At 37.1% G+C, this 72,089-nt stretch overlaps 2 protein-coding genes across 11 annotated transcripts; one reads left to right on the plus strand and one right to left on the minus strand.

The window, feature by feature from the left end:
• The first annotated feature begins 20,324 nt into the window (after positions 1-20,324).
• LOC110619473 (pentatricopeptide repeat-containing protein At5g24830) lies at positions 20,325-25,617 on the plus strand. 10 transcript variants are annotated; one of them, XM_043958507.1, is made up of 9 exons: positions 20,326-20,573; positions 20,659-20,798; positions 20,980-21,171; positions 21,371-22,864; positions 23,628-23,980; positions 24,083-24,165; positions 24,331-24,481; positions 24,621-24,711; positions 25,279-25,617. In XM_043958507.1, the coding sequence occupies exons 1-4, from the start codon at positions 20,565-20,567 to the stop codon at positions 22,800-22,802; spliced, it is 1,773 nt and encodes a 590-aa protein (XP_043814442.1). In that variant the 5' UTR covers positions 20,326-20,564; the 3' UTR covers positions 22,803-22,864; positions 23,628-23,980; positions 24,083-24,165; positions 24,331-24,481; positions 24,621-24,711; positions 25,279-25,617. The 10 variants fall into 10 exon arrangements, with proteins under 10 accessions (XP_043814444.1, XP_043814442.1, XP_043814441.1 ...); XM_043958506.1 differs by having other exon boundaries at positions 24,367-24,481; positions 25,226-25,617; XM_021762946.2 differs by having other exon boundaries at positions 24,367-24,481.
• Positions 25,618-29,727: 4,110 nt separating this feature from the next.
• On the minus strand, positions 29,728-32,600 carry LOC110619697 (V-type proton ATPase subunit D). Its single transcript, XM_021763237.2, has 2 exons — positions 32,381-32,600; positions 29,728-30,782 (listed from the first exon to the last, which is right to left on the minus strand). The coding sequence occupies exon 2, from the start codon at positions 30,768-30,770 to the stop codon at positions 29,985-29,987; it is 786 nt and encodes a 261-aa protein (XP_021618929.1). The 5' UTR covers positions 30,771-30,782; positions 32,381-32,600; the 3' UTR covers positions 29,728-29,984.
• Between the last annotated feature and the right edge of the window lie 39,489 nt (positions 32,601-72,089).

The following is a 72,089-nucleotide window of genomic DNA, read 5'->3' on the forward strand; positions in this document are numbered from 1 at the left end:
TAAAAGCCCCTCAGATCGGAAATGGACGAGTTTTCTCCCCATTCTCGAGCTCAGGTGAGTTTAGGTCCTCCTTTGGTCGTTTTCATGTTTTTCTCTACCCACCCTTCCAGTTTTCATGAGATCTACCCTTGTTTTGAAGATTTGAAACCCAAATAGAAGTTTTGGAGCTTGAAGGCTTTTGGAGCTTGGATCCTCCACACCTCCGAGTTAGGGATCACACCACCCCTCGATCTTCAAGAGGTAAGTGTAGATCCTTGCTTCCCTACTATTTTTAACGAAGTTTTAGTAAGTTTTAATGATGTTTTGATGGTTGAGTATGGGTAGATATGCATGTAGGGTTTATGTGGGTTTTATGCCCAATGCATGTTTATGTGATGTTATGTTGAAAGTTTAAGTTAGTTTATACATGTGGGAGAGTGTATGCATGATTGGGAAAGAGCAAGTGAGATTATGGGGTGTTTTGATGAGTTTGGCCTATGTGGGTCATAAGCTATCTATGCATGCTTTGGATGTTGTTTTTAGAGTTTAATCTAGTTGTTAAGCTCCTTTATGCATGACTAAGGGTTTATGCATGGTTTTGAGAAGTTTATGCATGTTTTAAAAGGTTGGATGTTTGTTTTGGGGGTTTGGGAGGCTTGTATGCACAAGGGCTGAGTTCTGGAAGAACTCAGGTTCGGCCGCCGAAGGTGGTTTCGGCCGCCGAACATGCCTATGGATGCATGAATTGGCCGCCAAACCTTGCCCCCGAAAGTTGTGTTTCAGAGCTGAAGCAGACTTTCGGCCGCCGAAGGTGATGTTCGGCCGCCGAAAGTGCATGACTTTCGTCTCTGGAGAAAGGGTTCGGTCGCCGAAGGCGCCCCCGAACCTACATGACTTTCGTCTCTGGAAGGGACCTTCGGCCGCCGAAAGTGCCCTGTCCAGCCTTTCCAAGAGTGTTCTGTATGCATGTTTCTTTGATGCTTTAAGGGGTTTTTGGGGAGTTGTTTATGAGTTGTTTAGGGTGTGTTTGACACCTCACTAGAGTCCACCTGTGTAGGATCGGACCCGAGGAACCGAGGTATTTAGCAGTGTCAGCCGTTTCAGAGTCGGCCCAGAACTAGTCAGAGGTGAGTGGAACAAAACCTAATGCTTTAAATTAAGAAATTAAATGTTTTTAGAGCATGATCCATGCATCATGAAATGCCATGATATGTATTAGGTTGTTTTGCATTAGAATTCACGAATATGATGCATTGCATAATATGTTGTTGATGTGGATGGATATTGGATGATCCTTAGCCCTCAATATGAGATGAGATAATATGATATGAGATGACATGGTATGATATAGAAAGCCCAGATGTGGCCTAATCGCCCCTGGCATCATGTATGTGTAAGGAAAGACCAGGTGTGGCCTAATCGCCCCTGGCATAGTTGGACATGTTATGATATGAGCTAGTAAGGGAAGCCCAGGTGAGGCCTAACCGCCCCTGGCGTAGTCGGACATATTTGGATATGTAGAGGGCTAAAGGTGACAAATTCATCCTTGATGTGATATGTTTATGATGTGATGTATTCCATGATGGCATACTTGTAAATGAACTGTTCTATTAGTGTGGTTTCCGCTCACTGGGCTTTATAACTCACCCCTCTCCCCTAACCCCAGGTTTGCAGGGTCAGAGATAGTCAGAAGATCAGCAGGTTATGTCTATGGTCAGATTCATGTAATAGTTTAGTAGTGGACATGATGTAAGGTAAAGATGTGTAATGAAATGTAAAATGTTATGATGTAAATCAATGTAATGTAATAGATAGAGTTGTGCTTTGCCCTAGAAGTGTGGTTAATCCCTTGTATATGATCCTTATGTATGTCTTTAATGAGACAGGAAAACCAAGCTTATTTTATGTTGCCCCATTAGAGTTGTTGATGAGAACTCTAGTGTTGGGGTTTATGATTATGAGTTTGTGCATACACGGGTTAAGCTTGGTGTATGAAAGAAAGAAAAAGTTCACAAATTTTATGTTTTACAGCTTTTATGTTTATGTTTGATCATGTTGGGATTATACCAGATGTACAGGATGTATGTTAGGCTTGCTACGGGTCCCGGCGGCCTTAAGCCGATCTGGATCCTAGTGCCGGTAGCGGTCCGAATTTCCGGGTCGTTACATCATTCACCAGTAGGGTGTCATTGTCTTGAACCACCCTCAATGGAACAATGGGGACCGGAGCACAGATGGAACCACTAGAAGAAGAGTTGAAAGTAGAGCTACCACCGGGCGAAGAAGACGAAAAAGACCTATTAATTTCTAAAACAGGAAAGGTGATAGAAGGGGGTGTCACCTTTAGAAATGCATGAAAAAGAACACCGAGTGATTGAGTTTTTCAGAAAGGAGAAAGTGATTGAGAGCAAAAGTGGTAATAGTTGGAGAAGGGGTAATTATTTATTTAAAGGGTAAATTAAACTTTGGTCCTTGAGTTTTAACATAATTAATTGATCGATTTCTGTATTTTTTAAACTGAATACTAAAATCTCTCTATAATCAGTTTGTTCAAATGGGAGGTCCTTCTATCCATTTTGTCGTTAAAAATATGAAAATATCTTTGTTACCCTTTTTAAATGGATAAACTATACATTAGTCCTAGAGTTTTAATATAATTAACGGATTAGTCCCTATATTGTTAAAATCGAACACTCAAATCCCTCTATGATCAGTCTATTTTAGATTTTAATTTTTTCGTCCATTTCTTGCAATTAAAAGTATGAAAATATCTTTATTGTCCTCTTTTTAAATTAAAAATATTAAGAAGTTAAAGTTTCATCCGTTTTTTCTCATCTATTAAAATTTTTATATATATTTTGATCCTTTATTTTTCATTTACAAGAACACTTAAATCTCCATTAACTTTTATCCAAATTATCATATTCAACTAAGTTTTAACACTTTTTGTTTTTCAATTTTCATTCATTAAAATACTCCAGAACTTTCAAAAAATACTTATAACTTCAATAATTGTTAAGTAGCACCAAGTAAACTTTAAATAGGTTGTAAATTTTTACAAAAAGTATTTTAGGAAGCAAATTGTACTTTCAAAAGTTTGACTACTCACTAGTTTTAAACTAATGTCTATAATAGATAAAAGAAATGTAATTTTAGATAGACTGAATATAGAGGGATTTAAGGATTCAGTTTTAAAAATATAAGGACTAATATGTTAATTATGTCAAAACTCAGGGACTAAAGCGTAGTTTATGCAATATAAAATGTTTCACCCACATTGGTAAGGATTTAAGTGTTCATGAGAGTATTTTAGGTATTTAAAATATTTATTCTCTCTTTGACCTGTTGACTAACAGACTTCTCTTTTGGACGGACTTATTATAGAAGAATTTAAGTATTCAATTTTAAAAATACAAAGACCAATCCATTAATTATGCTAAAACTCATGAACTAAATTTTAAATTACCCTATATTAAATTTATCTTTTAAATTATTTAAAAAAAAACTCATTCTAATATATTGTATTAGATTTCCATTTATTATATCTCGTTCAGAGCTTTTATATTTTTTTTATAAGTAAAATTATTTTATTTTTATAAAGTTTTAATTATTAAATCTACAATTAAATTATATAAAAAAATATACTATTAAATTTTATTATTATCTATTAAATTATTAAATTTTTATTTATAAATTTATGAGATTATTTATAAATTTATGTTAAAAAGTCCAGTTTTTCATAATAAATTAATTAAAATTTAAAATTCTAATTAATATTGTAGATTTGAGATGTTGAATTTTGAATTGACTCATATGCTTCCCCACACTTTGTAGATAAATAGATGGAAATTTTACTACTTGTTGCACTTACTTTATCCATGGCAGTACCATCGAGGACACATTTCGCATCTACAGCATCAGATTCTACCATCTCAAGTACGTGCGCCTTTACTACAATCTTCACAGGTTTCTCCTGCACTTGGCACTGCATTCGCTGGCTACTTCTCCACCTAGCAATGCATTTACTCAATCATCTGATAATGCATTTTGTAATACCCGGCTAGACTCCGGTATCGGAATTCCTGCCGTCCGGTGGAACCTCGGATGTCGGAGACCTCTAGAAGGGTAGAATCATGTTTTATGAAATATTTTCATGTCTTTAATGGTTTTAAGTATGATATTGAATGAGTTTTTACAAGAAAAGTCTTTGGAGGAAAACCCAGGTTCGGCCGCCGAAAGTCAAGTTCGGCCGCCGAACATGCATGCGTTTTGGAGGCACGTTAGGCCCCCGAAAGCATGAGTGAGGGAAGTCAAGGTTCGGCCGCCGAACCTCATGTTCGGCCGCCGAACATTTGCATGGATGCGGAGGCACATTCGGCCCCCGAACGTGGTCTGGCCAGCCACTATAAAAGGGTCCCTTAGCCGAAAACGGGCGAGCTTTTTCCCCTATTTTCGGCCAAGGTGAGCTTTCCGCCGTCCCTCACCCATTTTCAATGTTCTTCCTCTAAATCTTTCAGTATTTTCACTTGTTTTCACTTGGTTTTGAAGATTTAAGCTTTTGAAACAAGTTTTGGAGCTTTGGGAACTCAGGAGCTCATTTTCGTGGATCTCCAAGTTTAGTTCGTCTCCCTCTCGATCTTCAAGAGGTAAGAGCCGATCTTAAGCTCCTTATGTGTTCTAAATAAGTTTTATGCAAGATCTATGGGTAGAAATGCATGTTAGGGCATATGTTGAGTTATGGATATATATTGATGTTTTGAGCAATGTGTGTTATTTGAGTATGTTTGAAGTGTTGTAGATGGGGTTTATGTATGTTTGAGGCCCCTAGGAACTTGTATGCATGATTTGGTTGGAGTATATGCTTGATTTGTGGTTTTGGGAGGCAGGAGGTTCAAGTGAACCAAGTTTCTGCCCGTTTGGCAGAAACCAGGTTCGGCAGCCGAAGGGAGTTTCGGCCGCCGAACCCCTCTTGTGGAGGCAGCTTTCGGCTGCCGAAGGTGCCCCCGAAAAGAGACTTTCGTCTCTGTCTGGGACTTTCGGCCGCCGAAGGTGCCGCCGAACCTGCCTGAGTTTCGTCTCTGTCCAGGACTTTCGGCCGCCGAAGGTGCCGCCGAAAGTGCCCTGTTCAGCCATTTCATGCATCTTTTCTGTGATAATTTCAGGATGTTTTAGGGGGTTTTTGGGGAGTAGTTTAGAGTTATGTTCTAGTATGTTTGGTCCCTCATTTGAGTCCACCTGTGTAGGTTCGGACCCGAGGAACCGAGGACCCCAGCAGTGAGTTCAGCTGCGGTATTGTCAGAGTCAGCCAGAGGTGAGTGGAACTAAACTAAATCTTTTAAATTAAATGTTTTATCATGTTTCATGCATCATGATTATGCAATAGGATGATTGCATTAGTTTTCACGAATATGCCGCATTGCATAAATCGTTGTTGATGTGGGTGAATGTTGGATGACCCAATTAGTCCAAGACAGGAAGACCAGGACCCCATGCTACGGCCTGGCACAGAGTAAGAAAGACCAGGCCCCAGTCTACAGGCCTGGCACAGAGTAAGGCACGGTTATGGGACTCGAAGACCAGGAGCCCAGAGGAGGCCCTGGAAAATGGTAAGTAATGTATGTTATGACAGGAAGACCAGGCCCCATTCTACAGGCCTGGCACAGAGTTAACTTGGACTATTTGGTGACAAGTTCACCCAACCCTTATGTGAATTGTCTGTGTTATGATGCATTCCATTTGAGCATAGTGTTAATGTGTTTTACTAGCTCTACTCACTGGGCTTTTAGCTCACCCCTCTCCCTTTACCCCCAGGCTTGCAGGTACAGTATAGTGCGGGAGTCCGGATAGAGTAAAGAAGTTATGCCTTTGTAATAGCTAGTAATGGACATGATCAAAATTGTAATGTAGAAGTACAGTATAGTTATGTAATGAGTTTTATGGATGTTAGTATGTGCTTGACCATAGATTGTTGTATCCCTTTTATACATGATCTTAGAGATTTTGATGATGTTTATGTAAATCAGCTCAACACAGGTTATGTTACCCCCTTGAGGGCACAGATGAGATCCCACAGAGGGATCAAAGTTATGTTCATATTTATACACAGGTTGAGTTTGGTTGATGAGTATGAAAAGAAAAGTTTTAATTTTTATGCATGTTATTGATCATGTATGGGATTTATACAGGTTCACAGGTTTTATGTCAGGCTTGCTACGGGTCCCGGCGGCCTTAAGTCGACCCGGATCCTAGCGCCGGTAGCGGTCCGATTTTCGGGTCGTTACAGAATGGTATCAGAGCCCTAGGTTCATATGGTCGGACCTAGAGTGTCGGGCTCATAGAGGTTATAGAAGGTCAAGCACAATAGGAAAAGATCATGTCCACTAGGATAGGATGTGGAGTCCTGTCTTGCATGATGATGTGAAATGCCATGACTTTATGCATGTGCATTAATGATATACTATGATATGTGATGTTTGTGATGCGGGTTCATGTGTGCCCACATGAACCATATGATGCTAATGCTTGCTTGATGTGTACTGTTTTTCAGAAAACAGGATGAGAGGAACTCGTCGATCAGCAAGATTGACTGGAGTACCACCTGAGGATGAGGGCATGAGCGCCCGTCCTCCAGCATTGCCTAGGGCAATGTCTAGCAGGTCCAACAGGGACAGAGTAGCAAGAGACCCTAGAAGGTCTTTGGATCTGGGTAGAAGCAGATCAGTAAGAGGAACAGTGCAGGGAGGAGCGTCTGAGGATATGGAAGTAGATCAGAGGAGGGATGGCAGTCTCGGTGTGAGCATGCTGGAAGAGGGCATGGGAGAATCAGAAGGAGGCGCTCAGGCCTCGAGTTATGTACAGCCACCTCACTACCCACCCTATTCACACCATCCAGGGTATTCGATGGGAGGTACATCGGATTACCCTAGTTTCACCCCTTATCCCACACAGATGCCATACCCACCATACTACCCTCCATACTCTCAGTACCCAATGTATCCACCTCCACCCTATTATCCAAATCCAGCAAACCCTACCTCAGAAAATGTTGCACCATCTCCACCACCTGCAGAACCAGCAGCCCCAGTTGTTCAGCCACCTAGACCTAGCTCAGCCAGTGGGAGCAAGGTTAAGATGACAGACTATATGAAGCTGGGTGCTCCCCAGTTTGAGACCGGTGATGATCCGTTCGTGTACTTGGAGCGGGTCAAGGCAATTACAGATGAGATAGGGGCGGATGACGGTAGAGCCATTCAGATGGCCGGGTTCACGCTTAAGTGCAAGAAGGCACGAGAGTGGTTCAAAACTTATGTGAACCCGAGAGTGGACAGCATGACTTGGGAAGAGTTTGCAAACGAGTTTGCAGGATGGGCTTTTCCTGATAGTTCAAGGGAATTGAAGATGATAGAATTCGAACAGTTGAGACAGAATGATGACATGAGTGTAGACGAATATACTGACAGGTTTATGGAGTTGCTGCCATTTGCAGGGCAAGACCTTAGCACAGACCAGAAGAAGTCGAGGAGGTATATCATGAAGCTCCATCCCAGGTATTCCTCCTTGGTACAGTCAGCAGATAGAGAGAGTTTTCACGCCATAGTAGACATGGCTAGGAGAATGGAGGCTAGTGCCATCGTACAGGGGACAGTTAAGCAGACAGTGGCACAAGCTTCTGGTTCTAAAACTCCGGGAGGGGGAAGGGTAGATCCCTCTACCTTGAGTGCAGCAGCTTCAGGCAGTAAGAGATGGGGTAAACCCAAGGGTAAAAAGAACAAGTTCTGGAACAAGGTCAAATCTAGTCTGGGATTTGGGAGTGGCTCAAGCTCTGGTGCGGATAATGCATTATGTGCGAGGTGTGGAAGGCCACACAGGGGAGTATGTCGGTTTGGGACAAACACTTGCTTCAGATGTGGTCAGGAGGGGCATATGGCTCGAGATTGTCCAAGAGCGGCCCCGATGGCTCAGTCCCAGCAGACAGCTTCAGGCAGTGTAGCACAGCCAGCAGCTCCAGCCATGACTCAGGCCAGTGGCAGAGGCAGAGGGAGAGGAGCAGCCTCTTCTTCAGCGGGTTTCAGAGGTGAAGGTCCGTCAGCCCCAGCACGGATCTTCACAATGACACAGCAGGAGGCAGACGCATCCAACACCGTGGTGGCAGGTAATCTCGTCATTGGATGTTCGGATGTATATACTTTGATGGACCCTGGTGCATCTCATTCTTTTATTGCTCCGAGGGCCGTAGCGAGGTTGGGATTGATGATCTCTGGGTTAGAGTGTCCTCTCTGGGTCAGCGGACCCAAGTGTGATCCATCAGTGGCAGAGTCAGTCTGTCAGTGTAGTCCAGTTTTTGTTGAGGGGAGATGCATGTCCGCCGACCTTGTGGTTCTAGATTTGACAGATTTTGACGTCATTCTAGGGATGGACTGGTTATCTACCCATGGTGCTACCTTGGACTGCAGGGACAAGGTAGTCAGGTTCAGAGGTCAGGATGGATCAGAGGTTGTCTTCAGAGGAGACAGGAGGGGTACACCTAGAGGTATGATCTCAGCTCTTCAGGCTCGTAGGTTGCTTAGGAAGGGATGTCAGGGGTATTTGGCTCATGTGAGAGAGCTAAATAGTCAGGTCAGAGAGCCCGCCTCGGTGCCAGTGGTTAGAGAGTTCTTAGATGTGTTCCCAGACGAGCTGCCAGGTTTACCACCTGCTAGGGAGATAGAGTTCGAGATAGAACTGATGCCTGGAACCCGACCGATCTCTATCCCTCCCTACAGGATGGCACCAGCAGAATTAAAAGAGTTGAAGGAGCAGTTGCAGGAGCTGGTAGACAAGGGCTTCATCCGACCGAGTGCCTCACCCTGGGGTGCTCCAGTTCTGTTTGTGAAAAAGAAGGATGGATCTCTTAGACTTTGTATCGACTACAGGCAGTTGAACAAAGTCACTACCAAGAATAAGTACCCATTGCCGAGGATCGACGATCTATTCGACCAGCTAGCAGGAGCGGGTTGTTTCTCCAAAATAGATCTGAGATCGGGGTACCATCAGTTGAGGATCAGGGAAGAGGATGTGCCAAAGACAGCTTTCAGGACCAGATATGGGCATTTTGAGTTCCTTGTGATGCCGTTCGGGTTAACTAACGCCCCTGCAGCATTCATGGACCTCATGAATAGAGTGTTTAGCCAGTACCTGGATCACTTTGTTATTGTCTTTATAGATGATATCTTAGTGTATTCCAGGAATGCAGAGGAGCATGCCCATCATCTGAGGTTGGTTCTACAGACCCTAAGGGAACATGGCTTGTATGCCAAGTTCTCTAAATGTGAGTTCTGGCTAAGGAGTATTTCATTCTTGGGGCATGTAGTGTCAGAGAATGGAATAGAGGTAGACCCCAAGAAGACAGAGACTGTGGCTAACTGGCCTAGACCCACTTCAGTGACAGAGATCAGGAGTTTCTTGGGTTTGGCAGGTTACTACAGGAGGTTCGTTCAGGACTTCTCAAAGATAGCAGCTCCTCTAACCAGACTAACCAGGAAGAATCAGAAATTTCTGTGGACCGACCAGTGCGAGGAGAGTTTTGAAGAGCTCAAGAAGAGATTGACTTCAGCACCAGTTTTAGCTCTGCCATCTAGTGGAGAGGACTTTACAGTCTTTTGTGATGCGTCCCGTGTGGGACTGGGTTGTGTGCTTATGCAGAACGATCGGGTGATTGCTTATGCTTCTAGGCAGCTAAAGAAGCATGAGGTGAATTACCCCACACATGACCTTGAGATGGCAGCAGTAATCTTTGCACTCAAGATGTGGAGGCACTACCTCTATGGGGTTAAATGTGAGATCTTTACAGATCATAAGAGCCTGCAATACATCCTGAGTCAAAGAGACTTAAATTTGAGACAGAGGAGATGGGTAGAGTTGCTGAGTGACTATGATTGCAAGATTCAGTATCATCCGGGTAAGGCGAATGTCGTGGCAGACGCCCTAAGCCGAAAGTCACTAGGCAGTCTATCCCATATCACGGCAGAAAGAAGACCGGTGGTGGAGGAGTTTTATAAGCTCATTGAGGAAGGTCTACAGATGGAGTTATCTGGTACAGGTGCCTTGGTCGCTCAGATGAAAGTGACACCCGTGTTTCTTGAGCAGGTGGCTCAGAAACAGCATGAGGACCCAGAGTTAGTGAAGATTGCCAGGACTGTTCAGTCAGGCAAGGACAGTGAGTTCAGATTTGACAATAAGGGGATCCTCCGCTACGGGAGTCGATTGTGTGTACCAGATGACATAGGGCTGAAAGGAGACATTATGAGAGAGGCTCATAATGCAAGATACAGCATTCACCCCGGAGCCACCAAGATGTATCAAGATCTGAAGAAAGTTTACTGGTGGCCAGCTATGAAGAAAGAAGTGGCACAGTTTGTGTCAGCCTGCGAAGTTTGTCAGAGGGTGAAGCTGGAACATCAGAAGCCGGCTGGGATGCTTAACCCGCTACCTATTCCAGAGTGGAAATGGGAGAATATAGCTATGGACTTCGTAGTGGGGTTACCGGCGACGTCCAACAGATTGGACTCCATATGGGTGATTGTGGACAGACTCACCAAATCTGCTCACTTCATCCCTGTCAGGAGTGGCTATTCTGTGGACAAGTTGGCGCAGGTGTACGTTGATGAGATAGTCAGACTGCATGGGGTTCCTGTTTCTATAGTGTCAGATAGAGGGCCCCAGTTCACCTCCAGGTTTTGGCGGAGTCTGCAGGATGCCATGGGTACTAGATTGGATTTCAGTACTGCCTTCCACCCCCAGACTGATGGACAGTCAGAAAGGACCATCCAAACCATAGAGGATATGCTCAGAATGTGTGTGCTGGACTTTGGCGGTTCTTGGAGGCAGCATCTACCTTTGGTGGAGTTTGCCTACAATAACAGTCATCATGCTAGCATCGGGATGGCTCCATATGAAGCTCTATATGGAAGGAAGTGCAGGTCACCTGTTTGCTGGGAGGAGGTAGGAGAGAGGTCCTTAGCAGGACCCGAGCTAGTAGAGATCACCAGCAGGGTGGTGCCCATGATTAGAGAAAGAATCAAGACAGCTGCAAGCAGGCAGAAGAGTTATGCAGACATCCGCAGAAGACTAGTAGAGTTTCAGGAGGGGGATCTGGTATTGCTCAAGGTGTCTCCAATGAAAGGAGTGGTTCGGTTCGGGAAGAAGGGTAAGCTGGCTCCGCGGTACATCGGACCCTTTGAAGTCCTGCAAAGGATTGGGAATGTATCGTACAAGCTGGATTTACCTGCTTCGATGGAGAGAATCCATCCGGTTTTCCATGTTTCTATGTTGAGAAAGTTCGTGTCAGATCCGGGCAAGGTTCTTAGTGAGCCTGATGTGGAGATCCAAGAGGATCTCACCTATGTTGAGCAGCCAGTACGGATCTTAGACACCCAGATCAGAAAGCTAAGGAACAAGGAAATCCCGATGGTGAAAGTCCTGTGGAACCACCACAATATAGAAGAATGCACTTGGGAGACACGGGAGTCCATGCTCCGGCAATATCCTCATCTCTTTTAAGGTTAGCCTCTATGTGTTGTATGTATGTTATGTTGATTGCTATGCATGTGCTAGTTGAGGAACATTCGGGGACGAATGTTCTTAAGGGGGGGAGAATGTAATACCCGGCTAGACTCCGGTATCGGAATTCCTGCCGTCCGGTGGAACCTCGGATGTCGGAGACCTCTAGAAGGGTAGAATCATGTTTTATGAAATATTTTCATGTCTTTAATGGTTTTAAGTATGATATTGAATGAGTTTTTACAAGAAAAGTCTTTGGAGGAAAACCCAGGTTCGGCCGCCGAAAGTCAAGTTCGGCCGCCGAACATGCATGCGTTTTGGAGGCACGTTAGGCCCCCGAAAGCATGAGTGAGGGAAGTCAAGTTTCGGCCGCCGAACCTCATGTTCGGCCGCCGAACATTTGCATGGATGCGGAGGCACATTCGGCCCCCGAACGTGGTCTGGCCAGCCACTATAAAAGGGTCCCTTAGCCGAAAACGGGCGAGCTTTTTCCCCTATTTTCGGCCAAGGTGAGCTTTCCGCCGTCCCTCACCCATTTTCAATGTTCTTCCTCTAAATCTTTCAGTATTTTCACTTGTTTTCACTTGGTTTTGAAGATTTAAGCTTTTGAAACAAGTTTTGGAGCTTTGGGAACTCAGGAGCTCATTTTCGTGGATCTCCAAGTTTAGTTCGTCTCCCTCTCGATCTTCAAGAGGTAAGAGCCGATCTTAAGCTCCTTATGTGTTCTAAATAAGTTTTATGCAAGATCTATGGGTAGAAATGCATGTTAGGGCATATGTTGAGTTATGGATATATATTGATGTTTTGAGCAATGTGTGTTATTTGAGTATGTTTGAAGTGTTGTAGATGGGGTTTATGTATGTTTGAGGCCCCTAGGAACTTGTATGCATGATTTGGTTGGAGTATATGCTTGATTTGTGGTTTTGGGAGGCAGGAGGTTCAAGTGAACCAAGTTTCTGCCCGTTTGGCAGAAACCAGGTTCGGCAGCCGAAGGGAGTTTCGGCCGCCGAACCCCTCTTGTGGAGGCAGCTTTCGGCTGCCGAAGGTGCCCCCGAAAAGAGACTTTCGTCTCTGTCTGGGACTTTCGGCCGCCGAAGGTGCCGCCGAACCTGCCTGAGTTTCGTCTCTGTCCAGGACTTTCGGCCGCCGAAGGTGCCGCCGAAAGTGCCCTGTTCAGCCATTTCATGCATCTTTTCTGTGATAATTTCAGGATGTTTTAGGGGGTTTTTGGGGAGTAGTTTAGAGTTATGTTCTAGTATGTTTGGTCCCTCATTTGAGTCCACCTGTGTAGGTTCGGACCCGAGGAACCGAGGACCCCAGCAGTGAGTTCAGCTGCGGTATTGTCAGAGTCAGCCAGAGGTGAGTGGAACTAAACTAAATCTTTTAAATTAAATGTTTTATCATGTTTCATGCATCATGATTATGCAATAGGATGATTGCATTAGTTTTCACGAATATGCCGCATTGCATAAATCGTTGTTGATGTGGGTGAATGTTGGATGACCCAATTAGTCCAAGACAGGAAGACCAGGACCCCATGCTACGGCCTGGCACAGAGTAAGAAAGACCAGGCCCCAGTCTACAGGCCTGGCACAGAGTAAGGCACGGTTATGGGACTCGAAGACCAGGAGCCCAGAGGAGGCCCTGGAAAATGGTAAGTAATGTATGTTATGACAGGAAGACCAGGCCCCATTCTACAGGCCTGGCACAGAGTTAACTTGGACTATTTGGTGACAAGTTCACCCAACCCTTATGTGAATTGTCTGTGTTATGATGCATTCCATTTGAGCATAGTGTTAATGTGTTTTACTAGCTCTACTCACTGGGCTTTTAGCTCACCCCTCTCCCTTTACCCCCCGGCTTGCAGGTACAGTATAGTGCGGGAGTCCGGATAGAGTAAAGAAGTTATGCCTTTGTAATAGCTAGTAATGGACATGATCAAAATTGTAATGTAGAAGTACAGTATAGTTATGTAATGAGTTTTATGGATGTTAGTATGTGCTTGACCATAGATTGTTGTATCCCTTTTATACATGATCTTAGAGATTTTGATGATGTTTATGTAAATCAGCTCAACACAGGTTATGTTACCCCCTTGAGGGCACAGATGAGATCCCACAGAGGGATCAAAGTTATGTTCATATTTATACACAGGTTGAGTTTGGTTGATGAGTATGAAAAGAAAAGTTTTAATTTTTATGCATGTTATTGATCATGTATGGGATTTATACAGGTTCACAGGTTTTATGTCAGGCTTGCTACGGGTCCCGGCGGCCTTAAGTCGACCCGGATCCTAGCGCCGGTAGCGGTCCGATTTTCGGGTCGTTACACATTTGCTCCACCACAAATATATGCATCATCTACTCCATCTTTAACTACAATATGTAGTCCTTTGTTGTCATCTATATCATCTGTTAATGTCACTTCTAAGGTGCCGTCCTTTAGACACTAGATTTTAGTTCATAATTATTTGTGAGTATGATATATTTGCTCATTTTTTAAAAAGAAATCTTAATGTAACACTAACAATTATATTATGCATTGGAATTTATTGAGAATGTAATATCGTGCATTTAACAGGTTGCATCCATCAGAAACTTATTCGCGATGAATAACATTGACTTTCAAAGAACGCCTTGTTGTAGAATGTTATTGTTGAAGACAATTCCTAATGAGATTAGAGAATTCTACTGACAAGAGTTCAATGTATAATAAATATTTTCATGTCTATTAAATTTTCAAGATAAATGTGAATTTGTTGTAATATGCTATATTTTTCACGTTATGTAGAAATATTTCTTATGGGATGAAGAAATGAAACGATTGATTAAGATAGCATGGAAAAAGAAGCTGCTGAGCGTTATAGATGGCTTATGTGTGAAGTTAGAAAGAAAAAGATGAAGAACGTTTCAGCAGCAAAAAATGTTCTTCAGAAATGGAAAGAGGCTTGGAGCACTAATGAATACAGAGCAAAATGTGAAAAGGCACTACAAAACCGAAAGAATGAGTCTAGTGGATCGAGTAGTGGAGTATCTAGGAATTGTTGTGGATCTGTTTCACAGTTTACTCATATGCAGAGGATGGTAAAAAATTAATTATGAACCTAACTTTATTTAAAATGAATGTATCTACTAATTTTAAATTATTTATATTTATTCAACGCAAGAGGCTTGGACGGGAATCAATGCCACATGAGCTGTTTGAGGCGACACATAAGAAGAAGGGCACAGATGAATTCATAGATGCACGATCCAAAGCTATCCATATAAGCAATTTAATACAATGTGTTTAATATATTAATGTACTTATTATATTTAATGAATAGTCTATTTTTTACTGTTATATTTATAATTTCAAATATTACTATAGAGATCTTATTATATATTATGTGAGTAGGAGCGCTTTTTGTAGCTAAAGGAAAATACATCACAGAAAGCAAAGGGTTCAAATTAGCAAACTCACATTGATGAGACTCATTTGTATTATGAGGCAGTTGGTGAGTATAAGAAGAAACAAGTATATAGATTAGGCTCACAAGTATCTGCATATTTCTATTTAGGATTATCCATGTCTGGATCTTACTCCTCAGCACCACAGAAAGAGCAAAATCAGAATGATTATGAAAACTTGAGGCATTATATCGAGTGCATTGAGACTGAAAAGGATTCCTTACAAACAAAAGTGAAGCAGCTGAAGGACCTCGTTGTAAACCTTCTTTCTCAATAAGGTGCATCGCATCAAGATCAGTCAGGTATTCGTGCAACAGATACTTTACAGCCTCTGCACGATGCAGTAGCTCCTCCATCATGTCCTTCCCAACATGCCTCAGATGAAGATGAATCAGACGAGGATATCGAGGATCTTTGTTGATTACTTATCGGTTATCTTGTTTTATACATTTTAGGTTACTACTTAGTTTAACTTTTACTACTGAAATATACTTTTAGTTATATATTTTATTTTATAGTTGGATTATTTATGTTCAATTTTAACTATTAAATTGTCATTTTTTATTTATAGTAATTGAATGCATTGGACTTTGTTGTTGAGAATATTATATTGTTCATTTAACAGGTTGATTTTGTTATATTTATTAATAAGATGAAAATTACAAGCAATAATGCAAACTGAAAATCTATTTATAAAATTACAAGCAGATTTGCAAACAAACATTTTGTTGCATTTATAAATGGATTAAGTCGTGTGTGATTTGTCAATGAATATTCTTTTACATTTACAAACGGACAAGCCATTTTAATTGTAAATGTAATTACAAACAAAATTATTCATTTGTATCATTAATAAATTTACAAACAGATTATTCGTTTGATTCACAAATAGATTTTGCAAATAGATTAGCCGTTTATATTACAAACTGAATTATAAACAATTTGATCGTTTGTAATACAAAAAAATTTAAATAGACTAGTCATTTCAATCACAGACGTAACGTATTGTCCGTTTGTATGTGAAATTTTATTTGTAAATAAAGGAGAACATACAAATGAAAAATATAAACTGATCCGTTTATATCACAAACAGATTTATAACTAGATTAACTGTTTGTATTATAAATAAAATTACAAACAGATGAGTCGTTTGTATCACACATAAGTTTACAAATAGATTGTCTATTTGTACGTAAAATTCTATTTGTAAATAAGAGAGACTATGCAAACGAAAAATATAAACGAATACCAAATCCGTTTGTATCACAAACAAATATTTTGTTTGTAAATCCGTTTGAAATGTAAATAGCTTATTTTCCATTTAAAAATTGTACATATAAGGTTTATACAAACGGATTTCAGTCCATTTGTAATACATATTACAAACGGTAGTTTACAAACGGATTTATCCATATGTAAATTTAAATTTTTTAGTAGTGGTATATGTGTATATATGTACTTATAATTGTTATTATTACTCATATATATATATATAATTGTTAACTAGACTATATATATTAATAAAATATAATTTAATAAAATTAGAAGTAAATTAAATTAAAATAATTATAACTATTTTAAAAAAAATACTATTCGGTTAAACTATATAGTTTTAAATACTACATAATTTTCTCTAAAACTATATAGTTTTGCTATAAAAAAAAATAAAGAAAACTAAACAAATTTACAACATATCAAAGGAATGATAAAATCTCCTTTACTTGGAGTTTTATTTCTTGCGACAGCATTGTAACAAAATTTTTGAAAGTTCTATTGGAGTCTTTTTTCTCTCTTTTTCTTCTTCTTTTAAGAATTCAAAAATTGTAATAGAAAAACTATATTATATTTAGTTATTTAGTGTCTAGATATATTTTAGATAAAAATGTTATATGATATTGTGAATGTTTGATATTATTTTGAAGTTTGAATGTGAGACTTGTAGTTTGAAATAAATAATATTAGTACTATGTAAGAAGTATTTAATTATTTCAATCAAGTTTAAATTTTATTATAAAAATCGAAAACTATCAAATCGGAACCAAAAATACATAGAACTGTACTGAAACAGTACTATCAAAATTCAGTTCTGTTTTTGGTTCTAAAAAATTCAAGGAATCGATTTTTTATTTCAATTCCGATTCCAATTCCTGTAAGGAAACATCCCAAAACCGGAACTACACACCCCTAGTGCTAAGTTTGTCAAAGGGAATCACAAGGGCAATTCATTGCTAAAATCCTGCAAGGCGATAATTTGCCAAAGGGAACCACCACTAAAAGGTGAGACATCATCATCTTTGAGTAGTTTACTACTCGTCTACTTTGCAAATCTAGAATCATTAGTGGCAATAAATCACCACTTAAGGTTCAGGGCAGAGACAATAAACCGTCCAAAATCTTTCAAGTGATAGCTCACTTAATATGACAATATCTCACCTGAAAACTCTAAAGGTGATAGCTTGCCTGAATATTTTAGTACTAAAACCTTTTAAAATAATTCAAGCTCTTAATGAATAGAGTTTCAACATCTAAATATACTACCTAATATCAAACCTAAAGATTTAATCACGGAACTATCGATATAAATCAATATTCAAATGTATTAAATTTGTGTCTCAATAACCTAAACCACGTCAATTATTTAGATATCCTATAACTTTCTTATAAAGTGGTAAAATTTTAAACACAATAAGACATTAACTATATTAGAATATTATATTTATCTGTATAAGATTTCATATCCTATCTTATATAGAATTGCATATCTTAAGTTGGATATAATTCTATCATCTCATATATTTCTAATAGTATTCAAATTCTATCTAACACACTATATAAGGAGCTCATAGCCTCTATAATTAGGTATGTGATTTTTTCAATAGTTAATTACATTATTTATTCAGTACCCAAACTAACTTAAATATTGAACAGATTAGGTCATTGAAGAAATATGACGTAAACAACATCATTATAGTTGTCATAAATATAAGCTTAGGTCATTGAATACCTGATACTCAAATCTGCTTATCTATTTAGGTAGCGGATATTTATGGCACTCGATATATAGCTCAATTATGAGATGGGTACTCATGGGTAGAGGATACTCGCTATACAATATCCATCAAAGAATAACACTATAGGTGTCATTCTAAATATCATGTAAAAGATATATTATATATCTTGGGTAAAACATAACATAAATTAATATATATATATATATTGTATTAAATTTTTAATACTATAAACTCTATCCTTTGTCTTAAAAAAAATAACAAAAAAAAAATTAAAATACTCTTTTTTTTTTTAAATTAGTACACGTTTTATATAAAAATATTTTGGATAATATAAACTAAAAAATATTAATTAAAATTTAAAAAATAGAGCTAAACAATCTAACCCTTAAAATTTTTTATAAAAAACACTTAAGATAGTGTTTGCTTCTATTTTATTTTATAAATTTATGTGAAATTATTGAATTCTAAATAAAATTTATTTGAAATGAATTCCATTATTTGGGATGATATAACTCAAAACAGAATTCAATTGAATTCCACTTTACTCATATTTTCATTTTTTAAACTATCCTTAAGAATAAAATAAAAAAATAATTTTTTACCTTATAAAAAATTTTATATTTAATACATGTATAATAGTTAACAAATATATTAATCAATTTTCATGATTTGAATATTTACATAATAAAATAAATAATATTACTAATAAGAGAAAATAAGTCTAGTTATTATAAAATTAAAAATATATATATTATGTAATTATCTAGTTATAATAATAGTAAATAAATAGAAAATTAGTTTTATAGTTTTCATTTTTTATAATTAATAAAGTTTAATTAAATCTAAAGACATAAATTATTGTAAGAAAATTATTTGATATAATATTTATATAAACTTTATGAAAATTCATTTCAAATTTCATCAAATTTAATAGGATTTGGATTAAGTTATAATCAATTTCATAAAATTAAATTTCTAGAATTAAATTTTAGTTTTTATCGATCCAAAAATAAAAAATTATGGACTTTAATTGAATTCCACTAGAATTTAAGAATGGGATCCTACCAAGTCACATTTCTATCTCAACTCTTAAATAGTCGTCCATCCCCTTCCTTCTTCCCCCATTTGCTTCTCTGTCGCTCCCTCTGGTATAGCCGCATGCCTCTCATTTTCCGCCTCTCGCCTCTCCCGGATAGTCCCTCTTCTCTTCATGCTGTCAATGTTGTCTCTGCCCCTGGTTTTGGTTGCTTCTTTGCTCCCCTCTGCCACTCCCTCTGGTTCTTGTTGCTAAGTCTGCTGATCTAGTTCTGTCATTCGTTGTTGCTCATCGCAGCCAATTCTCGTACTCGGTCTCACTACTGCTACTCCTCGCCACTATGAAAGATTGTACTCACGCCAACGGTACACACAAGGTGAAAAGACACAACATTAACAAAAACAAAACTGCACCGCTTTGTATAGAATGGAACGACATCATTTCATTAAGTTATTTTTCTTTCATTTTCTCTCATTATCTCCCATGTTTTTTCTCCCTTTTCTGTTACTCCAGCTGTACATCAGTATATTTTAAAATCTTATTCCATAATGATCTAAGGTTTTGTATATATACACACATTGCATCAATAAAGAAATTATTGATTACCCAAACAATAATTCTCTACTATTGTTTAGTTTTACAATTCTATGTCTTCAGTCACTGCAGATTTGAATGGGTTTTGAGATTGTAGTTTTAGATTTGTGCTTTGTAAGAATGGATGTGTGTTTCTAATCATAATTAGTTTTGTAATTTAAAAATTTGTACATTTAGGAATTTAGAGATTAAATTTAATATGGTTGTTTGGTATTTATAATAGATTTTCTCTAATTAGTATATGTAAAGGACAATGATATAATGCAAAGGCTATAAACTCTACTTCTTTAAGTTTATTTTGATATTGACCTTTGCGGAGCTCATTATTATTGAAATAGTTTCCGAAAATATATGATAGATTTTTTATATAATTAATTTATTTATATAATTAATTTATTTTAAAATTAAGAGATTAATTAATGAATTTTTTCGCATTATATAAATTAAATAATATTTTTTTAAAAAAAAAATTTGCACCGATTAGTTTTGAATATTATTTTTTGCAACTCTAAGATTTGATGAATTGTGAGAAGTTCCTATTTGCAAGTCAAGGTTTAGTAGTGGTAAGAATTTTTTTTTTTTTTGTTTCCTTTAAACAATTATTTTAATGACAACGAATTCTCTCCAACACATTTCATCTTTTTAAAATTTCAAAAGCTTTAGCATATTTCATATAAAATCTCTTCTCAAACACCGAAGAAAATAAAAGAGAAAAGGCAACTGTGCCGACCCACACGCAGAGCGATGGGCTAAGGTCCGAAGACCCAGAATGGTAGAAGAAGCTGAACAAGGCCTTGGGCCTTAAATGCAAGATGGGAGAATCGCAGAGAGGCGAAAGGGAGAGAAATAGCATGGGAAAGAAGAACGCAGACTTGCCCTTCTTCCTGGATTAGATGGGTTTTTGCTTTCGGCTGTCAAAGAGGATTCGTCCAGTTCGAATACATTGAAACAGAGAGGATGGCCGCTGTGAGTGAATTGCCTATTTCAAAGTTTTTTCTTTCCATCTCATCTCTTTCTTCTTTTTTCTCGGATTGATTGTTTGTTATTTCAGGTATTAATAGAACCATCGACATCATCACATGTATTTCTTCTTCGTTTCTTAGACCGAACCATCGATACCATCAAGCAAAATGCAGCTCAAATGTTTGCTAACATCTTCTATCGCGAACCCACTGTAGACCCAAATGCTAGGTAACCCAATGTTCTTAGTTACATTCTGCCTTAGACTCAAAAAATCCATAGGCCCGACTAGTTTGGGATTAAGGCTTAGTTTTTGTTGTTGTTGTTGTTTTTTTTTTTTTTAATTTTCATGCTTTTTGTTCAATAAATGCTGAATTTTTCTTGCATTTGTCTGATATTGTGAATCTCCTAGTAGGTGTGATAGCTTTGTTTTTAGTTATTCGTTCAACCATCTCATGGAAACTCTTACTCATCCTTGTGGACTGAGAACTCAAGATTGGTTTCCAAATAACAAGCAATGCAATGATGAAGGTGATCCACAGGCTGTTTTCAATGTTTTGGATGCAATGCTTAAGGGTAGTTTGGAGCGCTTGAAATCAATGAGGTTAGCTTTTTATTTTATATGCTTTTGAAGATGCTATTAAAATTTAAGAGAATTGCCTCATTAGAATTGTTGGACCTGTAATTATGAACACAACCTGTGTAATGTTCCACCTAGTTCTTTTTTAATTGTTTTAAATGAGTCCTTATTTATACTTATTCAATAATTATGATTTTTACTTTTAATTATTATTATTTTGCAGAGAAGGCATACCATCTCTTAAAATGGGTCTTACAGGACGTGTTATGGATGTTAGTTATGCAGGACATATAACTTTAATCAGGGATTTATCTTTGGCAGGCAAGTTGGGAGCGGCTCTATTGCTGAGGAGAAAAATGTTACAGAAGGGTTTTGTTCCTGATGTGATAACTCACAATTATTTGGTGAATGGATTATGCAAAACTGGGGAATTGGATAACGCCAATTGGCTTATCAGAGAGATGTTAGAAATAGGCCCCTCTCCCAACTGTGCCACTTATAATACATTTATAAAGGGCTATTGTCTTATGAATGATGTTGATAAAGCTCTTTTTATTTTCTGCACGATGAATAATTACGGTATCAGGCCAAATAGGGTCACTTTCAACATACTTGTGCATGCACTCTGCAAGAGGGGCCTTTTAGAGGATGCCAAAAAACTTCTCAGCGAGATATTAGAGGATGATGAAGAGAAAACAAGCTCAGATTTAATTACCTCAACCATACTTATGGACGGTTGTATCAAGAATGGAGATATTATTCAGGCCTTTGGTATTTGGGATGCCATGACCCAAAAGAATACCCTAATAGATGCTGTTGCATATAATGTCTTCATCCATGGATTGTGTTTGACTGAAGACGTGAAACTTGCATATAGCTACTCTTGTGAAATGCTCAAAAGAGGATTACTTCCTGATATCTTCACTTATAACACTCTTATATCTGGTCTTTTTAAAGCAGGAAAATCTTATGAGGCTTGTTACATACATGATGTAATGTTAAGAATGGGAGTTTCTCCTGATCAGATATCATACAAAATGCTGATTCAGGGGCTATGTACCCAGGGAGATGTCTCTAAGGCTAGTGAGTATCTCCATTGTATGTTAAAGAAGTCAATGGTACCAGAGCCTCAAGTGTGGAACCTTATAATTAATGGTTATGGGAGATGTGGAGATCCTGATATTGCATTTTCTTTTAGAGATCAAATGATATCTTTTGGTGTTCTACCAAATGTATTTACCTACAATGCATTGATACATGCCCATGTAAAAGCACAAAACATTGTTGGTGCATTTTCTCTTAAAAAGGAGATGGTTTGTTATGGTCTTTTTCCTGATGTGGTTACTTACAATCTTTTGATCAGTGCAGCTTGTAATGCCGGGCACATTAATTTTGCACTTCACTTGTATAATGAAATGCTGGGAAGGGGATATGAACCAGATATGATAACTTACACTGAGCTAATTAAAGGTCACTGTATGAGGGGAAATGTGAAGGAGACAGTGGAACTTTTTAACAAGTTACTGAATTCTGGTCTTACAGTTGATCATGTTCCCTTTCAGATACTTATCAAGAAGTACTGCATAATGGGGGAGACTGATTGGGCATTTGACCTCTATCAAAAGTGGTTGGAAAGGAAAACGGTCTTCCACTAAGCCACAGATATGCAGGGGCACATATGAATTATTGGCTTTAATGTTAGAGAAGAATTTTACTGGCAAGTCCTTTGTCCTCATATTTCAACTTCTGAAAATTAATTGATTGCTGCTGCTTTCTTTTTTGTGAAAACTTTGAAACCTACCATATAATCTTTCTGAATATATGCATCACTTTTGATGTTTTCTGGAATGTCATTGTCCTAGTCTTGGAGATTATTGGAATGCCTACTAATATCTGGAAATGTGATGGTCTTCAATAGTTTTTCCATATCATGCAACTCTCCTAAGAACCTAATTGCTTAACCTGGAAGATTTTGTAGATTGTTTTTCTACATGCTGTTGCAGAAACAATGAATTTAAAATGTGCTTTGTCATGCTGCTTGCTGTGGGCAGTTACTCGATAATTTGATGTGCTACTCCGGTGAAGTGTAGCTGAGTTAACACTATTATGTTACATTTTGGACTTTCTTTGGTTCATTTGTTGTGTTTGAGTCTAGCATGATATATATGAGCTTGACTTGATCTGCTGTGGTTTACTTGGGTTTGATTTGGTATGACTTATTTGATTTTGTGATCAGTGTTCAAATTTTTATCTGTTTTTACTTCCATTAGTCAATAATATGCTATAATATGCCTTGGATTGAGCTGGGCCCATAAGTCTTTCTGGCTACCTACTTTCATCCTGGAGAGTGAGAGAAATAGATAGATTTTGATCTCTCCACCCAAAAAAAGCAGTTATTTTGGAACACGGGAGAGAGGGGTTAGGATGGTTTGAATTAATTTTCTTTATGCTGTTTAACTGGTATGCTTTCATGTGCTTAGTGGAACTGAGGTGCACCTGGAGCTCTGGGATTTAGTGCCGTGCATCCAATTTGGTGTCAGGATTATGAAGGAATAAAGCTCTAAGTTGATCATATATGTTGGAGCTTGTAGCTTGTAGCGTTGTCAAGAGCACCAATAAAGATGAAAACGTCATATACAAGCAGCTGCAGTTACATGCTCCAAGAATTGAAGTACAGCTTTTTTGCAGTGTCAACACCTGCTTATGAGAAGCAAGATATTTAACAAGTACCAGATTCTTGTTGATTTAGTACCTTTGTTATTCAGTACTTGATTTGAAACTCTTCTTTTGTTTCTGCAAAAGAGAGCTTTCGTTTAGGCTTCAGTAGAAGCAGGTGAGAATCCATGTGACTTGTGCCTTGCTTATCTTATTTATTTAGTTATGCATATGGCTTTATTAATAACCGAATCTACCTGAAATTTTCACGCTTTTACAGCTGTACAATGGAGTATTCTTGTATAATTTCATTTAATTCGCGACCAATGATATTGGATCGAACCAAAAGAAAGAAAACCCAAGGTATGAAGTACTAAGTTTATATATTTGTGTCTTGTGCCATTTCAATGATGGAAGATATCTTTTTGTTGTTCATTACACCATGTAATTAAGATTAATCTTCTGCAAATGGTGACAGCCTTCATAGCTGGTGTTTATAATGAAATGATAGAATTGTTTTTTCTCTAGAATCAATCAATGAAAGTGGCTACAACTTTTTGTCAGATCCAAGCTGAGTGATGTTTGTGAGGCCAAGATTTTGAGCCTTGTTGAGAGCAAAATGATGGGCTGCGAAATCAAGTATAATCAATACATAATTCGTGCACTGCAGCACAGATAGGTTGATAAATGTGTCCAGGCTAAAGTTTATTCTCTATTTGTCTCCCCACATGGCATGGAAGCTGGAAAGGGGATTGAATACCTAAATGCATCATTATTTATATAGTCATTTGTGGTTATATGGTGGTTCTGTGCAACAGAGCAAAAGGTGGAGCTGATTTGCATTCAATGGAGTCTGGTTTTCCTGGGAAATACGCGCATCGGTTTTATCATATTAAGAATGCTTTGCAGGTATGTGCCTGGGTGCAATACATTCTCTTTGTTGTTTGTTGCTGCTGTTGTAGACGATTTTTTGTCAAATTTTCATCGTAAACAACTGAATCTTCTTGGGGTAACTTTTACAGCAGAAAATAAAAGTTAGTTACCGGCCTTACTTTTGTTCTTCACCTTGGGAGGGAAAAGTATGGCTATAAATAAACTATTGTATTATTATGAGAAAGGTGATGGGTAAAAAATTATACCAAAACCATTAAAATGCTATGCATTGAATGTTATTGTGTACTAGAAGAAAACTTCAATTCTTTTCTTTTGCTTAGGAATGTTGTATACTATATATATATATATATATTCTCTCTCTTTCTGATAATTTGAACTCCAGAGTAGAAAAATTGAGAACCCTTTAGATAGCTAGCTTGATTGAACCATCAAAACTAGATGGGACCATCAAAACTAGATGGGACATTGTCATTTGTCATTATGAGCTTGTCATCTTCATTCTTAGCGTTCTTTCAGCTTTCCTTCTTAGGTATCTGCATTTTCATCTGGTTCTCATATACACTCCTTGTTCTTGGATTTTAGCTTCGAATGGATGACATTCCAAACCTGCTGGCAGAGTACAAGCAGCTTTCATGAGACTGAAGAGCAATTTAACAATCTCCATTTCTACGGGAAAAAAAAAAAAAAAAATTGCCGTATGGGTTTGCATCTCATTCCATTCTGGCTTAAAGCTCTCAACTGTTCAGAAACTCATCTGTAAACCGATTTTGATGATATATGCTTTGTAATTTTTACATGTGCTATTTAAAATCTTGGGTTTTTGTTAATCATTTTTATTATAGCAACTATTGACCTTTTGGGTATTCATGTCATCACTTGTAACATTTATTCAATACTGTTAATGGAATATTGTTTTTGATAGAGTGTACTGTAATTATGTGTTAAGATTGCTACAACTATAAATATCCTTCCGAAATTCTTTATTAGCCTTACGGATTTAGAGTGGGTTTGAGTTTGACGTCGCCAAAAGAGAAGGGCCAATTAAATTACATTTTCTTTGTACTATTTGACATAAATAAATATTGAATGTCGAACACACTGGAAATTATAAAATTATAATAATTAAACATAAACTACAGCAAAAAATTGAAATACTTTCATTTATTGTTTATTATGTTTCAATTTTTTTGTTAATTTTTTATAGGATGATAAAGTTACTATAAGTGAAATTAGAGTATGATTAGGTGCAGTGTGTTCATTCTACCTAATTAATATCTAAATTAATTGTTAAAGAAATAGATAAGAGATTCTGAGTGTTCTTATGATCAGGCATGGCCAAGAATAAAAAGGGAGAAGCGGTGTAAGTGAATATAATCGAAGCATAAATAAATCGAATTTTTAATACGGTAATTAGATTAAATTTTAAAAGTAATTTTTTATAATTGTTTAAGAGTTAGAGTTAATTAAAAAAAATCTCTTAATTAGTTTAAAAATGATTTTTAATATCTATAACTGATTTATTAATAAATAATTTGGAATTTTAATAGTTAATTAACTGAATATTTTCTCTCTTAAATTCAATTGCTATGCTTTTTGATTATTTTAGTTTATTTTCTTATTGAATTAATTTTTATTCCCTTTCATTTAACTCTCATTTTTATTTTTATTTTATTTTTATTTATTCAATTGAATTGCTCTCATTTTTTTTGTTTCATTTTTCTTTATTCAATTGAATTGCTTTCCTTCCAATTTTTGTGGAATCGATTCTACTCGCTACTATTACAATTTATTTTATTTTAGAAAAGCAAAAATTTATTTTTATTGATTTCAATACCCATCAAATTTTGATTTAATTAGTTTTTAATTATTTTGAATGACTTGATTTAATCTTGCAGCTAAATCTTGGATTATAGGATGTATTGCGGCAACATGATGTATCCAAATCTATGTTGTTCTTAACTATCTTTTTCTTTTCTTACATTATAACTTACACATTTGATCATTTTGGTATAAGATATTGCTATAAGAAACTTGTAACAGCAAATAAATGCAACGGGTGAATTTTTTTGTCCTCCTCAAAAATAATATGATACTTGCTTGAACACTTACAATCAAAGATAGAGAGATCATTCAAATTTTAACTATGGAGCAACGCAATCTGTTTCCAAAATCCTCAACAACCTCAACAACAATCAGCATTTTCATCAAATTCAGGTATGTCATTTAAGGACATTGTCAAAAATTTAACAATTAACACTCAAGAATTTCAATAGGAAATAAAGGAAAGGATTTAAAATTTAATAACCCAAATGAGCCAACTAGCTACGTCCTTAAACAAATTAGAGTCTCAAGAAGAATTATCTTCCCAAACAATAGTTAACTCAAGGGAAAATGTAAGCGTTGTTACACTAAGAAGTGAAAAAGAATTGCTACATAAATCTTGTGAGGTAAGCCGTGGGCAAAAGTGCAGACTTGGAGACTGAAAGTACAATACCTAAATCAGATAATAAATCAGCTCCAACACCTGTATCAGTTGAACTTGATACTTGAATAATCAAACCTCATTTTTCAGAAAGGCCAGCCAAATCAAAAAAAGAGAAAGAAGAGAAAGAGATTATAGAGAAATTTTGCAAAGTGGAGGTAAATATAACATTGTTTGATGCAATTAAATGGGCACCTCGCTATGTAAAATTCTTAAATTATGCGTCAAAAAGAAGAAGCTAGTAGGTTATCAAAAGGTTTTTATAGATGAAAATATTTCTGTTGTGTTCTAAAAAAAGTTTCTTACTAAATGCAAGAACTAAGATATGTTTGCTATTCCTATTAAAATTGGCAATTTTGGTGTGAAAAAAAAAGAAGCAATGTGTAATTTAGGTGCATTAATGAATATCATGCCTTAGTTAGTTTTTCAATCTTTGAATGTTGGTACAATAAAAGAAATGGGTGTGGTGGTTCAATTGGCTGACCGTTCTATTATTTATCCTTATAGGATGTTAGAGGATGTCTTAGTGCAAGTAGATAATTTAATATTTCCTACTGATTTTTAGTAGTTCCTATAGATGATAATAAATCCTCAAATTCTTCTAATATTTGTCTAGGGAGACTTTATCTATTGCTAGAACAAAAATAAATGTTTATGATGGTACTCTCACCATGTAATTTGATGAGGAAATCATTGAATTTAATATTTATGATGATGTGAAACACCCTAGTGATATAATGTGTGTAGAGTGGATGTCAGTAAACCTCTAGTTCAACAAGTGCTTAAATTAGAATATGGAGATGAGTTGAATACTAAATTTTATGAGAATTTTGGAAAATCCAGCTCAATAAATATGAAGGAAAATTATGATTGTTTAAAAGAAGTGGTATGTGAATTAAAAGCAAACAAACCATTATACCATGTTGCTTCTACTGAGAAATCACCTATTATCTGTACTAAATTTTCACTTTCTATTGTGTAAGGAATAAAAGTGGAACTGAAATTACTGTCTGGTTAGCCACTTCCATTCGTAAATGAGTATCACACTTCACATAGTTCGAAAGTACCATTTCAACAAGTGTTCCTCTAGTCATTTTATGAAGGGTTCAAGGTGGAGCTAGCTGAGAAGGTCACTTTAAGTGATCCAACACCAATTATCTGATTGTCATAATATTCAAATAAAGTCTAGCTAAGACTATAAATTGGAACTATTTCTTCTCTTATCCTTCTAGTGAATTTTTTTTGTTTTTATTACTTTGTTCTTTAATTCAGTAAAAAAAAAATTTTGTTTGATAACCTAGATTTTTCTTTTTTATTCTCTTAGATAACAGGATACAGGAAGGCTAAGGATGTATTTCCTGAGTACTTATTTCACTTACAATACTTACTTCGTATTTTTTATTATGTCCATAATTATACCCACGATACTTACAAAGTCAAACCCTCTTATTCAGATTTTCACTTTACTTCATCTCTATTTTATTTATTTTATTTTATATTTTTTTAATCAAGTCTTATTTTCCAATAATCTAATCTTATACATCACCATTGACAATTTTAAGATTTTGCAGGTTTAAGTTCTCTCATACCCAAAACGATATATTTTGATGCAGGAGTTAATAGGAGCTTATTCTATTATTTCTTTCTTTATTTTTATTCTTAATTTTACTTTTACTTTTTACTTTTTATACTTACACAACCCTAATCATTTCTTTTTTCTCTTACCACGTTGCAGCCGCACATCACCCTCCCCATGACTCTCAAATAATGGTCAATCGCTTACTCTTCCTTCTTTACAATTGGTGAGAGAAGAACTTCACCGAGTAAAATCCACCGCACGATAGATCTCCACCAGCAGCCGCTAACAACGACGAGATGATACCATCGGATTGCAATATAAATTCTACGCCCAACCTATTGTGCATCGTCCATCACGCCCTTGCCTCCCTCCAAGTCTATATTGCGACCACAAAGACATATCTCTATATTGCGACCACAATAGATCTCCAAAATTAAACCTATGACACTGTCAAACCATCAATAGGTCCCCTCTTCCCATAGAAAAGTATTTGAACCTCTATTTTTTTGTTATTTGTTGATCTAAATGTTAATTTTAAGTGTATGAAAGAAATATTTTTGATATATTGCGTAATATGGATTTATTCCCATTAAGGGTAGTATGACTTAAGTATGGAGAAAAAAAGTTTAAAGAGCATATTCTAATGTCTATATGCTTTAGCTTTATTTATTTTATTTTTTTTTCAATTTTAGATTTATTTTCTTTAGTTTTATTGTTTTATAAAACTAAGTAAATAGCTCCATTTAAAAAAAAACTTAATTTTTTCTTTTAATTAAAAAAGAAAATTTCAATGATTACTTCTTTTCTAAGTGCCCTAAAAATAAAAATAAAAAAAATATTAAAAAAATTTCCATCAAGCAAACCTCCCAATAGAAGAATTGTCACAAAATGGAAAAACACAAAATCAGAATTGGTCCAACAAACAAACTTTTCCTTCAGTACCAAAAGCGATGAAAGCAATAACAAACAATAAATAGAACTACACATTAAACCTTTTATTGAATATAAGATGAAACAACCAGCCAATGATTGGCAAACAAACTTTTCTTTCAGTATCTAAAGCGATGAAAGAAACAAAAGACAATAAATAGATCCACATATTTAGCCTTTTATTGAATAACAAAAAGCAAAGAAGCAAAACAATACTTGGTTTTCAATAATAGAAATCCACACCAAGTAATAGGCCTAAGGAACACAGCATAAGAATAGATATATTAACCTCCATATTCAGAAAATTATATCCTCATCCTTCTCTGTTGTTGCAGACAACAAGTTGTGAGCTGATTTTAGTGATATTCCTTTCTGTAGAGAAACTTTCTCTGCAAACTGTTCCTCTGAAAACTGCCTGGCAGCAGCAAGTTGTTTCTCAATTTCCCTCTTTTTATAACCTTGTATCTTTTTTAATCTGAAGAAATCTTCCCTTTCGAGCTCATCCAACTCCCCCTTTATGTAACTAATAGTATTTTCCAATCTTGGCTTCACAACGTTCTCCAATGCATTGACCCTCCGATTAGTGGTCTTGATTGCCTCATCGAGTGTCAAAAATGATGTTTGAAGCGAAGCAAGCTCAACAAGAAGCTCAATTGCTTTGACATATGCAACACGGCAGGCCTGGACCTGTTGACCACCTCTGGCCAATCCTGTGAGGTCATTCTTAGTCTCACCCTCTGAGAAATGCTCGAACTTGGGAAGCTTCACACCAGCAACATTCTCTTGCCGGGATCGAACCTTAATAGATGCATTTTGGACGTTCTCAAGGACAACATGCTTGATGTTGTCACCAGCAACATACTTTGCTTCAGTCAGCGCAAATGAAGAGGCTTTCATAACATCTCCCATTGATTCTTTTGTACTGACAATCTTCTTAAGAATTTGACGAAACTGCACAGTTAAAGCATCACTCTTCTTCTTCAGCAAAGCATGACCTCGTGTAGCACCAATAAGGCGAGCTTTAACAACAGCAAGCATAGTAACAGTCGGAACTACATTTAAGCGCTGGGTTTGTCCTGACATATTTCACAAAATCTAAACCATAGAGGGGGAGAGAGAGTGAGAGTCAATTACACAAGAAAATAATAGCATCCTACTTGGATATAAAGAAAAAGAAACATTAATTGATATAGCAAAACAAAACCACTACCTTGTGGAGACAAAAATATATATCTATAAAGTAATATCAACATGATGACAAAGAAATGGTAACCATTACCGTATTCATGTGCACAACTTATTGAATCTTTTAGCACAACTAAGATCCCACTGAAATTTTCATATCCCACGACGCAATGTAAAAGCAACTAAGACAACAAATGACCAGTTCAAGCACACAATAAGAATGTATGTGCAAACTTCAAGCTCCACGAAAATAAGCTTGTAACACGTAAACTAAATCCATAAAAGCCACCAATTTAAATTTTTTTATCCAAGATGACTATCCTCCGATTATGTCTAGTCCAAAAACACCCAAAACGTAGCATGATATTGCACAGCATTCAAAACAAGAAAACTGCAGTACAATCTTATTCAGCTCAAATGTCTAGAAACAATTATTATATCTTGTGCCAGCCAGATTGCACAATCATACATAATCGTCTGTGCCGCACAACAAACAAAAAAAAAGACTATGATTAGAGAAACACACATTTTTAAAAAATCTAGAGCAGCAAATAGACCAAGTTGTTTGTGAACAACATGGAAATTTGACTTGGTGAAGGCAATTTCGAGACTTAAATTAGAAAAGGTTTGCTTAAGCTCATTGTGCTCAGCTTGTTTAGGCTCTATTCATTTTGTTTAAGTTTGTCTAGAAGCTCATCACTCAGCTCATTCATAGCTTGTTTAAGGATTGATAAAAATAAATTTATAAATACTAATATTTTTACAGCCTAAACTAACTACCTAAAATAAAAACTTCTAATGGAGTTTTAATCCTCTGAGTTATCAATAAAACAAATTATTCATGAAGGCTTAATAAGAACCCACTCAAAAAAACTTGATTAATAAAACAACCAAGCATAAGCCAACCAGGCTTGAGTCGGTTCAAGTCATTTACAAAATGAGCCAAGCGTGAACCAATCAAATTCTGGCTCATTTGCGGCAAATCCATACCAAAAATGTAGATGCATGAAATACTCAGTGCAAGCATAAGCCAACCCATCCCAGACCCGTTTAATAATACTCGCATACCACCCGAACTCGACTGAACCCAATTTTTCTGTTTCAATTCAATAGCAAAAAGTTTAACAATAACACATGTTAACAAATTCATCAACACAAGATGAACATATAAGATGACTGAACAATCATAATTCGAACTAATTCATCAACTGAAAATACCCAAACCACTAAATTGAAAAAAAAATATAAACAAAGATCGACTAAAATCAGTGTATTAAACAACCAGTGCATTGCAAAATACCCAAATCACCTCACTCTTATATTCACTCTTACGCAAAAAATCAGTATATTATACAACCAGATTCCACTTGCTACATACAACCAGATTCAACAACATACAACCAAATTCCAATTCATTCAGATATGGAAGTCAATATACAACCAGATCCAACAATATCTAAAGCAATCAATTAAAATTGAAGACCATATTCAAAATGGCGTTCTCATACCTGCTGCGATTTCCTTCGCCGTCGACCTGCTGATGCTTCGATTAAAATGATGGCTGGGTCGCGCCGCTGAGAAGCGTTGGAGGAGAAGGGACGATAGCGGCACCGATGAGAAGGGCTGGAAGAGAAGGGTGAAGGAGAAGGGACGATGGTGGATGGTGGCTGTGAAGTGGGGGAGATGGGATGTCCGATGTGGAGAGTGGGAAAGGGGCTGTGGCTGTGGGCTTGTGGTGTGGAGAGTGGGAAGGGAATTTAGGTTGGGCTTCCTATAATTTGGGCCATGGGCTGGGAGGGTTTCTGCTACTGGGTATATTGATAAAAAAATTAGTTTACAACTTGATGAAAATATATTTGAAAAAAAATATATTTATAAATTAAAATTAATGAATATAAATGTATTTTTAAAAATAATTATTTAATAAAAAAATGGGTAATAAATGAAAATATTGTTTAAAATTTATTACTTATTAGGAAATATAAATATTATTGTCACATGACATAAAATATAATAAAAAATTCTAAAATTTTCAATTTCTATTAAGAATATCGCAATTTTAAAAATTTATTTTAATTATAATCAAATAATTATTTTTTAGTCAAATTAGTCAAAATTAATATTTTATTTTCTAATATAACAAACTTTATTTATTTAAGTTAATATGATAAAAATAAAATTATATTTTCCTAAATTGTATTTATGAACATTATTCTATGAAAATAGATACCATTTTATTTTTAAAATTAGAAATCGATATAAACAAATAATAACAATAATCATTATTATAAAATTGGACTAAAACAATTTATAAAAGGATTAATATGATATTTTCATTTTCTTTTCTAAGATATTCAAACTAATATAATTAAGATTAACTTATCATTTAAAAAAATAATTATTTAACTTCTAAAATATTGGTGAAAATCGATTGCTATATGTCTAGTCTGATTTGATAAATTTAAATTTGAGGGATGGTCTATGATTTTGCTACTGCTAGCTTCATAGACGTGGTTCAAGTTGGCTAGCTAGAAATAAATAGTTTTTAAATTTTTTTTATTTAATTTAAAATTATTAATCTAAATTATATAATAATTTCACACTAAATAATATATATAATTACAATTTTTTATAATTTTATAATGTGTGATCAAGAATTTACATTCTCTCATTCAATTTTACAGTATTAATATTCTCATTTCAATTCTATCGTACTTGATGTTCTGAAATTTCAAAAATATGATTTAAAGTATGAATATAAGCTTAGACAGAGATTTAAAAAATAGGATTTACAGTATGAATATAAGCTTAGACGGAGAGAAAGACGTTCCTTTCCTTTTATTCTTTTTATCCTTTTTTCTTTTGTTTGCTAGTGACGTCTAACAGTCTCTCTGTTACAGTGTCATCTGTCTCTATCACCCAGATCCGTACGTACGGACGTGTCAGACCCTCTTCACGCCAAACGGCCATTTAATTCTACCGGGGCGTATGCGGGTAGAGCTGCGAAATGACTGGACTTGCTATCCTGTCTCACGTCACGGACTGGATTTATTCCCGTTGAATCTGGGCTCGCGATTGACCTGGCCTACTCTGCGTGTCTGGATCAAGATCCGAGATGCTGGATCGGTCCGTTAAGGGGGTTTTATGGACTTTGGATCAGTTTTGTTTTCTTGAATTCGGTCTTATTCAGAATAAAAAAGGTCTGGCAATCATCAGTACTGAATTAAATATAGATTTTAAGTTCGGACTATAATAATCGGGAGTCTAATTAAATTAAACTCAATACTATAATTGAATAATGAGTTAATAATAACAGAGGGGTATAATTATTATACGTCATTGAATAATGAGTTTATACTATTATACATATAAATTAATTATTCAATCCCACGAGTATGACATAATTCAATCATATAATTCATGGTGCAATCCCACGGACAGCCTTTACACTATGATTGAATAATGAGTTTATACTATTATGACATATAAATTAAGTTTATACTCTAGCTTTCATAAACATTTTTATATATATTATTTAAGAAAATATTATTAATATAGTTAAATAATTGATTTTATATTGGTTTTTCTGATATACTTTCTATTTGTATTGCTCTACTATTAAATTATTATTTTTTTGAAATGGAAATTGAGGATTTGAGGAATAGAACTTAAAACCTCTCAAATTTATTCAGATGCATTTATTATCAGATTAAATCTGTGAGTGCCATTAAATTATTATTTTTAAAATTAATAATTAATATATATTAAATAGACATATATTAGCAAGTTATAATAAATAATCATTTTATAAAAAAAATTCCAATAATTTGGGCGGGATAAAAATTGGAAGAGTAAGTATATATATAATGTCATTTTCACTTAAAAATTTATTAATTAATTCTTATATCATGAACTAACATATTAGTTCATCCTTAATTTTAAAAAATATATTAAAATATCTCTAATATTTTAAAAAATCTACTAATTAATTTTTCATTAGTTTTAGACGTTAAGTATTTTATTATTTAGTTTTCATAGTTCAAAAAAAATTTATTAGTTAATCCTTTAGTTTTATAAGAAATCTATTAATTAATCTTTTCGTATTAAGGTACTTTAGATTTATGTATTATTTAATGGATAAAATTAATGAAAAAAAGCTAATTAATAGACTTTTTAAAACGTTAAGTATATTTTAATATATTTTTCAAAACTGAGTCACTAACTAAAGAGTTTCTTATAATGTAATGACCAAATAGTAAATTTTTCTATTTATAATTAGGTTTATTGGATAAACTAATACAAAAGCTTACAAAAAAAATCATATTTGTATCTTCTTTTAAGCGATTTAATGAAAACCCTATGCTCTCTCTCGTAAGCTCGGATGATGGAGGGACATTCATGGAGGAGGATGACTTTTTGATTCGTAGTAATCATCGTAAACAAAAAGAACTGGAAGGTTCAATGGATGTAGTGGAGGAGGTGGAGTGTATCAGGGGAAGATCATTTAAAGAAACGTTAATGCGATATAAGAGTACGGTGAAAGATAATCCAATGGGAGATAATGATGCCACAAATCCGATAGAGGAGGAGTTGGAGTATGATAGTGAAGACTCCAAAGACAGAGAGGATGATCTTGATGAACGTTGCCCTACTATTAGACTATCAACAAGTGAGAAGAAGCATTTGAGGAGACCTTGGAGATTCACTTTGATAGTTAAATTATTAGGGTGTACAATAGCTTATAATTACCTATTGAGAAGGTTGAAGGAGCTTTGGAGGTCGATTTCTCCTTTTGAATTAATTGCAATTGATAATGATTATTTTTTGGCAAAATTTAATAATGCTGATGACTATGAACATACGCTATTAGAAGGAGCATGGATGAGAGCTGATCATTATTTAACAGTTTAAAAATGGTGCCCAAAGTTTGATTCTTTCACTACAACTCTACAACACTTGACGGTTTGGATATGATTTCCCTATCTACCAATTCAATATTATGATGAGGCATTCCTTATCATAAAGGGGAGAAGGTGGGAACACCTATACATGTTGATAGGAACACAGGTGCAGTAACAAGGGGCCATTTTGCAAGAATGTGTGCGGAGATTGATGTTACAAACCGTTATTATGTAAGTTTAGACTTATAAGGAGGATCCGACAAATAGAATATGAGGGACTTCACATGGTTTGTTTTACATACGGGAGGTATGGCCATACTAAGGACAACTGCTCATAAAAAAATAATAGAGATTCAAACAAAGGAAAAGTTTCAAACCAAGTTCTGGTGGTTGAAGGTGAGGATGTTCAGCCATCAAGGGTCTCAGAAACACAAGAGATTAATTCAGCGGTGATTAATGATTTCGGTAATTGGATGTTAGTAAGAAAAGATAGAAACCAGAATGTTGCATATGAGAAGTCAACTACCCGTCAGCATAGGAGATTCGAAATGGTAAGTTGATAATAGAAAATATTGCAAACAGATTCACATCTCTAGAGAATCTTGCAGAGGAAGAAAGAGAGGGACATGTAGATTTGCAAGGGGCAAAAGTACGTAGTGGACTTTTTGCAATTGGAAAACAAATTTTGGAAGAGCTTAACAAGGAAGGGGTGGAGACCAAGCCCAAGGAGTATAAGGCCCAAAGGCCAAATGTCAATAAAAGAGTGAACGTTAATGCAACCAATGTGCAACATAAGTCCCATAACTCAGTAGCCAATAATTCTAAAAAGGCTACAGTAGAAGAGAATTATATTATGGTCTTTGGTAATAAAGATAATCTCAAAGGAACTAGATGGGTGATTTTGAATAAAGGGGATAATATGGGTGGCATGAAGAGGAAAGGTGGAGACCTTCAAAACTTTCAACATTATGATGACCCATAGTTACTTCATCTGTTTACACCACATTTGTCTTTAGACCTGAACAAAAGGTTGGTGAGGATGGAGAGGATCGAGATACCATAATGGTGGTGGTGAAAACTATTGTGGAGGAGTTTGGAAAATTTCAAGAGTAGGAAATAAGTTTGATTGAGTCTTCTATGGAGATGATTGAGTGTTGAACCTTTATTGGGTTATTCTTCAACTTCTTGTAGTTGTCAGTTGGGTGGTGGGTTCTTTTATTATCTTTATTCTATAATAATAATCACTTGAAATTGTCAAGGGGCTGCTTCGCCTTCTTTCAGGAGAGCTTTTTTGAAATATAAGAAAACCTTCAAACTAGATATTTTTTGTATTCTAGAACCTAAAACTAGCGGCAGTCAAGCTGATAAAATCTATAGGAAGTTGGTTTATGATAAATGGGCCAGAGTTAAAGCTATGGATTTTAGTGGTGGTTTATGAATTTTGTGGGCATAGACCAGTTTTAGTATTCAGATTATTGAAACAGATCCGCAAACATCTGTTGTGTGATTATGGATAATGTTGGTCGAAGATGGTTTTTCAATGTTGTCTATGCAAGCCTTGATTCTTCTCTTTGCAAAGGTTTATGGGATACGTTGGAAGCTATATCGGATAATAATAATAGTGGCTGGATTGCAATGGGTGATTTAATTCTATAATTTCACTTGAAGAACAGTATGGTTAACCTTTCATAGCAATGGGTCCGGTGATTTCAAGAGCTAGATTTTTTAGAACTCCTTGATTGATTTACAGTATATAGGTTTTCCTTCTACATGGTGGAGGAAAAACAATAACACAGGTTTTAAGATGGCTTGGTTGTACAGGTGTCTAGTTGACAAAAAATGTGCTGATACTGAAATATTTCACCCTGTGAAGATACATTCAGATCATATCCCTCTGGTTATGTGATTAACAAAGAAGGTTAAACCATATCAGTATCCTCTCAGATGCCAATTAGCGTGGTTATCTCATGCTAATTTATTTGAAACTATTAAGGCTAACTGGAAGGGTAACGTTGGGTTGGTAGAAAATTCAGAGCAAGCAGTAGATACTTTGAAGAAGTGGAATGTGTCAGTGTTTGGTAACATCTTTTATAATAAACGACGTTTATTTGAAGAGAATTGAGAGGGTTCAAAAGCATATGGTAATTTCTTATAATCCAAACCTAATCAAATTGGAGTATAATCTGAGAAGAAAATTTTAAGACATCTTAGAGTAAGAGGAGATATACTAGTATCAAAAATCAAGAGAAGAATAGATAGTATCTAGTGATAAAAATACTAGATTTTACCATATGTCTGCAGTAATTAAAAATAGAAAGCAAGGAATTGCTAGATTGAAAAATGAAAGTGGTGAATGGGTAGAGGATGTGGAGGAATTGAAGTCTATGGCTAGAAATTTTTTCAAAAAGCTGTATACTGCCAAGACTAGTGAGGATATAGTTTTTCTTGATCCCACAAATAGACCTTGGATTGCAGAAGAAATGCTCTAGGAACTTGGTAAGCCTTTTTGTAAAGAAGAAGTGTTCCAAGCACTATCTAACATGGCTCCTTCTAAAGCACCTGGTAAGGATGGGTTTCAAGCAGCTTTCTATCAAAAACTTTGGAGTATACTTTGGAATGATGTTGCTCGTTTTGTGATTGATATTTTGAATGGCAATTCAATTCCACCCAAAGTTAATGAGACACTTTTGTTCCTTATACCTAAAGTGTCAGACCCAGAGTTAATTTTTCAGTTTAGACTAATAAGTCTTTGTAACGTTAATTACAAGCTCGTTACAAAAACTTTAGTAGACAAACTTAAGTAGGTGTTACCTTCTTTGGTAGGACCAGAATAATGCAGCTTTGTTCCTACACGTCATATTGTTGATAATATTATGGTATATCAGGAGGTGTAATATAGTATGTGAAATTTTTATTGCAATAATTTATTTTAAATAGAAAATTAATGAATTTGTTAATAATAAAAAGACAATAATATTTTAGAAAAATTATAATCCCTTAAAAATTAATAGTAATCTACTAATCTTCCAAACAGTGTTGAGAGTAGGTGAATGAATAAATACCGCATGAAATGAAAGGAAAAGAACAAATGGTGGGTTGGCACGTTTATAAATAATACAAGAGAAGGAAAGATGTGTGAAAGAGAGCTTTTAATATTTTTTGGCTTGTCGAAAAATCTATAAATTTTTCAGGATCGAAATAATTAAATAATACACTAGTTCACCTTGTATCATATAGCTTATGCATAATCGATTTTTTATAAACTATGCATATAATTCACGGTCTAAGAGTCGCCTGAAATTGCAGTGTATTCTACAATAATCCAAATATCTGGATATTTTCATATTCCATGACCGAGTCTTTTATTCCACATGAACACAGGAAATTACCAGACGCATACATGGGATAGCCCGACATTCATAGGAAAATAGCTCAATAGAAAAAAATAAATTGAGAACAAACTTTTATTCTCCCATCAAATTGTTTTGATAAAGCCTTTTGAGAGAGAGAAGAGAGAATTTTTTATGAGCATTTTTTTTCTTTTGAAATCCGAGAGAGAGCCTCATCTTTTGATTAATAATTTTTTTATGAGAAAAGGAGTAACCGTCCACCACTCACCAATGCCATATAACCGCCAAAGATTTGAATTTCAAATCTTTTTTTTTAATTTATATAAAATAAATTAGAACTTGACTATTATAAATAAGATACAAAATTTTATTTTGAACTTTTTATTTTTGGCTCTATCTTGAGTGTATAATTTCTTTCTCTCCCACTTACACATAATATATGTACACTACAATTTTCATATTTAACAAATAGACGATATGACTTATATATACTTCGAGAGCTCAAATATCATATGTTTGTTAAGGCAATATAACCGCTCGAATGACGAAATTCAGAATAGTTGTAGTATGTAATATCCTAGATCATTTATCATATTAAATATCCATATAATCTCAATTATTTCTTTTTATGTCCATAATTATGTTCTATCTACATATAAATATAATTGACCGATCAATGAATATAAAACTAATGTGATACTTCCATATAATCTTTCTCACATCTCGATAATCTCAATTTTAATTCAATTTGCTTTTCTAGGAATATCTCGTCAGATTGCATCATTCATAATCATATGATGATATCCTAATATAGCAAACATTAAATTAAGTCTCAAGTAACATATCAGAATCCTAAAGATATTAGTAAGATCACTTATAATCTTTAGGACTTTACATATTAACAAGCAGAGATCAGTACTTGTACTCTCATCATTGGTAACAAACACATGTGGTATGAATTACATGCTACAATATCTCATTCCATTCATAATGGAGCGTATGTCTCTATTTAAGATACTATACAAATGATAATTAGAGTATACTTAATTTTCAAATTGGAGTTCTCTAAACTACTCATTTTAAAATAAAACTCCATTTGCCTATTAAGACAGATAATATAACTTATTCACATAAGATCATTATAAAATACAATGATCTCCCACAATTATTCTCAAGCTCTTTGAGATGATATTTCGTATTATAAGTTTTTCTAAACTCACAATTTTATCTACAGATGAAATAAATCTTATAATTGTCTTGTATTTTATTATCTCATTAGATAATAAAACTAATGTCGTGTGAGAAGACATTTGTTATCTGTTTGACATACTTCTCATAATTATATCCCTGATATAAAATGGTATGTATGAATTGCACAATTGCAATTAATAATTTAAATACATTAACTCATTATCTTATCCTCTATGCTAACTTAATCACTTTACAAGGCTATACAAAATATCTTTTGTACTCGTCTTCATTAGAAGACCTAAAGTAATTTCATGCGTAGAAAAGACTTTCAAGTTATGTGCATCTATATCCCTAATATAGTAAATTATAACTTCTTACTTCTTAAAAGGATATATCTTGAGATAGATTTAGGCTCATTTAAATCTCTCCTCCTTGCATCCTTATAATCTCCCACTTGCAGGCTATTTCCTTGATAACATTATGAATGGTCTAATATACATCTAAGATATCTCTATATCCATTTCACAATATCGAGTGTGCTCACCTAGGGTCAAATTGATTTACTATACTTATAGCATAGAACATATCAAGTCTATTACACTTTATAGAATATATTAGACTCTTGATCTCTCTCTTATATGGAATATTTTTATTTGAGCTCTCTCTATTGGGGTCTTAGGACATAATTTACGATTTAAAACTTTTCCTTTGGAAAAATGAGTATCTACAAGTTTGAAATCTTGCATATTCAATCACTGTAAGATTTTCATAATATATTGCTCTTGGAAAGAGACAATAGTTTTCTTAATTATCCCTTTAGATTATATGCAACTTCTTTGTCCCTTTCATCTCAAAAGATGATAACCTAATATTAACAGTTGCAATATACTCACTGTCATTTCTAGCTATTAATACATCATCTACATACAATGATAAAATTACTAATTTTTTCTTAAATCTTTTACGTATATTTTCATGATCCTCTTTGATCACAGTGAAATCATAAAACCTGATGGTTTTATGAAATCTAATATATCATATTCTCGAAGATTGTTTAAAGCCTTAGAATGACTTTAAGAATGTACACGCTTTATGTTCTTAGCCATTTACACCAAAACATGTAGACTGTTTTATGTAAATTTTATTCTCTGTTTGAGAAAAAATAGTTTTCACAACCACTTGATGTAATTTAAGATCCAAATTAGCAACTAATGCAATTTAAATAAATAATCTTATCAAGGTAAACCTCACAACAGATTTAAAAAATTCTTATAACTATTTTTTACCTATTATGTATACCCCCTTAATTACCAAGCGAGTTTTATATCTCTTAATACTATCATCAGCCTTACACTTCACTTTGAGAATTCACTAGTTCTCAATCGCTTTATGTCCTAATTGCAACTCTACATTGGCGAACTCTTTATTGACTCCATTTCCCATTTCATTGTTTTTAACCCTTTTTTTCTTAGCTGAAGAACTAAGAACTTAAGAAACACAATTCTCAGATCATCTCCATCAGGAGTAAAAAATAAATACTTCTCCTTCAATATCAAAATGACAATGGAAAATCCTTAAACGATACATTCATTGTAATTGAGATTGATTTATTGACTCATCAATATGAATGTTACTCCCACTCGAACCAGATTCGATGACTACACTCACTGCAAGATGTGATTATGAAAATAATGACTATATTCATCTGTATCCATATTGCTCTTACTTGGACGTGTGTCTGTCAAAAAAATTTTTTAGCAGAAGCAATTTAATAACAAATTTAATTTAGGGGTAAAACTTATTCCATCTCCGTATGCTTGAAAGAAAAAAAAATTCTAAAAATGTGATTCTTTATGATTCAGACTCAGTTAAACTTTCATTCTCTTGCTCATTAAATAATATATATCCTATTAACTGCTTAAAGATATTTTGAAAAAAATATATTCTTCCCTTTAGTCTTCCAAATTTATACAAAGGTTTGTGAATAATTTTATAATCCTATGGTTTTAAAGTCCACAAAAAAAAATTTATGTTTAATCCGTAACTCATATGGAGTGGAAATTACTGATTATATAGGCATTAGGTTAAGTTAATAGTGATTACTAATAATATATCACCCCAATAAATGATTAACAAAATTAGATTATCTCATTATTAACCTAACCTAATAGAGTTCTATTTCACCTTTCTGTTACACAATTTCTAAATTGCTCTGACAAAAATTTTATACCTCGATTGATACTTAAAGTCTTTGCTTTTCTGTCTAATAAATTCTCACTAAATCTAAAATTTTAATAAAGCAACTTAAAGTCTCAATTTAATGAAATATTAAATAAACGTAATCTAACAGAGAGAGTAGTCATTAATTTGGAAATAGATGCCTCTATGTCTAGCCCCACATACATGTAATCAAAATTACTAGAAAAAATTAAACACAATAGAAATTCAGCTCTCGTTCCTCGATAATTTCAGATTAAGCAATATTTACAAATAGACATATCTATTTTGATAATATTACCTAATAGGCCCACTTTGACTAATTATTGTATATCTTTTAACTTATGTGGCTAGATGTAAAATAGGGAAAAGAATATATTATTGAAGTTACATTTAACTTCTAAGCCAATATGAGTATTCACGAAATATCTAAAACTACAAAACTTGTACTTAAAACAAATTTACACCTAGTTCATGAAAAATTAAAAAAAAAAGTTTAATCAATGCCAAACACAAATAATAAATTCCATTGCATTTATATGTAGAGAAAATTTCACTATTGATGAAAGGAAGAATTACAGAGGAAAAATTGAGTCTCTCGTCTTCTATACTGCTATTTATATACAAACTCTAAAAATAACTGTTAAGTAAATAACTAAATTTTGATAACTTTGGCGCCAAGAACAAGTTATGAATTTGAATTCTGTTGCTGAGCTGTAACAGAAAGCAAGTTGATGTTGATGATCATGGTGACAAATTTGTGATCTCATAATTAACGGCAGTGACACAAGGATGAATCAACACTTGTTGTTATGCATGCTATTACTCTGTTATGCATGTTGTTACTTCTAACTTCCTTGCTGAATCAGTTGCATATTCCAACAGTCCCCCCTCAAGCTGGCAGTGGTGTGAAAGCAACTAATCCCAGTTTGGATATCAAAAACTTGAATGTGTGAGAGGGTAAAGACTTGGTAAAGAGATATGCCAATTGAAGTTTAGATGGAACATGAGAAGTATCTATGAAACCTGCCTTTAATTGATTCCTTATAATGTGGCATTCTATATCCAGATGTTTGGTCCTCTCATGAAACACTGGATTAGCTGCTATATGTAATGTAGCTTGATTATCACACAGTAATGGGATGAGAAGCTTTAGTGGAACCTGTAAATCTTGTAGGATGTATGTTATCCATTGCAACTCACATACGGTAGAGGCAAGAGCTCTATATTCTGCCTCAGCAGAACTTTTACTGACAGTGGCTTGCTTTTTAGTCTTCCATGAGCTCTGATACCACGTAGAGAAAATTTCTCCATTGATGAAAGGAAGAATTACAGAGAAAAAATGAGTATCTCGTCTTCTATACTACTATTTATATACAAACTTTAAAAATAACTGCTAAGTAAATAACTGAATTTTGATAACTTTGGCGCCAAGAATAAGTTATGAATTTGAATTCTATTGCTGAGCTATAACAGAAAGCAAGTTGATGTTGATGATCATGGTGACAAATTTGTGATCTCATAATTAACAGCTGTGACGCAAGGATGAATCAAAACTTCCTGTTATGCATGCTGTTACTTCTAACTGCCTTGCTAAATCAATTGCATATTCCAACATTATAGAATAAATTGGATATTATATAAGAATAGAATTTTCTTACTACATATGGCAAGCTCACAAGTGCTTAAACCCTTCACCTCCACTGTGGAGTTATTTCCTTTTCTTCTTCTATTCAAAAGGACCTTTGCCCTTCCATTTATTGTTGCTTCTTGTTGTGCTTAACTTTTTCTATCCTATGCTATTTACAACTTTGATATTTTCACTAGTTTCCCTTTCTTTCTTAGGAATTAGAGCTAGTTATGTATACTTTTGTACTCATTAGATTTAAACGCAGACATTCCTACTCTAACTCTAAGAAGCATATAACATTTTCCATATACTTAATATGGACATTGTGGGTAAACAGAATTTTTCATGTGATCCTAGGTATTTGGTAAAGAACATATGACCGCTTGAACCTTCTGTTTTTCAATCAAAATATGACGAGCATCTTTTAACTCATTCACTATACTACTCATGATCTTAAGACGTATTCTAATATCATAATGAGAACTCTTTTTATAAGTGTCTGATTGTATTGTGTAAGCTATAAGATTGATAAGCGAGATTTCTTCAAACCTTAATTTCAGGCGCATACCATATGTATGTTGTTAAATCATGTATATATATATATATATTTATAAACTCAAGCATAACAATATCATGTATATTACTCACTAAAGTGATGAGAGCATTTGAATTCACTTTTTCAAATATCATATGCCTAACGGTCTAGTCTATGCTAGTTTGTATTGCCTTATTCTAGTATTCCCATAACTAGGTTAAGAGATTTTAGAACCTCTAGTTCCTAGAGTACATACTGGATTTTATTACTTTAGATTTCGTAGTTATCCTCATTTAGTTTCTCTCACTTATTAAGATAAGTTAAAAAAAATTGGAACCAGATATTATTCTTAGTCTAAATGAGATATATTTATGCATATGAATTAATGTCTTAGTCTATACATACACTAACCTTAATAATAACGAATTATATTAATAATTATTTTACATTATATTTTAGAGTCGAAAGTGCACTATATTCTCAATCATCGTATATAATCCGAATGTATTATAAAAATTAATCATAATTAATTATGTTAAGGTTCATATCTTAAATTACCTATAATTTATGAGCTTTAAAATATTTTATGATTGATATCCAGAAACATTAACTCATACACTATATTTCAACATATGGTATAAAAATAATGAACAATTAACAATTCATAAAAAAAATATATTATTTAAAATCATAAAATGATGAAAGATAGATTGTTCATTATAAAATTATCCACAATAGTATCAACAAACTATATAGATAATAATAATTTCCAAAAGAAATTATTAACATCTAATATAGACTTGAGGCATAAGAATAGAATATTCAAGAAACATGTATAAAATCTCCTCTAGTCGATTCAGATTACAGTCAACTCTAGGAAGTTTTGGCTTAACTATAGACCTATTATTAAGCCTTGATAATCCTATTGAATAATACGTCGTCTTATTTGCAACCTATTTGGAATATTAACTAATGAATTCTAATACAAGGTGACTGTAGAACTCGTTGACATTCTCCCAAATGGAATCTAAAATTCCTTTTTAGATTGGAATTAGACAACACGATCCTTAAAGAAAAGCATATCTTTCTTTGTCTTGTGAAAAAAAATATTTTCAAAATGAAAATTTATCATTCACATCGATAATAAACTATACTGGATGGTTTATCTCATTTGAAGTATCTATAGGATCCATCTCGGTGATTATCAGTTATCTAATCATCCCATCTGTTTGAACCCTTTGTTTGGTAGGAGTGCTCCTACGGAGTCATGAATGATTTGCATCGTATTGGAAGCTGATATTATATTTTTGTACACATACACAAATAAATAAATATACAATGGTCCAAAATAAAAAAGATAGTGATATCACCAACAAAAAAAAAACTTTGGACATTTAAAAAAAAAAAATAAAACAAATTATTTAATAATAATTTAAAAAATTATTAAAAATAATTATATAAAAAATCTCCATTTTAATTTTAATTTTTTTTAAATATCACTATTCAAAAATTTTTTTTAATAAATTTTAGATCAATAATTTATTTTGTTGTTTTTCTTAAAAATTTTTCTTTTTATTAATTAAAAAAAATTAGCTTAGACTGGCCAAGCCTAAGTGCGGGCTCAACCTGCATGCGGCTTAGTCCTGCACGCCCCAGTGGCTGGGCCCGCGTGCTCTAGCGCCACCCGCTCGGACCCTTCAGTGTTGTGCACCTAGGTCCAAGCTCAGTAGTCTGGACCAGCCTCTCACGCGCTCTAACATATTTTTCAAATCTTTTTTATATGGGATTGTAATGTTCTGAATCTTTTTATAATTTAATTTTGCCAAAAATTAATAAAGGCTATAGTTTGGCTTCAACTAACTTCTACTGTGCTCAAAATAACATATTCTATAGATATTCTAAAACAAAATAAATTGTATCAAAAAGGTCTCAACTTTGATAATTTAGATCCCAACCAATATAAAACAAAAAAAATTTATGTAATATATCGTTGAAAAACGTATTTCAAGAGTTTTCCAATGATATCAATTTTACATTAAAAAAATGTATAAAGTATGATATAAGCAATTCAAAATGTCTATCTAAAATATGTTTGGATAAAAAATAAAAAAATATTTGTAATTATTTTTTTTACAAAAAAAATATGGCATATAAAGACTAGGCCCTGGTACAAATGTTGAAAAATCCATAAATTTTTCGGGACCAAAATAATTAAACAATATACCAGTTCACATTGTATCACATAGTCCATATATAATCACGTATTTTCTACGAATTATGCATATAATTCACAATTTAAGGATTACTTGAAATCGCAGTGTATTCTACAAGAACTCAAAGTATCTGGATATCCTTAGATTATACTATATTGAAAACCAACTTTTTGTTCTCCCATCAAACTGTTTTGATAAAGCCTTTTGAGGAGAGGGGAGAGAAATTTTTATGAGCGTTTTTTTCTTTTGAGATGAGAGAGCGCGCCTCATCTTTTGGTTAACAATTTTTTATGAGAAAAGGAGTTAGTGGACAGTTATGTTCACATAATGGTAAAGATTTGAACTTAATTTTTTTTAATTTATATAAAATGAATTATTATAAATAAGATTCAGAATCTTATTTCAAGATTTTTATTTTCGGTTCTATCTTAGATATATAATTTCTTTTAGTCCTTGAACTTAGACTACTATAATAATAAACTTTAATTTGTAATATAATGAAATTTGTAAAATAAAATTTATTAAATATTAATTTGAGTAACATAAAAGTTGGTACAACCTATGATAACCAATTTCTAAGTATTTGGCTGATGTGGAATTTATTTTTTCAAAAGATGAAAATGAAAATGTCATCCTGCCACAACTCGATTTGTTCCTAAGGCTCTTTAGGGGGAGTGACTAGTTGGCCACCAGTGAGGATTGGGCCCAGCTAGCCACTGTAGGCCTACCGAGTCCTTGTGCTATGTCTCCACCCCTTATAAGTGCTCCACCTATCTGCAAGTGGTGTGAGGATTATTGTGTCGAATTGTGTAATGACCGTTTTGCTCCTGGAATGAAATGAGTAACATTTTTATTAAAATCTCTGTGCCTACATGTGATGTTTGGGTTGCTTATGCCATTGTGCTTGTTTGATGCTTATATATATATATATATATATATATATATATATATATATATGCTCGCTTTAATAACATTTTAGTCTCTTCAATGTGTAGTGTTTAAGTCAAGTGACATACGGTCTCAAGTGAGAGCCAAAACTTGAGTCCGTGAAATTTGGTATCAAATAAATAAAAAGAATCCTACTTCTCATTTTCTCATCTCTTTATGCTTCTTCCTCCTACTCACGCCTCTCTCACTCCATCCCTCTCCCTTCTATGTGCCAATCATCATAGTCCTGATTGGATCATATGCCATCACTATCAAACAATCAATCAACCTTTAGTAACTGGATTTGGTTAGCTTTGAATCCAAATCACAACCCCAATAGAATCCAAATAAATAAACATCGGGTTTTCCCTCAGGCTTTGTCTCGCCGAAGAGCTTATCTCCACACTTAGATTGCTTGTGGTTACATATAATGTTATTGGGTCAATTGGAGTGCCCGGTAAATTTGAGTGAGATTTAACTCACCCAAAAACTAGAAAATGAGTGTTTAAAACTCTTATAAAGGCATATTATCCCTATTATAAACCGTTGTAACATTCAACACACCCCTCAAGTTCTGTACTACATTAGAGCGTGAAATATTTACGGTACCATGTTAAATATGAATCTATTTATGTTATTATTATTTACTTTGTTCAATAAAATTCTAATCCAAAACTTTAAGAAAGAAAAGTCTTTGATAAAAGCTTTTTTTTTTTCTTCTGTTGTTGAATTCTTTTAGAAGATTTGTAGTTTGGGATTAGAGAGTATGATGGTTGCAGTAAGGAATAAGGAATTTGATCGGAGAATATGGAAAATGATAGGCCAGCAATGAAGCACGAAGAGAAGGCTAAAGAGGATGATTTGCCTTGCCCTAAGGATCTCAAGTTGGAGAGATTGCTTTTACCATATGGGAACTCACTGCCACTCTTGAGGTTTACTTCGTCTTTCCCTCTAGCTTCCTTGCACCATTTTCAGATTTTGGCTTGCTCCGGTAAGTATAGTTAAGAGGGTAATATTGTTATTTTACTTTTTTTTTTAATTAAAAAAGAAGTGAAAATTATTTTTATTTAGTTGACATTTTCTCTAATTTTTTGAAAAGTTAAAGGTTTTTTTTTTAGTTTAGGGAACGATTTTCAAAGTTAGACTTTGGTTATCCAAACTTCTCTTTCAAATGAAATGACCAAATTGGAATTTGGTGTATTACGATGAACTATGGATATGCCACTTTAAAAGCAAATTTAAAAAATGCCAAATTATTTATATTAAATTAAATATTATTATAAATAATCAATATATGTTTTATAAATATTATTATAAATATATATTTTATATTAAATTAATTATTTATATAAATAAAATTAAATAATTATATATACAACATATAAAAATCAATTTAATTTGAATCTGTCTCAAATTTAATTATATCATCCTAAATTCATTTAGTCATATTGAATAATAAAAAAATATTAAATCCATTGTTATCTCTAATCTGGTTCAATTATAAAAAATTTTTTTAATATAATTATTATATATTAATTATTAATTACATCGAATTCACATGAAATCTACTAAAATACTATATTTTAATAAAAATGATTATATATTTTTCCACGACTTAATTAAAATTTAAATTTTTATAAATAAAAGTGTAGATATACATATTATACTGGCAATATAATATAATTTTTCATTTAAAGTTCAAAAAATTCTTATTACATCATCTCTATTATTTTTTTAATATGTACTATTTATCAAGATTTTAATTAAAATGACATAATAAATTATATACATATATACCACATAAATTACTCTTGAATGCAAACATGCTCCATTAAAATTTTATTTAATATGCTCTTTATATGTGTCAAAAGATTATTTTATATAATATATTAATATGAAAAAAGAAATTTTCATAATAAATGCGTTTAAAAAAAATTGTAAAAATGTTTAGGTGATTGTATTTTCTCAATTTAAATATTTAATTGAACTGAAATTCATTTCTTCAATTTCATTCAAGTGCGCTGAGTCATGCCATCAAAATTGCCAATTTCAATTTAAATTGACTTGCGCTAAGTCATGCCATCAAAATTGCGAATTTCAATTTAAATTGACTTGTTAAATAATAAAATAAATAAAAGGAGAAAGTGAGTGATGACTGTTGGAATTTCTCTGCCCTGGGCAAGACCGAGCCCAAGAGGAGAACAATGGCCCAAAATCCATCAAGCGCTCCTTAAACAAAACCGACCCAGCGTCTCAAGTCTCGACCCGAATGCGCGGGGTAGGCCGGATCCACCATGAGCCGGGGCCAATAAGAAGAAGTCCAGTCCAGTGAACTGATGTGAGAAAGAATAGTAGGCCCAATCACCTCGCAGCCCTACCCGCACGCGTGCCGGAGAGAATTAAATTGCCACATGGAGAGGAGTCTTAACACATCCGTACGTACGGAGCTGAGTGACAGAGAGCTAATATTGTAGCAGAGAAGCATATATACATCACGAGCAGACGGAAAGGGGGGTCCTTTTTTTCTGCTTCTTCCTCGGCTCCATATTTCTTACGGCTCCATATTTCTTACTTTATTTTTCTCTGCAACTCTTACCTATCCATACTACACTAATTCATGAACCTGACTTGAATGTCGGAGGGTCTCCACCGGGAGCATCCCCTGACCATCTTTTTTATTTTGGAGGTCTTTTCATCAAATCGAACATTGAGAGACGCATATGATGGAGTAAGAAGAAAACCAGATCTATCATGGAGTAAGAGGAAAATCAAATTTAGCAGGGAGAATATAACGAAAATGGGATATTTTTAGTATTCAATTCAGAGTTTATTTTTAATTTTTTAACATGCAATGCAAAGTATAAATGCATTGAAAGGTTAATCCATGCAGTAATAAGTCTAATAATGAAAAGCCCAACTCACAATCTAACAAGTCAAGCTCGATCTAAAATTAAACCAGAGTCTCTTCCCCAGGCACCGTCCCAACTAGTCCATCATCACCTGAAATTACCAAATCACCGCTTGAAAATATTTTCACCATGGACATAATCAAAGGAAAGATGATCAACAGAAAAAGCAATCCACAAGTCAAAACAATAAGATGCACGACTTATCCAAATAAAAAGAGTGACAACAGAGACAGAAAAATTAAAAGAAAATACATCGCACTAAAACCAGCCACTTTCCACCAATAACCAAACTAACCATCGTGAAAAGAGGCATGAAACCACCACCATCACCACTCAAAGGGAGGCGACGCAATAGAATTCTCATGGGAGCAATGGTCACCAGATGCATCGGTGCAGTCTCAAAGTGTCAACATTGACATGCAAGAGCCTGTCAGTCGGAGAGAAGATACAAAATTCAAAGCCTCCTCCACACTGAACACCAATCAAAATAGAAACAAATTAGAACCAAATAAATAAAATCTAAAACAAATGAATAATATACAAGAAGTTTAAATTACATTTAGAAAATATTACTTGTATCATTTTGAAAAATCAAGATAGGGATAGGTAGCCACAAGCCAAACGTAATCTTTTAAATATAAAAAATGAATTTTAATAATATTTATAAATTTTTTATACATAGTATTTTAAACAAATATTAAATATTTTAAATAATTATTGTAGTTTTAAATTACAAATCACTAATAAAAATATCTTTTACACGTATTATGAAAAGTAAAAAAACGGAAAGAGTTGGGACTGCTAAAAATATTTTTAATTCTTTAAGTTATTCATAATTGCAATTTTTATTATTTAAATTAATTTGAAAATATATATAACTTTAAAATTTTTAATTTCAGTGTTTACATAAATTGAAAGTTTTTAGTGCTATTTATGTTAAACTACTTTTCAAAATATTTTTTCTAAAGTAATTTATTTAAAACGTAATTTCTACACAAAAACTGATCAATTCGTTTTAAAAATTAAACATTCATATATTTTTTTAAAGTTCATAATATTATAAAAAATAATAAAACTCAATGTATTTTTAATTATATTTTATATATACATATGTACCCAACAATCATTCAAAGTAAATTGGGAGCTGTCATCACAACACAAGGCCACGTGGCAAGAGTCTAATACTTGGATACGCAGTCCTACTCGTAGAAAAAAAAGACCTGGACACCATTACACCTAGTTCATTATAAGATTCACTCTCTTCTAAATAGATCAAATATTCACACAATTATTGTTGGTAGGCACAATCCAGCAGATCTCCATAATCGCAGGATCACCAACCGATTAGCCGACGAGATCCCTTATCAAACAATTGGCTACATCACTACCGGATTGTCAGAAAATGTTATAATTAACTCCATCTTCTTACAGTATAAAAAACTAATGATCATAGAGATAAAAGTATACAATTCTTACACTACTCTTGAATTCTAAGCAATTTTTTATATTCGCCCTATTCCCTAGTTTACTGACTGAAGTGTCGGAGTGACTGCCATATGCGCTAACTACCTCACGTTCGTTCTGTTTTCTTACAGAATTGACCAATCAAAATACAACTCTATTTTTTATTATATTATTTGGTTCCGCTGTCGGGAGATACACTGAATTCTCTCTGTTTATTTAGATTATGACCGGTCTTTAATTCCCTTTTCTCTTAAAAAGAAATCTCTCTCATTTCTTGAAATGGCCAACAATTTACAAGCTGTTGCTAGGGTTGCTACCAATGAAGGCGCTATCATTTCTTTCACTCCTTGATAGAGCATAATTTAGACCATATTATCATGATGTTATTGATGTTAATTTACACTTTCTCTGCCTAATTTTGTGATTTTGATCTTATTCTGCAGAAAATGGTGTAAAGAGACAATTTGGTGAAAATGCCCCTAAAACTGCCTAAAATGGAGCAAAGGAGAGCAAGCATGCTAAGTGCAACTTGAAAGGAGCCAAATAAGGAAAGTAATTTGAAATTCAAATTTCAAATCCTTAAGAGAATTCAAAATTCAAAATCAAGGTTCAGCTCATTAAGGAAAATGCTAAATAAGGAAAGTGCTAAATAAGGAAAGTGGCAAATAAAGAAAGTGCAGTCTGCGGAGCAGTTTAAAATTCAAGATCTTCGAGAATCTTTTTCCTTATTGAAGAAGCCAAATCTCTAGAAGATGCACATTCAAATTTGAAATTCAAATTCAGCTTGTCAAAGAAGCCAAAGAAGACACACATGCCACCTCAAGTCTTGCACATTCAAAATTCAAAATTCAAAAGAGAGGCTCCACCTCATCAATGCAAGATATGGGCGGCATGGGCAGCACTTGGGCAGCAAGGAGGTCAACTTGGGTAGCAAGGAAGACCTAGGGCAACACTCCTTGCACATGAAGACCTAGCCATGCGCCTCTCTCCCTCTCTAGACCTAGCCGCGCGCCTCCCTCTCTCTGCAGAGCAACTTGGCCGGCAAGTTGTACAAGGGCAGCCTCTTGGGCAGCAACTTAACAACTTGGGCAGCAAGTAAGGACCTAGGGCAACACTTTCAACTATAAAAAGACACATAAGGAGCCTCCCCATGTTTTTTCTACTCTCCCTTGGACACACCTACGGGATTGCAAGTGGCACCATCTCTTCTTCTTCCTTTCTTTATTTTTTAGTTTTGGTTCAGCCATGAGTGGCTGAAACCTTTTATTCTAGTTGAATATTAGGTAATACTTTGGTTGTTTTATGGATTGTGAGATCTGAACATAAGTTGTTTACCTATTGGTTATTCAATATTTGTGCATTCCATTATTGCTTTCTTATTATGATCAATGTGGCCACTTGATTCTTGATTGCAAGGTAATATATTGTTAGTTTGAATAATTTTGAGTCCGTAATTGCTTAGATTGTTCAAACAGAAGAACACTTGGTATAAAAACTAAGGAAGTTGCATAATCTAGAAATATCACCATGTGTTTGGGTAGCTAGGATTAGATCTCTCTATTTCTTAATTCAATTGACAGTTGTTTTGATGCCTAAGGCCCAAGGACGTTCCTTGACAACTTTTTGATTAGTGATTGGTTAGAGGACGTTCTAATTAATTTATGATTAAGGAGAGACATGGTGGTGAGAAGCGTCTTCCATCTCCATAACTAATCTATTGAATCTATTAAGGGAAACTAAGTGTCAATAATCAATCCCAACAACTGAAGTGGATCCAATTCTTCAACTAGATCTTTCTCATTATTAAAATCTCTTTATTTTATTATTCGCTTTTTTTTATTGCTTTCAGCATTAGATCAGTTCAATCAATCTCAAAACCCCCCATTTTTTACTTTTATTGCACTTTATTTTTATTTTGCTTTCAGTTAATTCTCTTGGTCTTGACAAGGAAGATATGTAAGTTTTCAGAGTTCCCTGTGGATTCGATCCTTTTACCACTATCTGCAGTAGTAATATTATTGATAACTGAAAAGGTTATTTTTGACCGGCTTCGACAACCGCACAGTCACTCCTGGTAGTGGAGAAAAACACATCCCCTATGGTAAGCGAAGTAGATCTTAACAATCTGAACAATGAACAAATGCTCCAATACATTAGAAGGTTGCAGGTTACTCTCGAAGAATACAAAAGTCGGGAAGAGGCATCATTCATAGCTCCCCAGGGAAGGGAGGAAGTCTCTTATATACCCTAAGGGTTTGGACAGAGGTGGTCTGGACACGGTCCAAAGGAAAGGCCAAGTTTGAAGAAGAAGAGTCACTAGACGATGCTCTAACAGACATCGACTGGAAGCTGGTACAGACTGTTCAGAGATATCAGAAGGAGTAGGAGGAGGACTATGACCTGGATGATGTCTGGCCCCTATTAGAAGAGATATTAGTAGAAACCTTCCCAACCAAGTTCAAGCTACCTAGCTTGAGTAAATATGACGGAACAGAAGATTACAAAAGTCACTTGGCAATCTTTAGAATGACCATGCAGCTTCAAGATGTCAACAACTTCATATTGTGCTGAGTGTTTCCATCAATGCTCCCAGGTTTGGCTAAAAAATGATACCAACATCTGAGCCTAGGTTTAATTTAGAACCTCACATAGTTCGCTATGTTATTTAAGTCCAGGTTTATTACTTGTATACCTCCCAAAAAGCTCTTCTGTGACTTATAGAAGATCTGCTAGAGAAAGGGCGAGTCTTCAAGGAGCTTTATCTCATGATTTAATGCAGAAGCAATACAGATAGAGGAATAAAATCATGAGATAGCATGTGAAGCCTTGAAGAAGGGAACACACAACATCAAGTTCATGGATTCCTTAATAAAAAATCCAGCTGTTACGTACCAACAATTAATGGATAAATCTCAGAAATACATCAGGTTGGATGACGAAGTCCAAGCGTTGAAAGAGGATAAAAAGATGACTCTAAAGCGAAACCAAAAGGTGCAGAGATGAGGATATGAAGAAGACCACATAAGCTACCCAGTCTTCCGAATAAGGGATGATCAAGGTAAGTATAAAAACTATACTTCGTTGAATGACTCATGAACACATATGCTAATGTGGATCAGGAAAAACGACAAGGAAGTCAGGTGGCCTCCCAAGCTCAACCCCGAGAGAATCGAAAGGCGACACAGGATCAAGTACTGCTACTTTCATAAAGACCATGCACACATAATAGAGGAGTGCCGACAGTTGAAAGATGAGATCGAGAGGTTAATAAGGGACGACACACTTTGAAAGTTTACTAAGAAATATTGAAGAGATGAGACTTGAACCCGAGGTAACAACTCCTGATGTAACGACCCGAAAATCGGACCGCTACCGGCGCTAGGATCCGGGTCGACTTAAGGCCGCCGGGACCCGTAGCAAGCCTAACATAATACCTGTAAACCTGTATAATCCCATACATGATCAACAATAAGCATAAGAATTAAAACTTTCCTTTGCATACTCATCAACCAAACTCAACCTGTGCATAAACATAATATAACATTGATCCCTCTGTGGGATCTCATCTGTGCCCTCAAGGGGTAACATAACCTGTGTTGAGCTGGTTTACATAAACATCATCAAAATCTCTAAGATCATGTATAAAAAGGGATACAACATTCTATGGTCAAGCACATACTAACATCCATAAAACTCATTACATAACTATACTGTACTTTTACATTACAATTTTGATCATGTCCATTACTAGCTATTACAAAGGCATAACTTCTTTACTCTATTCGGACTCCCGCACTATACTGTACCTGCAAGCCTGGGGGTAAAGGGAGAGGGATGAGCTAAAAGCCCAGTGAGCAGGACTATAAAACATTTTAATACTATGCTCCAATGAAATGCATCATAACACAAACAATTCACATAAGGGTTGGGTGAACTTGTCACCAAATAGTCCAAGTTAACTCTGTGCCAGGCCGTAGCATGGGGTCCTGGTCTTCCTGTCATACATACATTACTTACCATTTTCCAGGGCCTCCTCTGGGCTCCTGGTCTTCGAGTCCCATAACTGTGTTTTACTCTGTGCCAGGCCTGTAGACTGGGGCCTGGTCTTTCTTACTCTGTGCCAGGCCGTAGCATGGGGTCCTGGTCTTCCTGTCTTGGACTAATTGGGTCATCCAACATTCACCCACATCAACAACAATTTATGCAATGCGGCATATTCGTGAAAACTAATGCAATCATCCTATTGCATAATCATGATGCATGATACATGATAAAACATTTAATTTAAAAGATTAAGTTTAGTTCCACTCACCTCTGGCTGACTCTGACAATACCGCAGCTGAACTCACTGCTGGGGTCCTCGGTTCCTCGGGTCCGAACCTACACAGGTGGACTCAAATGAGGGACCAAACATACTTGAACATAACTCTAAACTATTCCCCAAAAACCCCTTAAAACATCATAAATTAACCATAAGAATACATGCATGAAATGGCTGGACAGGGCACTTTCGGCGGCAGGTTCGGCGGCCGAAAGTCCCTCCAGAGACGAAAGTCAGGCAGGTTCGGCGGCACCTTCGGCGGCCGAAAGTGCCAGACAGAGACGAAAGTCTCTTTTCGGGGGCACCTTCGGCAGCCGAATGCTGCCTCCACAAAAGGGATTCGGCGGCCGAAACTCCCTTCGGCTGCCGAACCTGGTTTCTGCCAAACGGGCAGAAACTTGGTTCAAATGAACCTCCTGCCTCCCAAAACCATAAATCATGCATATATCTCAACCAAAACATGCATACAAGTTCCTAGGGGCCTCAAACATACATATACCCCATCTACAACACTTCAAACATACACAATCAAGCTACATTGTTCAAAAAGTCATCAAAAACCCATAGGTTCAACATATAACTTAACATGCATTTCTACCCATAGATCTTGCATAAAACTTATTTAAAACACATAAGGAGCTTAAGATCGGCCCTTACCTCTTGGAGATCGAGAGGGAGACGACCTAAACTTGGAGATCCTCGAAAATGAGCTCCTGAGTTCCCAAAGCTCCAAAACTTGTTTCAAAAGCTTAAATCTTCAAAACCAAGTGAAAACAAGTGAAAATCTTGAAAGATTTAGAGGAAGAACATCAAGAATGGGTGAGAGACGGCGGAAAGCTCACCTTGGCCGAAATGGGGAGAAAAAGCTCGCCCATTTTCGGCTAAGGGACCCTTTTATAGTGGCTGGCCAGACCACGTTCGGGGGCCGAATGTGCCTCCGCATCCATGCAAATGTTCGGCGGCCGAACTTGACTTTCGGCGGCCGAACCTTGACTGCCCTCACTCATGCTTTCGGGGGCCTAACGTGCCTCCAAAACGCATGCACGTTCGGCGGCCGAACTTGACTTTCGGCGGCCGAACCTGGGTTTTCCTCCAATGCTATTTTCATGCAAAAACTCATTTTATTTAATACTTAAAAATCATAAAACACATTAAAACATTTTTATAAAACACAGTTCTACCCTTCTAGAGGTCTCCGACATCCGAGATTCCATCGAACGGTAGGAATTCCGATACCGGAGTCTAGCCGGGTATTACATTCTCCCCCCCTTAAGAACATTCATCCCCGAATGTTCCTCAACTAGTACATGCATACCAAACAACATAACATACACACATAAACACATAGAGACTAACCTTAAAAGAGATGAGGATATTGCCGGAGCATGGACTCCCGTGTCTCCCAAGTGCATTCTTCCAGATTGTGGTGGTTCCAAAGGACTTTCACCATCGGGATTTCCTTGTTCCTTAGCTTTCTGATCTGGGTGTCTAAGATCCGTATTGGCTGCTCAACATAGGTGAGATCCTCTTGGATCTCCACATCAGGCTCACTAAGAACCTTGCCCGGATCTGACACGAACTTTCTCAACATAGAAACATGGAAAACCGGATGGATTCTCTCCATTGAAGCAGGTAAATCCAGCTTGTACGATACATTCCCAATCTTTTGCAAGACTTCAAAGGGTCCGATGTACCGCGGAGCCAGCTTACCTTTCTTCCCGAAGCGAACCACTCCTTTCATTGGAGACACCTTGAGCAATACCAGATCCCCCTCCTGGAACTCTACTAGTCTCCTGCGGATGTCTGCATAACTCTTCTGTCTGCTTGCAGCTGTCTTGATTCTTTCTCTGATCATGGGCACCACCCTACTGGTGATCTCTACTAGCTCGGGTCCTGCTAAGGACCTCTCTCCTACCTCTTCCCAGCAAACAGGTGATCTGCACTTCCTTCCATATAAAGCTTCATATGGAGCCATCCCGATGCTAGCATGATGACTGTTATTGTAGGCAAACTCCACCAAAGGTAGATGCTGCCTCCAAGAACCGCCAAAGTCCAGCACACACATTCTGAGCATATCTTCTATGGTTTGGATGGTCCTCTCTGACTGTCCGTCTGTCTGTGGATGGAAGGCAGTGCTGAAATCCAACCTAGTACCCATAGCATTCTGCAGACTCCGCCAAAATCTGGAGGTGAACTGGGGCCCTCTATCTGACACTATAGAAACAGGAACCTCATGCAGTCTGACTATCTCATCTACGTACACCTGCGCCAACTTGTCCACAGAATAATCACTCCTGACAGGGATGAAGTGAGCAGATTTGGTGAGTCTGTCCACAATCACCCATATGGAGTCCAATCTGTTGGACGTCGCCGGTAACCCCACTACGAAGTCCATAGCTATATTCTCCCATTTCCACTCTGGAATAGGTAGCGGGTTAAGCATTCCAGCCGGCTTCTGATGTTCCAGCTTCACCCTCTGACATACTTCGCAGGCTGACACAAACTGTGCCACTTCTCTCTTCATAGCTGGCCACCAATAAACCTTCTTCAGATCCTGATACATTTTGGTGGCTCCGGGGTGAATGCTGTATCTTGCATTATGAGCCTCTCTCATAATGTCTCCTTTTAGCCCTATGTCATCTGGTACACACAATCGACTCCCATAGCGGAGGATCCCCTTATTGTCAAATCTGAACTCACTGTCCTTGCCTGACTGAACAGTCCTGGCAATCTTCACTAACTCTGGGTCCTCATGCTGTTTCTGAGCCACCTGCTCCAGAAACACGGGTGTCACTTTCATCTGAGCAACCAAGGCACCTGTACCAGACAACTCCAACTGTAGACCTTCCTCGATGAGCTTGTAAAGCTCCTTCACCACTGGTCTTCTCTCTACCGTGATGTGGGATAGACTGCCTAGTGACTTCCGGCTTAGGGCGTCTGCCACGACATTCGCCTTACCCGGATGATACTGAATCTTGCAATCATAGTCACTCAGCAACTCTACCCATCTCCTCTGTCTCAAATTTAAGTCTCTTTGACTCAGGATGTATTGCAGGCTCTTATGATCTGTAAAGATTTCACATTTTACCCCATAGAGGTAATGCCTCCACATCTTGAGTGCAAAGATCACTGCTGCCATCTCAAGGTCATGTGTGGGGTAATTCAACTCATGCTTCTTTAGCTGCCTAGAAGCATAAGCAATCACCCGTTCGTTCTGCATAAGCACACAACCCAGTCCCACACGGGACGCATCACAAAAGACTGTAAAGTCCTCTCCACTAGATGGCAGAGCTAAAACTGGTGCTGAAGTCAACCTCTTCTTGAGCTCTTCAAAACTCTCCTCGCACTGGTCGGTCCACAGAAACTTCTGATTCTTCCTGGTTAGTCTGGTCAGAGGAGCTGCTATCTTTGAGAAGTCCTGTACGAACCTCCTGTAGTAACCTGCCAAACCCAAGAAACTCCTGATCTCTGTCACTGAAGTGGGTCTAGGCCAGTTAGCCACAGTTTCTGTCTTCTTGGGGTCTACCTCTATTCCATTCTCTGACACTACATGCCCCAAGAATGAAATGCTCCTTAGCCAGAACTCACACTTGGAGAACTTGGCATACAAGCCATGTTCCCTCAAGGTCTGTAGAACCAACCTCAGATGATGGGCATGCTCCTCTGCATTCCTGGAATACACTAAGATATCATCTATAAAGACAATAACGAAGTGATCCAGGTACTGGCTAAACACTCTATTCATGAGATCCATGAATGCTGCAGGGGCGTTAGTTAACCCGAACGGCATCACAAGGAACTCAAAATGCCCATATCTGGTCCTGAAAGCTGTCTTTGGTACGTCCTCTTCCCTGATCCTCAACTGATGGTACCCCGATCTCAGATCTATTTTGGAGAAGCAACCCGCTCCTGCTAGCTGGTCGAATAGATCGTCGATCCTTGGCAATGGGTACTTGTTCTTGGTAGTGACTTTGTTCAACTGCCTGTAGTCGATACAAAGTCTAAGAGATCCATCCTTCTTTTTCACAAACAGAACTGGAGCACCCCAGGGTGAGGTACTCGGTCGGATGAAGCCCTTGTCTACCAACTCCTGTAGCTGCTCCTTTAACTCTTTCAATTCTGCTGGCGCCATCCTGTAGGGAGGGATAGAGATCGGTCGGGTTCCAGGCATCAGTTCTATCTCGAACTCTATCTCCCTAGCAGGTGGTAAACCTGGCAGCTCGTCTGGGAACACATCTAAGTACTCTCTAACCACTGGCACCGAGGCGGGCTCTCTAACCTGACTATTTAGCTCTCTCACATGAGCCAAATACCCCTGACATCCCCTCCTAAGCAACCTACGAGCCTGAAGAGCTGAGATCATACCTCTAGGTGTACCCCTCCTGTCTCCTCTGAAGACAACCTCTGATCCATCCTGACCTCTGAACCTGACTACCTTGTCCCTGCAGTCCAAGGTAGCACCATGGGTAGATAACCAGTCCATCCCTAGAATGACGTCAAAGTCTGTCAAATCTAGAACCACAAGGTCGGCGGACATGCATCTCCCCTCAACAAAAACTGGACTACACTGACAGACTGACTCTGCCACTGATGGATCACACTTGGGTCCACTGACCCAGAGAGGACACTCTAACCCAGAGATCATCAACCCCAACCTCTGGACGGCTCTCGGAGCAATAAATGAATGAGATGCACCAGGGTCCATCAATGCATAAACATCCGAACAACCTATGACGAGATTACCTGCCACCACGGTGTTGGATGCGTCTGCCTCCTGCTGTGTCATTGTGAAGATCCGTGCTGGGGCTGATGGACCTTCACCTCTGAAACCCGCTGAAGAAGAGGCTGCTCCTCTCCCTCTGCCTCTGCCACTGGCCTGAGTCATGGCTGGAGCTGCTGGCTGCGCTACACTGCCTGAAGCTGTCTGCTGGGACTGAGCCATCGGGGCCGCTCTTGGACAATCTCTAGCTATATGCCCCTCCTGACCACATCTGAAACAGACGTTCGCCCCAAACCGACATACTCCCTTGTGTGGTCTACCACACCTCGCACAAACTGCATTATCCGCACCAGAGCTTGAGCCACTCCCAAATCCCAGACTAGATTTGACCTTGTTCCAGAACTTATTCTTCTTACCCTTGGGTTTATTCCATCTCTTACTGCCTGAAGCTGCTGCACTCAAGGTAGAGGGATCTAACCTTCCCCCACCCGGAGTTTTAGAACCAGAAGCTTGTGCCACTGTCTGCTTGACTGTCCCCTGAACGATGGCACTAGCCTCCATTCTCCTAGCCATGTCTACTATGGCGTGAAAACTCTCTCTATCTGCTGACTGAACCAAGGAGGAATACCTGGGATGGAGCTTCATGATATACCTCCTCGACTTCTTCTGGTCTGTGCTAAGGTCTTGCCCTGCAAATGGCAGCAACTCCATAAACCTGTCGGTATATTCGTCTACACTCATGTCATCAGTTTGCCTCAACTGCTCGAATTCTATCATCTTCAATTCCCTTGAACTATCAGGGAAAGCCCATCCTGCAAACTCATTTGCAAACTCTTCCCAAGTCATGTTGTCCACTCTCGGATTCACATAATTCTTGAACCACTCCCGTGCCTTTTTGCACTTGAGCGTGAACCCGGCCATCTGAATGGCTCTACTGTCATCCGCCCCTATCTCATCTGTAATTGTCTTGACCCGCTCCAAGTACACGAACGGATCATTACCAGTTTCAAACTGGGGAGCACCCAGCTTCATATAGTCTGTCATCTTAACCTTGCTCCCACTGGCTGAGCTAGGTCTAGGTGGTTGAGCAACTGGGGCTGCTGGTTCTGCAGGTGGTGGAGATGGTGCAACATTTTCTGAGGTAGGATTTGCTGGATTTGGATAATAGGGTGGAGGTGGATACATTGGGTACTGAGAGTATGGTGGGTAGTATGGTGGGTATGGCATCTGTGTGGGATAAGGGGTGAAACTAGGGTAATCCGATGTACCTCCCATCGAATACCCGGGGTGTTGTGAGAAATGTGGGTAGTGAGGTGGCTGTACAAATCCCGAGGCCTGAGTGCCTCCTTGGGACTCTCCCATTCCTTCTTCTGGCATACTGACTCCCAAACTGCCATCCCTCCTCTGTTCTACGTCCATATCATCCCCCATATCCTCTGACGCTCCTCCCTGAACTGTCCCTCTGACTGATCTGCTCCTACCCAGATCCAGAGACCTTCTAGGGTCTCTTGCTACTCTGTCCCTGTTGGACCTGCTTGACATTGCCCTAGGCAATGCTGGAGGACGGGCGCTCATGCCCTCATCCTCAGGTGGTACTCCAGTCAATCTTGCTGATCGACGAGTTCCTCTCATCCTGTTTTCTGAAAAACAGTGCACATCACAAGCAACATTAGCATCATATGGTTCATGTGGGCACACATGAACCCTTATCACATACATCACATATCATAGCATATCATTAATGCACATGCATACAGTCATGGCATTTCACATCATCATGTAAGACAGGACTCCACATCCTATCCTAGTGGACATGATCTTTTCCTATTGTGCTTGACCTTCTATAACCTCTATGAGCCCGACACTCTAGGTCCGACCATATGAACCTAGGGCTCTGATACCATTCTGTAACGACCCGAAAATCGGACCGCTACCGGCGCTAGGATCCGGGTCGACTTAAGGCCGCCGGGACCCGTAGCAAGCCTAACATAATACCTGTAAACCTGTATAATCCCATACATGATCAACAATAAGCATAAGAATTAAAACTTTCCTTTGCATACTCATCAACCAAACTCAACCTGTGCATAAACATAATATAACATTGATCCCTCTGTGGGATCTCATCTGTGCCCTCAAGGGGTAACATAACCTGTGTTGAGCTGGTTTACATAAACATCATCAAAATCTCTAAGATCATGTATAAAAGGGATACAACATTCTATGGTCAAGCACATACTAACATCCATAAAACTCATTACATAACTATACTGTACTTTTACATTACAATTTTGATCATGTCCATTACTAGCTATTACAAAGGCATAACTTCTTTACTCTATTCGGACTCCCGCACTATACTGTACCTGCAAGCCTGGGGGTAAAGGGAGAGGGATGAGCTAAAAGCCCAGTGAGCAGGACTATAAAACATTTTAATACTATGCTCCAATGAAATGCATCATAACACAAACAATTCACATAAGGGTTGGGTGAACTTGTCACCAAATAGTCCAAGTTAACTCTGTGCCAGGCCGTAGCATGGGGTCCTGGTCTTCCTGTCATACATACATTACTTACCATTTTCCAGGGCCTCCTCTGGGCTCCTGGTCTTCGAGTCCCATAACTGTGTTTTACTCTGTGCCAGGCCTGTAGACTGGGGCCTGGTCTTTCTTACTCTGTGCCAGGCCGTAGCATGGGGTCCTGGTCTTCCTGTCTTGGACTAATTGGGTCATCCAACATTCACCCACATCAACAACAATTTATGCAATGCGGCATATTCGTGAAAACTAATGCAATCATCCTATTGCATAATCATGATGCATGATACATGATAAAACATTTAATTTAAAAGATTAAGTTTAGTTCCACTCACCTCTGGCTGACTCTGACAATACCGCAGCTGAACTCACTGCTGGGGTCCTCGGTTCCTCGGGTCCGAACCTACACAGGTGGACTCAAATGAGGGACCAAACATACTTGAACATAACTCTAAACTATTCCCCAAAAACCCCTTAAAACATCATAAATTAACCATAAGAATACATGCATGAAATGGCTGGACAGGGCACTTTCGGCGGCAGGTTCGGCGGCCGAAAGTCCCTCCAGAGACGAAAGTCAGGCAGGTTCGGCGGCACCTTCGGCGGCCGAAAGTGCCAGACAGAGACGAAAGTCTCTTTTCGGGGGCACCTTCGGCAGCCGAATGCTGCCTCCACAAAAGGGATTCGGCGGCCGAAACTCCCTTCGGCTGCCGAACCTGGTTTCTGCCAAACGGGCAGAAACTTGGTTCAAATAAACCTCCTGCCTCCCAAAACCATAAATCATGCATATATCTCAACCAAAACATGCATACAAGTTCCTAGGGGCCTCAAACATACATATACCCCATCTACAACACTTCAAACATACACAATCAAGCTACATTGTTCAAAAAGTCATCAAAAACCCATAGGTTCAACATATAACTTAACATGCATTTCTACCCATAGATCTTGCATAAAACTTATTTAAAACACATAAGGAGCTTAAGATCGGCCCTTACCTCTTGGAGATCGAGAGGGAGACGACCTAAACTTGGAGATCCTCGAAAATGAGCTCCTGAGTTCCCAAAGCTCCAAAACTTGTTTCAAAAGCTTAAATCTTCAAAACCAAGTGAAAACAAGTGAAAATCTTGAAAGATTTAGAGGAAGAACATCAAGAATGGGTGAGAGACGGCGGAAAGCTCACCTTGGCCGAAATGGGGAGAAAAAGCTCGCCCATTTTCGGCTAAGGGACCCTTTTATAGTGGCTGGCCAGACCACGTTCGGGGGCCGAATGTGCCTCCGCATCCATGCAAATGTTCGGCGGCCGAACTTGACTTTCGGCGGCCGAACCTGGGTTTTCCTCCAATGCTATTTTCATGCAAAAACTCATTTTATTTAATACTTAAAAATCATAAAACACATTAAAACATTTTTATAAAACACAGTTCTACCCTTCTAGAGGTCTCCGACATCCGAGATTCCATCGGACGGTAGGAATTCCGATACCGGAGTCTAGCCGGGTATTACACCTGAAACTATCTCTGACTGTAAATTTGTAGGAGTTATTCATATAATTGCAAAAGGACCCAATTATGGTAAAAAATAAATGAATTGCAAAGGATTTCCCGAATGTTCAACAGAAGAGTCAGGTCATATGTCTATAATGCAAGAGACTTAGCCCTTAAAAGAACAGATGTAACAGAGGGTAACGCTGGGTCTAGTAAGTTGGGTAAAATTAAAAAGAACTATGTAGGGTCTCAAAGGTTATTCACCCAGAGTCTTATAAGCTAGCCAAATTGGATGGCTAAGTCATTTTCCACTACTAGAGTATTTGTAATCTGAGAAAATTTAATCAATAACAATTGATGATGTATTTTTTTATGTGTTGTGTTATTCAGTGACAAGGAACGATGGGGGTTGCCTTCTTCAAAAAGGTTAAAGAGCATTCATCAAAAGACCACAAGGCGGGTTCTGCCAGGCCATAATCTGGGTGTTAGTTTCGCTAATCAAGGTATCTTATGATAGGCCATAAGCGAGTTTCGTGAGGCCATAATCCGAGTGTTAGTCTTGCTAATTAAGACATGTTATATCAGGCCACAAGGTGGGTTCCATCAAGCCATAATCCGAGTGTTAGCTCCGCTAATCAAGGTATCTTATGCCCAGCCATAAGGCGGATTTCGCCAAGCCATAATCTAGGTGCTAGTGCTGCTAATCAAGGCATATTATGCCAGGCCATAAATCCGGATGTTAGTCCCGCTAATTGAGGCATCTTATGCTAGGTCACAAGGTGGATTCTGCTAGGCCATAATCCAAGTGCTAGTCTCGCTAATCGAGACATCTTATGCCAGGCCACAAGGCGAGTTCCGCTAGACTATAATTCGAGTGTTAGTCTCGCTAATCGAGGCATCTTATGCCAAGTGACAAGATAAGTTCTATTAGGCCATAAATCGGGTGTTAGTCCCACTAATCGAAGCATCTTATGCTAGCCATAAGGCGAGTTTTGCTAGGTTATAATCTGAGTGTTAGTCCCACTAATCGAGGCATCTGATGCTAGGGCACAAGACGAGTTCTGTCAAGCCATAATTTGGGTGTTAGTCCCACTAATCGAGGCATCTTATGCCAGGCCATAAGGTGGGTTCCGACGGGCCAAAATACGAATGTTAGTGTAACGACCCGGAAATCGGATCGCTACCGGCGCTAGGATCCAGATCGGCTTAAGACCGCCGGGACCCGTAGTAAGCCTACTATGCATCCTGTACAGCTGGTATAATCCCATACATGATCAAACATGAACATAAAAACTTAAACATCTGATGTATACACCGAGCTTGACCTGTATGCTACATAACTGTAAACATAAAAGAACCCCATACTAGAGCCCTCATCAAATGCTCTAGCTGGGTCAACATTACATACATCAAGCTTAGATCGCATCCGATGAACCAAAACCTAACCTGTGCATGCATCGAAACCATAAACATAAGACCTCCTCTAGAGTCCTCATCAAATACTCTAGTGTGGTAAACATCACATGCCATAAGTTTGATTCAAACACAACTCAACATTAAAACATTACATACATCATGTACTAAAAAGGGACTAACTAGACCTTAGGGCCAAGCACAGTACTAATCCATAAACATAACTCTACTTTACGTTACATTTCATTACATTATCTTGCAATACATTAGATCAATTTACAATACATGGCCACTCTAAAACACTAATCTATTACATAAGCATAACATTACCCTTGACGTCTTCCTGGACTAGCTCTGACCTGCAAACCTAGGGGTTAGGAGAAAGGGGTGAGCTAAAAAGCCCAGTGAGCAGAACATGGAAAACAATAATAAATCATATGCTTTCATGGAATGCGTCACAGCACAAACATTTCACATAACGGATGGACATGACCACCAAAACTCCCTCTGTCTGAGACATATTGTAACGACCCGAAAATCGGACCGCTACCGGCGCTAGGATCCAGATCGACTTAAGGCCGCCGGGACCCGTAGCAAGCCTGACATAAAACCTGTAAACCTGTATAATCCCATACATGATTAACAACATACATAAAAATTAAAACTTTTCTTTCCATGAACATCAACCAAACTCAACCTGTGCATAAACTTTAACATAACATTGATCCCTCTGTGGGATCTCATCTGTGCCCCCACTGGGTAACATAACATCTGTTGAGTTGGTTTACATAAACATCATAAAAATCTCTAAGATCATGTAATTAACAAGGGATAACAACAATCTATGGTCAAGCACACACTAACATCCATAAAACTCATTACATAACTACACTGTACTATTACATTATAATTTGATCATGTCCATTGCTAGCTATTGCATAAACATGACTTCTTTACTCTATCCGGACTCCCGCACTATACTGTACCTGCAAGCCTGGGGGTAAAGGGAGAGGGGTGAGCTAAAAGCCCAGTGAGTAGAGCTAGTAAAACACGTTAACACTATGCTCTATGAAATGCATCATAACACAAACAATTCACATAAGGGTTGGGTGAACTCGTCACCAATTAGTCCAAATTAACTCTGTGCCAGGCCTATAGAATGGGGTCCTGGTCTTTCCTGTCAGAACATATATTACTTACCATTTTCCCAGGGCCTCCTCTGGCTCCTGGTCTTCAAGTCCCATAACCGTGCTAGACCATAGGATGGGATCCTGGTCTTTCCTTACTCTGTGCCAGGCCTGTAGACTGGGGCCTGGTCTTTCTTACTCTGTGCCAGGCCTGTAGCATGGGGCCTGGTCTTTCTTACTCTGTGCCAGGCCTGTAGCATGGGGCCTGGTCTTCCTGTCATGGACTAACTGGGTCATCCGACATTCACCCACAACAACAACAACTTATGCAATACGGCATATTCGTGAAAACTAATGCAATCATCCTATTGCATAATCATGATGCATGAAACATGATAAATCATTTAATTTAAAAGATTAAGTTTTAGTTCCACTCACCTCTGGCTGACTCTGACAATACCGAAGCAGCTGAACTCACTGCTGGGGTCCTCGGTTCCTCGGGTCCGAACCTACACAGGTGGACTCAAATGAGGGACCAAACATACTTGAACATAACTATAAACTACTCCCCAAAAACCCCCTAAAACATCCTGAAAACATCACATAGAGATATGCATGAAATGGCTAAACAGGGCACTTTCGGCGGCACCTTCGGCGGCCGAAAGTCCTGGACAGATCCGAAAGTCAGGCACTTTCGGCGGCACCTTCGGCGGCCGAAAGTCCCAGACAGAGACGAAAGTCTCTTTTCGGGGGCAACTTCGGCAGCCGAATGCTGCCTCTACAAAGGGGGTTCGGCGGCCGAAACTCCCTTCGGCGGCCGAACCTGGTTTCTGCCAGAAGGGCAGAAACTTGGTTCACATGAACCCCTTGCCTCCCAAAACTTCAAATCAAGCATATATCTCAACCAAATCATGCATACAAGTTCCTAGGGGCCTCAAAACATCAAATACCCCAACTACAACACTTCAAACATACTCAAACAAGCCACATTGTTCATAACATCAATATTAACCCATAACTCAACATATAACCTAACATGCATTTCTACCCATAGATCTTGCATAAAACTTATTTAAAACACATAAGGAGCTTAAGATCGGCTCTTACCTCTTGAAGATCGAGAGGGAGACGACCTAAACTTGGAGATCCACAAAAATGAGCTCCTGAGTTCCCAAAGCTCCAAAACTTGCTTTAAACGCTCAAAACTTGCAATGTGAGTTTAAAACTCAAGAAAAATGGAAGAGATTTGGAGGAAGAACACTAGAGTTGCAAAGGGAAGGTCGGAAGCTTGCTGTGGCCGAAAATGGGAGAAAACTCGCCCATTTCGGCTAAGTGCCCCATTTATAGTGGCTGGCCAGGCCACGTTCGGGGGCCGAATGTGCCTCCGCATCCATGGAATGTTCGGTGGCCGAACTTGACTTTCGGCGGCCGAACCTGAACTTCCCTAACTCATGCTTTCGGGGGCCTAACGTGCCTCCAAAACGCATGCATGTTCGGCGGCCGAACTTGACTTTCGGCAGCCGAACTTGGGTTTTCCTCCTATGACTTTTCATGCAAAAACTCATTCAATTTCATACTCAAAACCATTAAAAACATGAAAACATTTTTATAAAACATGATTCTACCCTTCTAGAGGTCTCCGACATCCGAGATTCCACCGGACGGTAGGAATTCCGATACCGGAGTCTAGCCGGGTATTACATTCTCCCCCCCTTAAGAACATTCGTCCCCGAATGTTCCTCAACTAGTACATGCATATCATGAAACGTAACATACCTATTAAACACATAGAACACATAGATACTAATCTCTAAAAGAGATGGGGATACTGTTGGAGCATGGATTCCCGTGTCTCCCAGGTACACTCCTCAATATTGTGGTGGTTCCAAAGGACTTTCACCATCGGGATTTCCTTGTTCCTTAGCTTTCTGATCTGGGTGTCTAAGATCCGTACTGGCTGCTCAACATAGGTTAGATCCTCTTGGATCTCCACATCAGGCTCACTAAGAACCTTGCCCGGATCTGACACGAACTTTCTCAACATAGAAACATGGAAAACCGGATGGATTCTCTCCATTGAAGCAGGTAAATCCAGCTTGTACGATACATTCCCAATCTTTTGCAAGACTTCAAAGGGTCCGATGTACCGCGGAGCCAGCTTACCTTTCTTCCCGAACCGAACCACTCCTTTCATTGGAGACACCTTAAGCAATACCAGATCCCCCTCCTGAAACTCTACTTGCCTTCTGCGGATGTCTGCATAACTCTTCTGTCTGCTTGCAGCTGTCTTGATTCTCTCTCTGATTAAGGGTACCACCCTGCTGGTGATCTCTACTAGCTCAGGCCCTGCCAAGGCCTTTTCTCCAACTTTCTCCCAGCAAACAGGTGACCTGCACTTCCTTCCATATAAAGCTTCATATGGAGCCATCCCGATGCTAGCATGATGGCTGTTATTGTAGGCAAACTCCACCAAAGGTAGATGCTGCCTCCAAGAACCGCCAAAGTCCAGCACACACATTCTCAGCATATCTTCTATGGTCTGGATGGTCCTCTCTGACTGTCCGTCTGTCTGTGGATGGAAGGCAGTGCTAAAATCCAATCTAGTACCCATGGCATTCTGCAGACTCTGCCAAAACCTGGAGGTGAACTGGGGCCCTCTATCTGACACTATAGAAACAGGAACCCCATGCAGTCTGACTATCTCATCAACGTACACCTGCGCCAACTTGTCCACAGAATAGCCACTCCTGACAGGGATGAAGTGAGCAGATTTGGTGAGTCTGTCCACAATCACCCATATAGAGTCCAATCTGTTGGACGTCGCCGGTAACCCCACTACGAAGTCCATAGCTATATTCTCCCATTTCCACTCTGGAATAGGTAGAGGGTTAAGCATTCCAGCCGGCTTCTGATGTTCCAGCTTCACCCTCTGACATACTTCGCAGGCTGACACAAACTGTGCCACTTCTCTCTTCATAGCTGGCCACCAATAAACTTTCTTCAGATCCTGATACATTTTGGTGGCTCCGGGGTGAATGCTGTATCTTGCATTATGAGCCTCTCTCATAATGTCTCCTTTTAGCCCTATGTCATCTAGTACACATAAACGACTCCCATAGCGGAGGATCCCCTTGTTGTCGAATCTGAACTCGCTGTCCTTGCCTGACTGAACAGTCCTGGCAATCTTCACTAACTCTGGGTCCTCATGCTGTTTCTGAGCCACCAGCTCCAGAAACACGGGTGTCACTTTCATCTGAGCGACCAAGGCACCTGTACCAGATAACTCCAACTGTAGACCTTCCTCAATGAGCTTGTAAAACTCCTTCACCACTGGTCTCCTCTCTGCCGTGATGTGGGATAGACTACCAAGTGACTTCCGGCTTAGGGCGTCTGCCACGACATTCGCCTTACCCGGATGATACTGAATCTTGCAATCATAGTCACTCAGCAGCTCTACCCATCTCCTCTGTCTCAAGTTCAAATCCCTCTGACTCAAGATGTACTGCAAGCTTTTATGATCTGTGAAGATCTCACATTTTACCCCATAGAGGTAATGCCTCCACATCTTGAGTGCAAAGATTACTGCTGCCATCTCCAGGTCATGTGTGGGGTAATTCAACTCATGCTTCTTTAGCTGCCTAGAAGCATAAGCAATCACCCTCTCATTCTGCATAAGCACACAACCCAGTCCCACACGGGACGCATCACAAAAGACTGTAAAGTCCTCTCCACTAGATGGCAGAGGTAAAACTGGTGCTGAAGTCAACCTCTTCTTGAGCTCTTCAAAACTCTCCTCGCACTGGTCGGTCCACAGAAACTTCTGATTCTTCCTGGTTAGTCTGGTCAGAGGAGCTGCAATTTTTGAGAAGTCCTGAACGAACCTCCTGTAGTAACCTGCCAAACCCAAGAAACTCCTAATCTCTGTCACTGAAGTGGGTCTAGGCCAGTTAGCCACAGTTTCTGTCTTCTTGGGGTCCACCTCTATCCCATTCTCTGACACTACATGCCCCAAGAATGAAATGCTCCTTAGCCAGAACTCGCACTTGGAGAACTTGACATACAAGCCATGTTCCCTCAAGGTCTGTAGAACCAACCTCAGATGATGGGCATGCTCCTCTGCATTCCTGGAATACACTAAGATATCATCTATGAAGATAACGAAGTGATCCAGGTACTGACTAAACACTCTATTCATGAGATCCATGAATGCTGCAGGGGCGTTAGTTAACCCGAACGGCATCACAAGGAACTCAAAATGCCCATATCTGGTCC

This window comes from Manihot esculenta, chromosome 7, assembly GCF_001659605.2.
Source record: "Manihot esculenta cultivar AM560-2 chromosome 7, M.esculenta_v8, whole genome shotgun sequence".
Taxonomy (NCBI): Eukaryota; Viridiplantae; Streptophyta; class Magnoliopsida; order Malpighiales; family Euphorbiaceae; genus Manihot; species Manihot esculenta.

Excerpts from the sequence above, each read along its gene's own strand:
- LOC110619473 (XM_043958509.1), top strand. Across the intron at positions 20,799-20,979 it reads ACTGTAGACCCAAATGCTAG|TAGGTGTGATAGCTTTGTTT; the intron begins GTAACCCAATGT and ends TGAATCTCCTAG. Across the intron at positions 21,172-21,370 it reads GAGCGCTTGAAATCAATGAG|AGAAGGCATACCATCTCTTA; the intron begins GTTAGCTTTTTA and ends ATTATTTTGCAG.
- LOC110619697 (XM_021763237.2), bottom strand. The coding sequence starts at position 30,770 with ATGTCAGGACAAACCCAGCGCTTAAATGTAGTTCCGACTGTTACTATG.